General features: G+C 60.6%; 5 protein-coding genes and 1 long non-coding RNA gene across 6 annotated transcripts; all 6 read right to left on the reverse strand.

Annotated features, from left to right (window-relative positions):
- Nucleotides 1-6,835: 6,835 nt before the first annotated feature.
- Nucleotides 6,836-11,745, reverse strand: LOC125322170 (maestro heat-like repeat-containing protein family member 7). The gene is made up of 13 exons (XM_048295782.1): nt 11,689-11,745; nt 11,429-11,578; nt 11,097-11,245; nt 10,626-10,773; nt 10,191-10,378; nt 9,964-10,101; nt 9,563-9,677; nt 9,235-9,390; nt 8,850-9,026; nt 8,561-8,779; nt 8,300-8,401; nt 7,484-7,923; nt 6,836-7,179 (listed from the first exon to the last, which is right to left on the reverse strand). The coding sequence occupies exons 1-13, from the start codon at nt 11,743-11,745 to the stop codon at nt 7,173-7,175; spliced, it is 2,046 nt and encodes a 681-aa protein (XP_048151739.1). The 3' UTR covers nt 6,836-7,172.
- Nucleotides 11,746-16,727: 4,982 nt separating this feature from the next.
- Nucleotides 16,728-17,698, reverse strand: LOC125321396. The gene is made up of 2 exons (XR_007201530.1): nt 17,376-17,698; nt 16,728-17,071 (listed from the first exon to the last, which is right to left on the reverse strand). It is a non-coding gene; the product is annotated as an uncharacterized LOC125321396 (long non-coding RNA).
- An 18,859-nt stretch (nt 17,699-36,557) lies between these two features.
- LOC125321971 (maestro heat-like repeat-containing protein family member 7) lies at nt 36,558-38,754 on the reverse strand. The gene is made up of 6 exons (XM_048295460.1): nt 38,572-38,754; nt 38,283-38,438; nt 38,022-38,123; nt 37,543-37,645; nt 37,206-37,262; nt 36,558-36,901 (listed from the first exon to the last, which is right to left on the reverse strand). Exons 1-6 carry the CDS (start codon nt 38,737-38,739, stop codon nt 36,732-36,734), a joined length of 756 nt encoding a protein of 251 aa, XP_048151417.1. The 5' UTR covers nt 38,740-38,754; the 3' UTR covers nt 36,558-36,731.
- Nucleotides 38,755-46,443: 7,689 nt separating this feature from the next.
- Nucleotides 46,444-48,694, reverse strand: LOC125322190 (maestro heat-like repeat-containing protein family member 7). Its single transcript, XM_048295820.1, has 6 exons — nt 48,458-48,694; nt 48,169-48,324; nt 47,908-48,009; nt 47,429-47,531; nt 47,092-47,148; nt 46,444-46,787 (listed from the first exon to the last, which is right to left on the reverse strand). Exons 1-6 carry the CDS (start codon nt 48,623-48,625, stop codon nt 46,618-46,620), a joined length of 756 nt encoding a protein of 251 aa, XP_048151777.1. The 5' UTR covers nt 48,626-48,694; the 3' UTR covers nt 46,444-46,617.
- Nucleotides 48,695-48,954: 260 nt separating this feature from the next.
- Nucleotides 48,955-50,368, reverse strand: LOC125322186. The gene is made up of 4 exons (XM_048295815.1): nt 50,233-50,368; nt 49,799-49,986; nt 49,572-49,709; nt 48,955-49,285 (listed from the first exon to the last, which is right to left on the reverse strand). The coding sequence occupies exons 1-4, from the start codon at nt 50,365-50,367 to the stop codon at nt 48,955-48,957; spliced, it is 792 nt and encodes a 263-aa protein (XP_048151772.1). The 5' UTR covers nt 50,368.
- Nucleotides 50,369-56,378: 6,010 nt separating this feature from the next.
- Nucleotides 56,379-58,575, reverse strand: LOC125322187 (maestro heat-like repeat-containing protein family member 7). The gene is made up of 6 exons (XM_048295817.1): nt 58,393-58,575; nt 58,104-58,259; nt 57,843-57,944; nt 57,364-57,466; nt 57,027-57,083; nt 56,379-56,722 (listed from the first exon to the last, which is right to left on the reverse strand). Exons 1-6 carry the CDS (start codon nt 58,558-58,560, stop codon nt 56,553-56,555), a joined length of 756 nt encoding a protein of 251 aa, XP_048151774.1. The 5' UTR covers nt 58,561-58,575; the 3' UTR covers nt 56,379-56,552.
- Between the last annotated feature and the right edge of the window lie 6,851 nt (nt 58,576-65,426).

Here is a 65,426-nt window from a genome sequence, read left to right on the forward strand (position 1 = left end):
ACAGGGTACAGAAATATTCCCCTTGGTGACATTCCACCTTTATGATTGTCAAATCACAGTCTTTCAGCAATCTTCCAATTGCTGTAGACACAACCACTTAAATTCTATATACATTTTTTCAACAACAGGAATTTGTTCATTCATTCATTGTTAAAACATGAATTATTCCATGGTCTGTCAAACACCTTGGGATGAACCTCAGGGTTTCACAAAATGTTATTCTATCACTCCTAATCTTTTCATAATCAGCAGTTATTTAGCAAAAGCAGTTTTCAGAGCCCATCAGTCCACTGCTGTGAAATCCAAAATCTGATGGGGCGTCCTAATTTTAGAGTCTGTTAGCTTCTCTTCAGTAAAAGGGTGCAGAAGTGGAATGGGAATCTATCTCTCCTTTTCAATTTTTACACAGAGCTGGCAACAGTTAACAGGATGTAAAATGTTTTACCTTCCTCACTGCAGTGAGCAATTGCCTCAAATAAAAAACAAGTTGTCACTGTGTTCAAATAAGTGTTATTTCTGTTTTTCAGCAAGTGAAGAACATAAGGCTGGCAGCACAAGTAAATGAAAGAGTCAGTTTTCCCTGGGACTTGCCTCCCTTCAGTTCCTGTCAGCCAAAACCCAGTTATTTGCAGAGGAAGGAAAAGAGCACAAGTATAAACAGGCCCTGAGGTAAACAGGGCTTTGGCAGGAATAAGAAGAACTTTCCAAAGCCATTAAGGAAGCCTTAAGGAAGTGTGTTCATGCTGAATTAATTATGTTTTTATCGCTTATGAAAAGATTGTGGAAAGACACATTGTCCTCACTGTAAGAAAGGAGAAGTTGTTAATTTGCATTCATCTAGCTGAGTAACAGAGCTGAAAGGAGGGAATGCAGGAATCTGTCACTGTCATCCTTGTACAGAATTCCTTATTTTTAGTATATTCTAGTTAAAAAGTTAAAGTATTCTAAGATTTGAGAGCAGGAAGAGAAAGGCAACCATATCCTGGGCTGCATCCAAAGCCCCGTGGGCAGCAGAGCAGGGAGGGGATTCTGCCCCTCTGCCCCGCTCTGCTGAGACCCCACCTGCAGTGCTGCATCCAGCTCTGGGGTCCCAGCACAGCAAGGACAGGGACCTGTTGGAGCCAGCCCAGAGGAGGCCACCAAGGTGATCAGAGGGATGGAGCAGTTCTGCCATGAGGAAAGGGTGAGAGAACTGGGTTTGTTCAGCCTGGAAAAGAGAAGTTTTTTTCCTCACTTTGCAAGACATTGTACTTGAGTACAAGTCTTACTCGATCATTCCTAGGGGGTGCAGAAATATCATCCTCCCTACTGTTTTAACAAGATTAAGAGATATTTACAGATAAAAGAAGACCCATGAAATTATATGAGGTCATATAGCAGATATATTTTAGAGAAACTGAATCTAACACAGAGCCAAAAAGAGATTTGAACATTTTTTTACAATATATGAAAAACAGCTTAGAAATTTAATAAAATCACATAAAAGAATGAAGCCTCACTTATCTTACAAATATTTAAAACACATGATAGAGCATATGATTTCCAGAAGGAGGTGTACAAAATGTGACTAAATACAAATGACTTGTACTTGAATGTTTTATTATTTTTGAAATCCTTTCAACTTTTTATGTGCTTTTCAGTGCACCTCTGAACATTTTACTATTGCTGTCTTCCAGTGCTCATATGTCTGGAACTTTATTTCATATCCCATTTTTGTTTGCACTGAGGACAAACAGGCTATTAGCTTCTTTTCCTGCTTGGCAGGATCTGCACAGACCACAAAATCTGGGGTTTTATAAGCTATATGACAACATAAACAGGTCAAATTTGTGCCCTGATATCTTCCTTCAATCTGATTTAACTGTATTTCTTTTGGTAGTTTACATCTTTCTGTGTTTTCTGTCTCTATTCCCACACTGGTTTTATGCATGTTTTCACACCGCTTGCAGTTTTAGAGTTGTTTGAAAACATTAGTAATATTAGCATTATTTTCAATGCCAGATTACTGAAAAAGACCAACAAACAAAAAACAACAACAAAAAAAAAAGTAAAAGAAAGCACCACTTCTTCTATATTTCCTGGGTTTTTTTCTTCATTTCTGCATGATGTCATTTACCATCATCTTTTTCTTGGCAGACTTTCCCTTCATGCAGGCAAGGATTAGTATATATTTGCTCCATTCTATGGTCCCTCCCATCTCTCCTTAGGGCTTAACAGATATTCATTTGCCCAGGAACTTTTCTCATGTATTAAGACCTGTTTTGCCATGAGTATTCTGTATGTGTGATATGCGTTTTCTGCCTAACAGGGTTCTGAATCCTTAAGAATCTACATAATTTTTTGGAAAGGGATTGCTGGCTGGCACCCTTGCCAGGCTAGTTCATTGCCTAACCCACCAAGATAAACTTCCTGTGTTTGCCTATTAGTGGCATGTCTCTTATTTAGATTCACAAAAAGCCACATATGCTATCTCAACTTGCAGAGGTAGAATTAACATTCTGCCCAAAAGGGGATGAAACGAGCTGGAAGGAAGAGGAAAGCAGAGCATAAACAGGCAGATAAGTCTCAGAAGCTTCTGGGAGATGATGACCCTAAAAAGAAGTATTGCAGCCAGAGTCAGGGGATAAATTCATGTCATAAACATGATGAGGGGGAACTGATAGTGTCAGGGGCATCACGTATCCCCAGCTGGGGCAATGGAGGACAACATCCAAAGGGAAAATCTGACATCAGCAGTGGAGAACTGTTTCATGGCTGCTGCTGAAAGTCCTCAGTCAGATGAAATCCTTCAAGAGATGGTTTTTAGCTCACACTTTACAAAGCAGTGATGAACATGTCTGAGAGTTCATTGCCATGCTACAGCCTAATAAAGCCAGAGCCTCTGCCTCTTGTGTTTCTTTCTGCTCAGCTGCACTAACAAACATTGCCTTATCAAAGAGTTTATTAAAAAGGAACATAAAAATCTACTCCTACTACTAAACTATTTAAATTGATAAAGAAATAGGTACAAGGAGCTACAAGCTCTGATGTCTTTTCTGACAGAAAGGAACAAAAAAAAGGAACAAATACAATGTTATGTTTCTTTATGGAATTTGTTAAAACAAGTACATGCTCCACCACCTGCCTTTTTTAAACTTTTGAGGTTTTCTAAATGTAATTCTTCAAAGGTAAACACTTTGAAAACCCTTATTTTCAGAATCTTGGGAAATGTCCAACAGCATTTCTATATGGCAAGTTCAATATTATGTATAGATCACACTGATATTTCCTAATTATTAAAATTTAGACTTTGTTACTGTAATTTTCTTTAAATAGAGTATTCTCTATAAATATGTATTATCTCCTACTGTAAGACAACATTTCTATTATTTTTACTCTTTTTAATCCTCTTGTTTTTCTTGGTCACTTAAAGAATATAAAATAGTGTAAAGAGTAGTATAAAACCACTTTAGGGAAATACAAAAAACCAAACTAACTATATTCTGAGTGCTTTTATGCATATGTAATAATGCTGTAGGCTTATTATATTATGTGACTTGTAAAAGGCTCTGCAAAATCATCCTAGCCGAGGCCAACCAGATTTAAATCAACTGAGGACTGAACTCTGCAAATGTTAATTTATTTCTGAATAAACTAACCTGGTTTGAAAAATAAAACCAAATTTCAAGCTACACAGCCAATGACACCATATCTGAAAGTCATACTAAGTGGCTCAAGACCAGAGAAAAATGTCATCCTATATAATCTAATCTAGTTTATTGTTTTACTATAACAAGAGCTCCACATCTCTTTAAACATATTTAAAAGAGAATATGAGAGAAGGAGAATTAAAGCATTAATTGTGCTGAAGCAGATAGAAAAACCTCCTATTTTTCTAATGAGCCCCCACAGAGTGAGGAATAAAATAATATACTGCCAAGAAATATATTTTTAACTCTATTACCAATCTTTCAGGACTCAATATTTAAAACTGTGCAGATTGATAAACATATAGGCAGGTTTCTTCCTTAGGTGGCTTGTCTTAGAATACCAAAGAAAATTCTACAACATCTGAAGAAATTAACACAGTCCCTTCTTTCCTCTCCCCAGTTTTACTGCCAATGTGTGGGGAATTGAGACCATTTCAAGTGCTTTTCACAATGATTTTTTTAGAAGTAAAAATGACACACTTTTCATTAGAAAGCTCACCCTAAGGTAGCCTACGAAATTGCATGTAAACTACGCCCACCACAGCTCTGACTTTGTGGGCTTTGATGGATTGAGAGGGAAGAATGAGGATAAACTGAAGGATTGTGCAAGACTGAAGAAGACCATAACTCCTCCCTTCAGGAAGGAGAGTACCAAGGTGAGAGCACAGCATAGGTTCTGCAACACTACCTACACCCAGATTCTTAAGATATACCCCAGATTAAACTGCCTAATTTGGTCTCAGTTGAATCTGAACTGCAATATGGACTCTCTGGGTGAAAATTAAATATTTGTGATTTTAATTTAGAGTAGGAGGGTGCCTTTCGAATAAGGTTCTTGACCTTGAGTATCTACTGAATGTCAGCTCACATTGCAGAGCAGCCTCCTAGTATGTCAATAGGATCCTACTGGGATGAAAACCAGAGGAGAGATGAACTTCAGGAGCTTGTTAAATGCACTCATGCCACAGAGGTCTCCTGAAGTCAAAATTGCAAAACTCAGCACCTTGAGAAAACTGTTTCTAGAGGCCTGAGTACCAGCAAATGTATACGTATTACTTTGTCCAAAGCTTTTTTTTTTACTGTTTTACTTGTTTATTTACTGTTAAAAATGGGAAAGTCCATAAAAACCAATGTTTACAAGAGACTGAGCTCTTTTTGGAGCATGATAATTCTTTGTTATCACAGAAATATATGACCTTTTATTTCTATCATCAAAAAAGTAATTGAGAAATAGTTATTTCTCTACATATTTCCCCCTTCTACAGGCAGAAACAATAAAATGTAATAAAGCAGTATTATCGGTCTATTGGTTCAAATCCTAGAAAACCTAGTCATCTGAAATATAACTCTGCTAACATATGTTGAAAGGTATAATTAAGAATGAAATGTAAAGCCTGGAGATCATGTTTTACAGCTACTGTTTTAAACTGCTTCATTTACCCCCAAAACCATCACAACTCAAGGCGACACAGAAGTGACCCATTATAAACTTTTTTCCTATTGCTGTCCCTATGCTCTGGGGAAAGAAAGATGTTTTGCTTAAGTCAACTCTAGAACTTCAGAGGAGAGTAAATTATTTTAACTATGTTAGTGTTTGGAAAAAGACACAAATTTCACATAACTGTCTTCTTTTATTTCTACATAAAACATAACTTATAAGTGAAGATTAAAGGCATTACATTTATTTAGCTTAAAGAGGTGACACCTAGGGAGAAACATGATAACTCTACATAAATAATTAAAGAGCAATAATAGGAGAAAAAAGAAGAGCTAGTCACACTGACCATTATCCATAAAGCAAGAAGTAATGGGCTGAGTTAGAAGGATAAATTTACCTTGGTTATTACAAGAGCTCTCTGAGAGAAAGGACAATCAGAGCAAGACTTCTCTTGTGAAATAGTTATTGCACAATCTTTGGAGACATTTGAGGTAAGATTAAAAAGCTACCTGTTAAAATACTATGAGTTTTCAGAGACTGAATTGCATGACCAAGAACAACCTTTTTTGGGTTGACATTGTCTCGATGCCAGATGCCAACCAAGACACTCTATTACTCCTACTAATTAACAGGACAGGAGGAGGAAATACAACAAAAAGTTAATGGACTCAGAGATCACTCACCCATTACCAGTACCACCAAAAGAGACTAAATTTGGGGAAATTAATTTAAATTATTGTTAATATAATAGTAAAATGATGAGGGATAGAAACAAATCTAAAATTACCCCAACCAATCTCTTCATCCCAGGCTCAGCTTTGACCTCAACTCTTCTAAATTCTCCTCTGAGGGGCACAAGGGAACAGAGGATAGAGGTTGGTGTCTCTTCATGAGTCTTGGTCTCTGCTACTCCTTCCTCCTCATACTCTTCCCCTGCACAAGGGGAATGTGGTCCCAACCAAAGAGAAGAGTCCTTCAGGAGCTCCAGTGTGGACCCTTCTGCTATGATCCAATTTTAAGGTTCTTAGAAATGCTTCTGCCCAAATTAAGGTGCAAACGAGACCATATGCCAGTGACAATGGTATGGGTTTTATTTGATGGTAAATATTAGAGAAAGAAAGAAGTAGAAAATAGTTGGCGGGGGACAGAAAGAGTGACAGGGACAGAATAAGGAAAATATCACCACGCCGTGGATCCCCACCATGTTCCGCTGATCCTCTCCAGCTGGTGTTCTTGGTGGTGAAGGTCCCCCCAGAAAGCACAGAATCGGATGGGTTTATATACCCTCGAGCCAGGTAGCAATGTCCAGGCATGTCCCCCTGGGGGAGGGGGGCAGTCTCTCACCGCCGACTCTGGATCTGTTGCATCACGCACAGTCCTGTGCTGCAAAGCCTCTCACGTGAAAGTGCCGTGGCTGTGGCCTCTGGGGTTGGGAGTTCCACAGCCGGGCCGGTTTATGTAATGGAGGATGGCTGTTCAGTGCCTCTGACCAGAGGTTACTCCGTGAACCTGAAACCTCCTCCCTCCCCCTCCCCCCGCCTCGATTGGTTGGGATGGTCTGTGTAAACCTGGCTTCTGTGAGCTGCGCTCTCCCCCCACCCCAAACTCAATTTATCTAATCAGCAGTTTGACTTTCAGTTCAAAGTCCCACCATTCAGGGAGGCATCTTTGGTTGTAGCTTCTTCATAATGAGAAAAAACTTTATATCGATGGTTGAGGCATGAACTATTTTTAATCTCAGACAAACACATTCTATATTTACATATAAAGGAAAAACCAAAAGAAGAAAAGAACCATCTGAAAGAAAAATGCCCGCTGGCTCAGGTGGCCCCAGCAGAGAGAGCCTCCCAGATCAGGTCGCTGCAGAGCTGCAGCACTGCAGCTAGCCACGGCCCGACAGACGAGGCCGTGTCCTGCATGCCCTGCGGAGTCCATCTCGCAGCACCTGGAAGATGGAGCGCGGAGCTCTCTCCAGGGCCCGCAGGACGTAGGCTGTTTGACGCGCCAGGCTGGAAACGGCAGGGCTGATGTCACGGGACGCGTCTTCAAGGGCTGCAAGAGAGAGGAACAGAGGCACGGTCAGACTCCGCATCTGCGGGGACCCGAGGAGACCCCCCCTGCCAGGGCCATCCCAGCCTGCTCTGGCCATGGCCAAGAGGGAGCAGGGACCAACGGGATCGAAGGCCCCTGGACATCCGAAGGTGCTGGCCACAAATCCCCCACGCGCCCCTGAAACCTCTCTGTGCTCTGCCCACGCCGCCGCTCGTCCGCGCAGGGAGCAGAGCCCTCCGCAGCCGGGGCAGGGATTGCAGCTCCCCCCGCCAGCCCCCGCTGACAGCCGGCTGCACTCACTCACCCTCGCAGATGAGCTGGAGCTCTTCCTGCTGGCCCCTCAGGTGCCGCCCGGCGATGCCTGGGAACACAGAGCCTGTCACGGCCCCAGCGGCACAGCTCCCTCTCAGCGGCGCTGCCAGCCCTGCGGCCGCACGTTCTCCTCGCCCCGGCAGGGCTCAGCCCGGGCCCTCGCCGCATCCCGACGCCCGAGGGCACGGCTGCGAGAGGGCGGTGGCAGCCCCGGGGGCAGGCGGGGCTCCACGGCCCCTGGCCCGGATCCCGCTGCCGGGGCAGCAGCCGGGGCTGGGGCCGCGCTGCGGCGGGGCGGGGAGGGGAGGGGCCCCGGGCTCGTGGCTCACCGATGAACCTGATGGCCGCCTGTCGCAGGGACTCCTGTGGGCTCCGCAGGTACGGCAGGGCCCGCCGCGAGTGCTCGGCCGCTCGGCTCCTGTCCTCTGCCAGCTGGAGAGAGCGCCAGGAGGGAAGGGTTGGCGCGGGCTCAGCCCCTTGGCCGGGCGCTGCCTGCGGCCCGCCCTGGCCTCCCCTGCCCGCACAGCGCTGAGGCCCGGCCAGCGCCGCTGGCGCCGGGCTCTGGAGGGGGCCGAGGGCCGGGCGCTGCCCGGGGAGCCGCGGTGCCCCCCCGCCCCACAGCCCAGCGGGGCCACAGGAGCCTGGAGAAGAGCCCGCGTGGCCCAGGGATGGGAGCAGCGTGTGGGGCGCAGGCTGGAGCCCCTGGCTGCAGCACTGGGCGGGGGGCACAGCTGCCAGCCCCACACACGGAGCACCGCAGTCAGGGGGCTTCTCCAGGCTGCGACTTGGGCTTCCAGGCCGTCCTTACCAGGCCCTCGCCGAACCTCCATGTCTGATCCACGTCCAGCATGCGTTCGAGATCTCTCCTTTTCAGGAAGCTGGCCGCACAACGCAGCGTTTCCCGGGAGGCCTGGAGAGCAGCAGAGAGCGGGAGATGGCAGCACAGCCCAGGGCACAGGACCCGTGTCCTTGTGCCGAGGCCAGGAGGATGCTGCAGCCCATGCGGCGCCAGGGCAGGAGGCGGCCGAGCCCCCTCCCAGGGGAACCCCGGCAGCCCAGGAGTCCTCACATTGGCCACGTGCCAGTCCTCGTCATGGCAGTGGAAGGAGAGTGGGAGCAGGCTCTGGCGCACGTGTGACTTCAGGGCCTTTTTTCCCTTTGCCGTTAATAAAGGCATCATCTCTTGGAAAACGAACATGGAGCGCAGCCGCACCTGGCTATCATCCTGTATGAAAGGAAGAAAGACAGACCTCCGCATCGGCCGCTCCAGGCCCACCTGGGCACGGGCCTGAAAATGCACAGGGCACAAAGTGTCCGGGCAGCAGCCAGTGGCCGTGGCTGGGGGCACGGAGCCTTACGTTGTCAAAGAGTGGCAGGAGGGCCTCAGCCAGCTGCAGGGCGATGGGGCTGGGTATCGGGGCACCACTGTACAGGAACAAGTAGCTGAGGACGGCGACGGTCATCCCAACCACGTCGCTGTCGTCTTCCTGCAGGAGCTCCACGAGGCTTTCGGTCAGGCTCCACATTCCTTTGGTCTGTGCGGAACACAAGGCTGTGCAACCCCACCCTGCTGCTGCAGGGCCCAGAGGCCAAAGGCCTGTCCCGAAGCACTCGGGCAGCTGAACCGGGAGGCAGGAGAGCTGGGAGCAGCTGCCTCAGTGCCCGAAGCCCAGCCAAGCCCAAGCGACTGCGTTCCCCAGCCCCACGCTGCCAGCGCAGCTTCAGCCGCTGCCCCCTTCTCACCATCGAGGGATGCTTGCTGAGCACCACAAGGCCTCTGAGCGCCAGGCGACGCCTCTCCCTGCACTCGCTCCGCAGGTTCTTGGACATGATCTCCAGGACGCTGTCACCGCATCTACTCCAGTCCAGCCAACGCTGGAAAGGGGGATCTGAGAGGACCTGAAAGGCACAGGGGAGTGACGGGGGAGCCGGCCGGCACGAGCCCGCGAGCGTGCAGCGCTGGGCCCAGGCAGCAGCACAGGGCGCGGGCACCGTCCCGGGCAGCTGCGGCTACGAGAGGGCAGAGAGCTGGCAGGCAGCTCCGCGAGGCTGCGCTGGCCATCGGGCTCACCTCCACAAGGAACGCCAGGGCAGGCAGATCCCGGCGTGGCTCCTCCCCGCTGAGCAGCCTGAACAGGTGGCAAACGATCCGGAAACGCACGAGTTTGGAGGCCCGGGACATCTCCCTGGCAGGAGGAGAAAGGAAGCAAGACCGTGAGCCGGGGGGGCAAACCTCTGCCAGGACAGACTCACACAGGTCTGGTCTTTCCCCGCCACCCTGCAAGGGGACCTGGGTCTTTTGGGAGGCGGCTGCTCTTGGGGACCCTCCTCTCCCGGCCTTTTCCAGTGTCCTTGGCCGGCCGGCCGTCCCCCGGTGACAAGGCCCTCTGGCCCATGACCACGGGGACTGTGTGGGGCACCCGGGACACAGGGCACAGATGCCGAGGGCAGCTGGGGAGGAGGGGGCCTCACCTGGCCAGCAGACCCACTGCGTGGTGGTGGGTGTCAGCACTGAGCAGCGTGTCCCAGCCACGCTTGTGTTCCACGGCCACCACCACGTCCTCATAGTAGAGTCGGCAGAGCAGGTCCTTCAGGGTCTGCACTGCAAACCTGTGTGCAGAGCAAAGCCCAGGTCACGCTGGGGGCACTGGCTCCTGCCCTGGGGACATGGGTGGGACAGGAGGACTGGCATGGAGCACCTGTTGGGGTCGGTGGCAAGGCCATGTTGCTCCTGGCATGCTCTCCACAAGTTCTCGACCTTCTCTGGCATCTCCACTGTGCTGAAGAACACTTGGAAGAGCAGATGCACAAAGAGGCGGGGCAAATAGACTGTCACTACGTGTGGCACACAGGGCACCTGGAGGATCTTCCACATCACCAGAGTTGCCTGCAGAGGACAGACCACGCCGAGACAGCGCTCACTGCCGAGGTGTCCATGTGGCAGGGCCCGAGCGTGGGAGGGAGAGGCCAGGGGAGACGCAGGGGGGAGCACCGGGCCTGGTGCCCCTGAACCTGCCCCTAGCCCCAGTTTCAGCCCAGCGCCTGAGGCAGGCAGATGCAGTGGGGGAAGGAGGATGGAGAACTGCTGGAGCGGCGACGCGGGGGGCGAGCAAGGGCCGGTTCCAGAAACTCACAGCCAGGGCAAAGACGTCTGTGTCGTCCCCGTCGGAGGTGCGCGTGCTGTGCTCTGGCCAGCTCTCCAGCACATCGAGGAGTAGCGGCATGACTGTCTTTGAAGTCCTGACTGAGCACATGAGCGTCTTCCACATGGCCGTGGCAGCTCTGTGGGGTCAGAGCTCCGTCTCAGGGGGGATCTCGGCCACAGCACCGTGGCCTGGGCAGCAGCGGGGACCTGAGCTGGCTGCCAGCCCTGCCTCTGCCCAGTGCCCCTCACAGGCAGCACCCAGGCAGCCCACCGCTGTGGGGACGGGCCCCTGAGGGGCAGGGAGGGAGCATGGCAGCAGGCTTGGGGGCTGACATGCCAGGGCTGGGAAACGGAGGAGCCAGAGGGCCCTGGAACTCTGCGTTTGTCAGACACCTGGGACGGGCTCCACAGGGCGATGGGCTGGTGAGCCCTGGGCCCTCTGGGCAGGTGGGCCCCATACCTGTCACATGATGGGGCCACACGCAGGATAGTCATCACCACATCAGTGGGGTAGGCCTCAGTCAGATCCAGAAGGGTCCTGGACAGTCTGTACTCAGGATACTCATTGGACAGGAGCCACTGGTGGATGTACCTCACCACGGCGGGCACCTGGAGAAGGCACAGGGAGAGTTGGAAAGCTGCCAGAGGGACTAATGTCCCCAGCTTCTGCAGAGAAGCGCTTCCCTTCCCAGCACACTGTGATGGCCTCAAAGGCTTAAAGTGACCAGCGGGTGTGGCTTGGGTGGCCGAGTGATTCCTGGGGGGCTCCAGCCATGGCCACAGGCTGCTTACTTGCTTTGGGCTGGAAACGCCCTCCTCCACAAGCATATCCAGCAGGGCGGCACTGGTCTTGGTTTTGAAGATGTGAGGGTATGCTCTGACCCCAGTGCCCATGACGCTGCTCTCTTCCTCCCGAATTCTCCTGATGAATTTGCAAATCATCTGCAGGAGAAGGGCAAAGAAGGGAGGGATGTTCCATGGGGTGCTGCCAGCGCGGTGCTCGGCTGAGCAGCGACAGCAGGCCCAGCCCGGGTGGGGATGGCTGCAGGTACCTGCGCTGTTCTGCGGAAGCGGCCACGGGCGGGGCCCTGCTCTTGTGTCCGGTCCATGGCTGCATCTGGCAAAGAGCGAGCGCGGCCAGAGCTGAGGGGCTGCGGGAGAGGCCGGAGAACACAGCCCGGGCCTGGGCCGGGGCATGGGGCACGGCCGCTGCGGGGGGGTCTGCCCCGGCCCCTCTTCCCTCCTGTCCATGGGCATGTTCCCAGGGGATGGGATGGGATGGGATGGGATGGGATGGGATGGGATGGGATGGGATGGGATGGGATGGGGCCTAGCTGGCTGCAGGCACCAGCCCTGGGGCCCAGCTCTGCCACTCACCCTCCTGCGGCTGCTGGAACTGCTCCAGCTCTGCAGGCTGCTGTGCTGGGGCAGCTCCAGGGCCTTCTTCCTCCCCCAAGGCCTGCTTGGGCACGGTCAGGGGCCTCTGCTCCATGACACTGAGTAGATGTATGGCTACTTGCAGGAGAGATGCCTGGGAAGGTTCCGGGTCAGCAGGTCGTGCAGTTGTGCCTTGAAGGCACCTGCGACAGAGAAGCCTCAGGGAGGCTACAGGAGAGCAAGTCCTGCACTCTGGTCTCAGAGGGCTCCGCCACAATGACAGGAGACTCCTCGTAAATGATTCAGGTCACCAAATCCCACGGTCTGTCCTCGAGGGCAGCGGCCGCAGGAAAGGGAGACGCCTCGGAAAAGCTCCGAGTCACCAAGTCCTGCAGTCTGGCCTCGAGGGCACTGCAGGAGTAATGCCTCGGAAAAGCTCCGGGTCGGCAAGGAACGAGTGGGCTGTGCGGCACCGCTCTGTCCCGTCCTGTCCCGTCGCGTGCTCCGAGCACTGTGGCGTGGCCGCGTCGCCGCCAGCACCTATGTCAGCGGCACGTGTCACAAAGGGCCCTGGGACACCCACGGTGACCGTGCTGCACCGTGTCACAAAGGGCCCTTGCACACAATGCCACCTGCCCTGGGCCGCCCCCAGCCCGCCCCAAGTGGCCCAGCTTGGAAGGAATCCCTTGCCCCGAGTGTCTAAGACAGCCCGACAGGAACTTAAGCAACGGCTCCAACCATAAGCAAACGCTCCCCTGCTCTGCGGGCTCGGGGCAGCAGCAGGAGCCCCCACGGCTGCCGACGCAGCCGCGGCGGGAAGGGCACGGGGCCTTCCACAGAAGCTGGCACGGCCTCCTTGGGACGCGTCCCGGCCGGTGGCCATCCTAAGCCCAGGGGTGTGACGCAGACAGGGAACGTGTGGGCCAGGGCACGAATGCTGCTCTGACCCCTGGGCCCCGGGGAACGCTGCAATCGGCAGGTGTGGCAGAGTCCCTGCCGAAGCAGACCTGCCACCCCTCGAGCTCTGGCAGCACTGGCGCCCGTCTCCTGCCCCAGAGACCTGTGCCCCGGGGGGCTTCTCTGCCCATGGGCAGCCAAAGCCAACGCGCACTGGGGTCTGTGCTCCTTCCTGCAGGGGGCTGTTGGCAGGAGCAGCTGGAGCGACTGGGGGCAATGTGACAGGAGATGTTGCTCTGTTACAGCGGGGATACTGTAACACGACATATCAAACCAGGAGTCCCGTGGAAAAGAAATATATATGTACAGATTCTTGGTAGATGTTTCAGAGATGGTTATTTCTCCAGCCGCGTGGCCGGAGCTCTGCCGAGGAACTCTTACAATCACGGGACCCGAGGGTCCTTGCCCGCGCAGGGAAACGCAAAACAACCAACGGGGAACGAGGCTGAGCAGGGGCTAGGAAACCCCGTGCCTGTCCCCTCAGGGCCCCTCTCCCAGGGCTACATGGCGGGGGGAGGAGACCCCGACATTGCTCCTTCCTGGAATGAATGTTTTCATGGAGGAGATTAGCAGGAGCACCAGAACAGCTTCAGCTGCTGAGTTTCACAGGACAAAGAGATTCTAGAGAGACACTGTGACGTTTCCTTGTGCCTTTCTGTCTTTCTTGCATTCTGGAAAAAAAGGAATCGGCCCAGCCTCTGATAGTCTACGCTCCACTTGCTGCATGTCTGGCTGTGGCAGCTCACGTCCAAACACAACTGCGTCCTTGTTGAGCACGGCAATGGACGGCCACAAGCAGGGAGGTTCCCCAGGGAACGTCAAGGGAGACACCTGGGGAAGCGCAGAGGATAGGGATAGCTCGGGGAAGAGACGCCGTTGGGTGTCTCTGATGATGGTGCCAGCACCCTGAAGGAGCAGCCAAGACAGGCGCTGGAAGCAGACATGTCCTGCCCTTTTCCGCTGTCACAGGGACACAGGACACACTTGTTGCCACAGGTCCAGCAGACTTGATCCAGGAACAATGGATCAAGTGGCCATGCATTGGTAGGGAATGGCCTCCAGCTCCAGCAAGAGCAAAGCAGGATCCTCTAGCAGCAAAGCCTGAGCTTGGGAACTGGGCCGTCTCCTCAGCAGACACCAAAGCGCTTCCCGCCCCCCCGGACGTCTGCCACCGCTCCCTGCTTTTCTTCAGTGCCGGCTGCTTCTTCCATTGCTCCAAGCAAGTCCAAGCTTGCTTTGGAAGCTCATGCACGTGTCTTTAAGGGGCCTGCATGGAGGAGAGGGACAGCAGCTGCAGCACAGGGCTTGTGTCCCATCAGAGTCTCTCTCTCACGATGGCACCAATGCGGCTGCGGAAGGCGAGTCTGCCCTTGGAATAAATGAATCGGTTTCTGGGTGTTGATTGTTACTGTTTGGATGAGATATAAAAGAGGGGAGTTGATAGTTGAACAAACGGGCGTGTTAACTGAGGATATTGCAAGACTGCCCAGGTGTAATATCAGAGTGTGAGCACCAGGTGGAGACGCAATTGGGGACGTGATGACGTGATGGACTAGAAAATCACCTCATGCAGGTGATGTCAACATCTTGGACCGCTACTGGATAAAGGATTATCCAATCATTCAACGCCCTCGGGAAATGATTGGACAAAAGTGCATGTTGATAAAGACCAATAGAAGCCCTGGAAGTGAGCCAATCAGAAGAAGGATCCCAAATATACCAGTTGTGAAGTGACAGAGGGTATAAGAACGGACCTGGGACTTTATCCGGGGGTCCTCCTGCGGAACTTGGGGTCCCGAGGGAGCACCCAGTGGGTTGCACTGTCCTTTTTTTGAGTGTTGGTTTACTCTGGCTTGTCTCACGGAGCCTGGGCTTATCCTGGGTTCCCGCTCTCAGTTGTTAATAAATAAAGGAGTTGGCTTTTCTTTCCAAAAAGTCTCAGCCTCGTTTACAACACCCTCAAGCACGGCCACTGAAGTCAGTCAAGGGCACGGGCTGCAGCCGAAGCTGCCGAGCGTCGCTGTGAGGCTGGCAAGGCAAGAGAAAGCCATTGTGGCCAATTCTGCTGGAGCCTTTTGCCCAGCCACGTGCAGTTGTGCCCACAGTATCCCCCCGTTTGGCATCCCGGCTGGTGCGGATGCTTTGTTGAGCAGGCGTTCGGGCTGCTGCTGTTCCTGTGCACGCTCTGGTGCTGTTTCTGCGGCGTCCAGAGCCGCTTTGGCAGCAGCGACTCGGCAGCCCTGCTCGAGGAGACATCGCCGGCCTCCCCGTGGAGGCAGCAGCTGTGCGGGCCCCGAGCTCTGTGTCAGGGGGGCCTCGGTCACAGCACCGTGGCCTGGGCAGCCGCGGGGGCCCGGGCTGGCCGCCAGCCCTGCCTCTGCCCGCTGCCCCTTATTGGCAGCGGCCAGTGGCCGTGCCCCGGCATGGCCCCCCTGCCCTCCTTGTCCCCAGCCGGCCCAGCCTGGGCACCTTGGGGTGTTCCCCACCTCCTGCTGAGGCCCGGCCTCGAGGGCTTCTGCCGCAGGCCTGGGAGACAGGCGCATCGGGGAAGTGCCGGAACAGCCGGGTGGCAGGAACGAGGCGGCTGCCTGGGGGCTGCTTATGGCCTTTGACACCCGGTTCCTCAGGCCTTCCCACCACCCCGGCCCCTCAGGCTCTCCCCCAGCCCGGCCCGGCAGCGCCGCAGCCCCAACGGAGCTCCAGAGGGGCCGGATCGAGAGGCACCTCGGAGCCCTCAGCAGTCCAGCCAGCAACGCACGGGCAGGAGGACACAGGCGGCGGTTCCTGCCTGGGACAGGAGTTGCGGCCATCTCCAGGCACCCGTCTCGCAGCCGTCCCCGCAGCTCCGGCCCCTGCCCAGCCGCTCTGTCGGCAGCGTTAAGGCTTCAGCAGAACCACCAAAGGCCAGGGGGCTTCTGGCCATTTCCCCTTCCACACTGCACGCCCGGGCAACTTGCTGAGCACAAGCACCCTTTTTCCCCTCTTCCCCTCTGCCCTGCGGACACTGGGCACCAGAAGAAAGCTCCTGGGAGGCTGTGTATTAGAACACTGTTACAATTCCTTTTTAAGGTTCTTAGAAATGCCTCTGCCCAAATTAAGGTGCAAACGAGACCATATGCCAGTGAAAATGGTATGGGTTTTATTTGATGGTAAATATTAGAGAAAGAAAGAAGTAGAAAATAGTTGGCGGGGGACAGAAAGAGTGACAGGGACAGAATAAGGAAAATATCACCACTCCGTGGATCCCCACCATGTTCCGCTGATCCTCTCCAGCTGGTGTTCTTGGTGGTGAAGGTCCCCTCAGAAAGCACAGAATCGGATGGGTTTATATACCCTCGAGCCAGGTAGCAATGTCCAGGCATGTCCCCCTGGGGGAGGGGGGCAGTCTCTCACTGCCGACTCTGGATCTGTTGCATCACGCACAGTCCTGTGCTGCAAAGCCTCTCACGTGAAAGTGCCGTGGCTGTGGCCTCTGGGGTTGGGAGTTCCACAGCCGGGCCGGTTTATGTAATGGAGGATGGCTGTTCAGTGCCTCTGACCAGAGGTTACTCCGTGAAGCTGAAACCTCCTCCCTCCCCCTCCCCCCGCCTCGATTGGTTGGGATGGTCTGTGTAAACCTGGCTTCTGTGAGCTGCGCTCTCCCCCCACCCCAAACTCAATTTATCTAATCAGCAGTTTGACTTTCAGTTCAAAGTCCCACCATTCAGGGAGGCATCTTTGGTTGTAGCTTCTTCATAATGAGAAAAAACTTTATATCGATGGTTGAGGCATGAACTATTTTTAATCTCAGACAAACACATTCTATATTTACATATAAAGGAAAAACCAAAAGAAGAAAAGAACCATCTGAAAGAAAAATGCCCGCTGGCTCAGGTGGCCCCAGCAGAGAGAGCCTCCCAGATCAGGTCGCTGCAGAGCTGCAGCACTGCAGCTAGCCACGGCCCGACAGACGAGGCCGTGTCCTGCATGCCCTGCGGAGTCCATCTCGCAGCACCTGGAAGATGGAGCGCGGAGCTCTCTCCAGGGCCCGCAGGACGTAGGCTGTTTGACGCGCCAGGCTGGAAACGGCAGGGCTGATGTCACGGGACGCGTCTTCAAGGGCTGCAAGAGAGAGGAACAGAGGCACGGTCAGACTCCGCATCTGCGGGGACCCGAGGAGACCCCCCCTGCCAGGGCCATCCCAGCCTGCTCTGGCCATGGCCAAGAGGGAGCAGGGACCAACGGGATCGAAGGCCCCTGGACATCCGAAGGTGCTGGCCACAAATCCCCCACGCGCCCCTGAAACCTCTCTGTGCTCTGCCCACGCCGCCGCTCGTCCGCGCAGGGAGCAGAGCCCTCCGCAGCCGGGGCAGGGATTGCAGCTCCCCCCGCCAGCCCCCGCTGACAGCCGGCTGCACTCACTCACCCTCGCAGATGAGCTGGAGCTCTTCCTGCTGGCCCCTCAGGTGCCGCCCGGCGATGCCTGGGAACACAGAGCCTGTCACGGCCCCAGCGGCACAGCTCCCTCTCAGCGGCGCTGCCAGCCCTGCGGCCGCACGTTCTCCTCGCCCCGGCAGGGCTCAGCCCGGGCCCTCGCCGCATCCCGACGCCCGAGGGCACGGCTGCGAGAGGGCGGTGGCAGCCCCGGGGGCAGGCGGGGCTCCACGGCCCCTGGCCCGGATCCCGCTGCCGGGGCAGCAGCCGGGGCTGGGGCCGCGCTGCGGCGGGGCGGGGAGGGGAGGGGCCCCGGGCTCGTGGCTCACCGATGAACCTGATGGCCGCCTGTCGCAGGGACTCCTGTGGGCTCCGCAGGTACGGCAGGGCCCGCCGCGAGTGCTCGGCCGCTCGGCTCCTGTCCTCTGCCAGCTGGAGAGAGCGCCAGGAGGGAAGGGTTGGCGCGGGCTCAGCCCCTTGGCCGGGCGCTGCCTGCGGCCCGCCCTGGCCTCCCCTGCCCGCACAGCGCTGAGGCCCGGCCAGCGCCGCTGGCGCCGGGCTCTGGAGGGGGCCGAGGGCCGGGCGCTGCCCGGGGAGCCGCGGTGCCCCCCCGCCCCACAGCCCAGCGGGGCCACAGGAGCCTGGAGAAGAGCCCGCGTGGCCCAGGGATGGGAGCAGCGTGTGGGGCGCAGGCTGGAGCCCCTGGCTGCAGCACTGGGCGGGGGGCACAGCTGCCAGCCCCACACACGGAGCACCGCAGTCAGGGGGCTTCTCCAGGCTGCGACTTGGGCTTCCAGGCCGTCCTTACCAGGCCCTCGCCGAACCTCCATGTCTGATCCACGTCCAGCATGCGTTCGAGATCTCTCCTTTTCAGGAAGCTGGCCGCACAACGCAGCGTTTCCCGGGAGGCCTGGAGAGCAGCAGAGAGCGGGAGATGGCAGCACAGCCCAGGGCACAGGACCCGTGTCCTTGTGCCGAGGCCAGGAGGATGCTGCAGCCCATGCGGCGCCAGGGCAGGAGGCGGCCGAGCCCCCTCCCAGGGGAACCCCGGCAGCCCAGGAGTCCTCACATTGGCCACGTGCCAGTCCTCGTCATGGCAGTGGAAGGAGAGTGGGAGCAGGCTCTGGCGCACGTGTGACTTCAGGGCCTTTTTTCCCTTTGCTGTTAATAAAGGCATCATCTCTTGGAAGACGAACATGGAGCGCAGCCGCACCTGGCTATCATCCTGTATGAAAGGAAGAAAGACAGACCTCCGCATCGGCCGCTCCAGGCCCACCTGGGCACGGGCCTGAAAATGCACAGGGCACAAAGTGTCCGGGCAGCAGCCAGTGGCCGTGGCTGGGGGCACGGAGCCTTACGTTGTCAAAGAGTGGCAGGAGGGCCTCAGCCAGCTGCAGGGCGATGGGGCTGGGTATCGGGGCACCACTGTACAGGAACAAGTAGCTGAGGACGGCGACGGTCATCCCAACCACGTCGCTGTCGTCTTCCTGCAGGAGCTCCACGAGGCTTTCGGTCAGGCTCCACATTCCTTTGGTCTGTGCGGAACACAAGGCTGTGCAACCCCACCCTGCTGCTGCAGGGCCCAGAGGCCAAAGGCCTGTCCCGAAGCACTCGGGCAGCTGAACCGGGAGGCAGGAGAGCTGGGAGCAGCTGCCTCAGTGCCCGAAGCCCAGCCAAGCCCAAGCGACTGCGTTCCCCAGCCCCACGCTGCCAGCGCAGCTTCAGCCGCTGCCCCCTTCTCACCATCGAGGGATGCTTGCTGAGCACCACAAGGCCTCTGAGTGCCAGGCGACGCCTCTCCCTGCACTCGCTCCGCAGGTTCTTGGACATGATCTCCAGGACGCTGTCACCGCATCTACTCTAGTCCAGCCAACGCTGGAAAGGGGGATCTGAGAGGACCTGAAAGGCACAGGGGAGTGACGGGGGAGCCGGCCGGCACGAGCCCGCGAGCGTGCAGCGCTGGGCCCAGGCAGCAGCACAGGGCGCGGGCACCGTCCCGGGCAGCTGCGGCTACGAGAGGGCAGAGAGCTGGCAGGCAGCTCCGCGAGGCTGCGCTGGCCATCGGGCTCACCTCCACAAGGAACGCCAGGGCAGGCAGATCCCGGCGTGGCTCCTCCCCGCTGAGCAGCCTGAACAGGTGGCAAACGATCCGGAAACGCACGAGTTTGGAGGCCCGGGACATCTCCCTGGCAGGAGGAGAAAGGAAGCAAGACTGTGAGCCGGGGGGGCAAACCTCTGCCAGGACAGACTCACACAGGTCTGGTCTTTCCCCGCCACCCTGCAAGGGGACCTGGGTCTTTTGGGAGGCGGCTGCTCTTGGGGACCCTCCTCTCCCAGCCTTTTCCAGTGTCCTTGGCCGGCCGGCCATCCCTCGGTGACAAGGCCCTCTGGCCCATGACCACGGGGACTGTGTGGGGCACCCGGGACACAGGGCACAGATGCCGAGGGCAGCTGGGGAGGAGGGGGGCCTCACCTGGCCAGCAGACCCACTGCGTGGTGGTGGGTGTCAGCACTGAGCAGCGTGTCCCAGCCACGCTTGTGTTCCACGGCCACCACCACGTCCTCATAGTAGAGTCGGCAGAGCAGGTCCTTCAGGGTCTGCACTGCAAACCTGTGTGCAGAGCAAAGCCCAGGTCACGCTGGGGGCACTGGCTCCTGCCCTGGGGACATGGGTGGGACAGGAGGACTGGCATGGAGCACCTGTTGGGGTCGGTGGCAAGGCCATGTTGCTCCTGGCATGCTCTCCACAAGTTCTCGACCTTCTCTGGCATCTCCACTGTGCTGAAGAACACTTGGAAGAGCAGATGCACAAAGAGGCGGGGCAAATAGACTGTCACTACGTGTGGCACACAGGGCACCTGGAGGATCTTCCACATCACCAGAGTTGCCTGCAGAGGACAGACCACGCCGAGACAGCGCTCACTGCCGAGGTGTCCATGTGGCAGGGCCCGAGCGTGGGAGGGAGAGGCCAGGGGAGACGCAGGGGGGAGCACCGGGCCTGGTGCCCCTGAACCTGCCCCTAGCCCCAGTTTCAGCCCAGCGCCTGAGGCAGGCAGATGCAGTGGGGGAAGGAGGATGGAGAACTGCTGGAGCGGCGACGCGGGGGCGAGCAAGGGCCGGTTCCAGAAACTCACAGCCAGGGCAAAGACGTCTGTGTCGTCCCCGTCGGAGGTGCGCGTGCTGTGCTCTGGCCAGCTCTCCAGCACATCGAGGAGTAGCGGCATGACTGTCTTTGAAGTCCTGACTGAGCACATGAGCGTCTTCCACATGGCCGTGGCAGCTCTGTGGGGTCAGAGCTCCGTCTCAGGGGGGATCTCGGCCACAGCACCGTGGCCTGGGCAGCAGCGGGGACCTGAGCTGGCTGCCAGCCCTGCCTCTGCCCAGTGCCCCTCACAGGCAGCACCCAGGCAGCCCACCGCTGTGAGGACGGGCCCCTGAGGGGCAGGGAGGGAGCATGGCAGCAGGCTTGGGGGCTGACATGCCAGGGCTGGGAAACGGAGGAGCCAGAGGGCCCTGGAACTCTGCGTTTGTCAGACACCTGGGACGGGCTCCACAGGGCGATGGGCTGGTGAGCCCTGGGCCCTCTGGGCAGGTGGGCCCCATACCTGTCACATGATGGGGCCACACGCAGGATAGTCATCACCACATCAGTGGGGTAGGCCTCAGTCAGATCCAGAAGGGTCCTGGACAGTCTGTACTCAGGATACTCATTGGACAGGAGCCACTGGTGGATGTACCTCACCACGGCGGGCACCTGGAGAAGGCACAGGGAGAGTTGGAAAGCTGCCAGAGGGACTAATGTCCCCAGCTTCTGCAGAGAAGCGCTTCCCTTCCCAGCACACTGTGATGGCCTCAAAGGCTTAAAGTGACCAGCGGGCGTGGCTTGGGTGGCCGAGTGATTCCTGGGGGGCTCCAGCCATGGCCACAGGCTGCTTACTTGCTTTGGGCTGGAAACGCCCTCCTCCACAAGCATATCCAGCAGGGCGGCACTGGTCTTGGTTTTGAAGATGTGAGGGTATGCTCTGACCCCAGTGCCCGTGACGCTGCTCTCTTCCTCCCGAATTCTCCTGATGAATTTGCAAATCATCTGCAGGAGAAGGGCAAAGAAGGGAGGGATGTTCCATGGGGTGCTGCCAGCGCGGTGCTCGGCTGAGCAGCGACAGCAGGCCCAGCCCGGGTGGGGATGGCTGCAGGTACCTGCGCTGTTCTGCGGAAGCGGCCACGGGCGGGGCCCTGCTCTTGTGTCCGGTCCACGGCTGCATCTGGCAAAGAGCGAGCGCGGCCAGAGCTGAGGGGCTGCGGGAGAGGCCGGAGAACACAGCCCGGGCCTGGGCCGGGGCATGGGGCACGGCCGCTGCGGGGGGGTCTGCCCCGGCCCCTCTTCCCTCCTGTCCATGGGCATGTTCCCAGGGGATGGGATGGGATGGGATGGGATGGGATGGGATGGGATGGGATGGGATGGGATGGGATGGGATGGGATGGGATGGGGCCTAGCTGGCTGCAGGCACCAGCCCTGGGGCCCAGCTCTGCCACTCACCCTCCTGCGGCTGCTGGAACTGCTCCAGCTCTGCAGGCTGCTGTGCTGGGGCAGCTCCAGGGCCTTCTTCCTCCCCCAAGGCCTGCTTGGGCACGGTCAGGGGCCTCTGCTCCATGACACTGAGTAGATGTATGGCTACTTGCAGGAGAGATGCCTGGGAAGGTTCCGGGTCAGCAGGTCGTGCAGTTGTGCCTTGAAGGCACCTGCGACAGAGAAGCCTCAGGGAGGCTACAGGAGAGCAAGTCCTGCACTCTGGTCTCAGAGGGCTCCGCCACAATGACAGGAGACTCCTCGTAAATGATTCAGGTCACCAAATCCCACGGTCTGTCCTCGAGGGCAGCGGCCGCAGGAAAGGGAGACGCCTCGGAAAAGCTCCGAGTCACCAAGTCCTGCAGTCTGGCCTCGAGGGCACTGCAGGAGTAATGCCTCGGAAAAGCTCCGGGTCGGCAAGGAACGAGTGGGCTGTGCGGCACCGCTCTGTCCCGTCCTGTCCCGTCGCGTGCTCCGAGCACTGTGGCGTGGCCGCGTCGCCGCCAGCACCTATGTCAGCGGCACGTGTCACAAAGGGCCCTGGGACACCCACGGTGACCGTGCTGCACCGTGTCACAAAGGGCCCTTGCACACAATGCCACCTGCCCTGGGCCGCCCCCAGCCCGCCCCAAGTGGCCCAGCTTGGAAGGAATCCCTTGCCCCGAGTGTCTAAGACAGCCCGACAGGAACTTAAGCAACGGCTCCAACCATAAGCAAACGCTCCCCTGCTCTGCGGGCTCGGGGCAGCAGCAGGAGCCCCCACGGCTGCCGACGCAGCCGCGGCGGGAAGGGCACGGGGCCTTCCACAGAAGCTGGCACGGCCTCCTTGGGACGCGTCCCGGCCGGTGGCCATCCTAAGCCCAGGGGTGTGACGCAGACAGGGAACGTGTGGGCCAGGGCACGAATGCTGCTCTGACCCCTGGGCCCCCGGGGAACGCTGCAATCGGCAGGTGTGGCAGAGTCCCTGCCGAAGCAGACCTGCCACCCCTCGAGCTCTGGCAGCACTGGCGCCCGTCTCCTGCCCCAGAGACCTGTGCCCCGGGGGGCTTCTCTGCCCATGGGCAGCCAAAGCCAACGCGCACTGGGGTCTGTGCTCCTTCCTGCAGGGGGCTGTTGGCAGGAGCAGCTGGAGCGACTGGGGGCAATGTGACAGGAGATGTTGCTCTGTTACAGCGGGGATACTGTAACACGACATATCAAACCAGGAGTCCCGTGGAAAAGAAATATATATGTACAGATTCTTGGTAGATGTTTCAGAGATGGTTATTTCTCCAGCCGCGTGGCCGGAGCTCTGCCGAGGAACTCTTACAATCACGGGACCCGAGGGTCCTTGCCCGCGCAGGGAAACGCAAAACAACCAACGGGGAACGAGGCTGAGCAGGGGCTAGGAAACCCCGTGCCTGTCCCCTCAGGGCCCCTCTCCCAGGGCTACATGGCGGGGGGAGGAGACCCCGACATTGCTCCTTCCTGGAATGAATGTTTTCATGGAGGAGATTAGCAGGAGCACCAGAACAGCTTCAGCTGCTGAGTTTCACAGGACAAAGAGATTCTAGAGAGACACTGTGACGTTTCCTTGTGCCTTTCTGTCTTTCTTGCATTCTGGAAAAAAAGGAATCGGCCCAGCCTCTGATAGTCTACGCTCCACTTGCTGCATGTCTGGCTGTGGCAGCTCACGTCCAAACACAACTGCGTCCTTGTTGAGCACGGCAATGGACGGCCACAAGCAGGGAGGTTCCCCAGGGAACGTCAAGGGAGACACCTGGGGAAGCGCAGAGGATAGGGATAGCTCGGGGAAGAGACGCCGTTGGGTGTCTCTGATGATGGTGCCAGCACCCTGAAGGAGCAGCCAAGACAGGCGCTGGAAGCAGACATGTCCTGCCCTTTTCCGCTGTCACAGGGACACAGGACACACTTGTTGCCACAGGTCCAGCAGACTTGATCCAGGAACAATGGATCAAGTGGCCATGCATTGGTAGGGAATGGCCTCCAGCTCCAGCAAGAGCAAAGCAGGATCCTCTAGCAGCAAAGCCTGAGCTTGGGAACTGGGCCGTCTCCTCAGCAGACACCAAAGCGCTTCCCGCCCCCCCGGACGTCTGCCACCGCTCCCTGCTTTTCTTCAGTGCCGGCTGCTTCTTCCATTGCTCCAAGCAAGTCCAAGCTTGCTTTGGAAGCTCATGCACGTGTCTTTAAGGGGCCTGCATGGAGGAGAGGGACAGCAGCTGCAGCACAGGGCTTGTGTCCCATCAGAGTCTCTCTCTCACGATGGCACCAATGCGGCTGCGGAAGGCGAGTCTGCCCTTGGAATAAATGAATCGGTTTCTGGGTGTTGATTGTTACTGTTTGGATGAGATATAAAAGAGGGGAGTTGATAGTTGAACAAACGGGCATGTTAACTGAGGATATTGCAAGACTGCCCAGGTGTAATATCAGAGTGTGAGCACCAGGTAGAGACGCAATTGGGGACGTGATGACGTGATGGACTAGAAAATCACCTCATGCAGGTGATGTCAACATCTTGGACCGCTACTGGATAAAGGATTATCCAATCATTCAACGCCCTCGGGAAATGATTGGACAAAAGTGCATGTTGATAAAGACCAATAGAAGCCCTGGAAGTGAGCCAATCAGAAGAAGGATCCCAAATATACCAGTTGTGAAGTGACAGAGGGTATAAGAACGGACCTGGGACTTTATCCGGGGGTCCTCCTGCGGAACTTGGGGTCCCGAGGGAGCACCCAGTGGGTTGCACTGTCCTTTTTTTGAGTGTTGGTTTACTCTGGCTTGTCTCACGGAGCCTGGGCTTATCCTGGGTTCCCGCTCTCAGTTGTTAATAAATAAAGGAGTTGGCTTTTCTTTCCAAAAAGTCTCAGCCTCGTTTACAACACCCTCAAGCACGGCCACTGAAGTCAGTCAAGGGCACGGGCTGCAGCCGAAGCTGCCGAGCGTCGCTGTGAGGCTGGCAAGGCAAGAGAAAGCCATTGTGGCCAATTCTGCTGGAGCCTTTTTGCCCAGCCACGTGCAGTTGTGCCCACAGTATCCCCCCGTTTGGCATCCCGGCTGGTGCGGATGCTTTGTTGAGCAGGCGTTCGGGCTGCTGCTGTTCCTGTGCACGCTCTGGTGCTGTTTCTGCGGCGTCCAGAGCCGCTTTGGCAGCAGCGACTCGGCAGCCCTGCTCGAGGAGACATCGCCGGCCTCCCCGTGGAGGCAGCAGCTGTGCGGGCCCCGAGCTCTGTGTCAGGGGGGCCTCGGTCACAGCACCGTGGCCTGGGCAGCCGCGGGGGCCCGGGCTGGCCGCCAGCCCTGCCTCTGCCCGCTGCCCCTTATTGGCAGCGGCCAGTGGCCGTGCCCCGGCATGGCCCCCCTGCCCTCCTTGTCCCCAGCCGGCCCAGCCTGGGCACCTTGGGGTGTTCCCCACCTCCTGCTGAGGCCCGGCCTCGAGGGCTTCTGCCGCAGGCCTGGGAGACAGGCGCATCGGGGAAGTGCCGGAACAGCCGGGTGGCAGGAACGAGGCGGCTGCCTGGGGGCTGCTTATGGCCTTTGACACCCGGTTCCTCAGGCCTTCCCACCACCCCCGGCCCCTCAGGCTCTCCCCCAGCCCGGCCCGGCAGCGCCGCAGCCCCAACGGAGCTCCAGAGGGGCCGGATCGAGAGGCACCTCGGAGCCCTCAGCAGTCCAGCCAGCAACGCACGGGCAGGAGGACACAGACGGCGGTTCCTGCCTGGGACAGGAGTTGCGGCCATCTCCAGGCACCCGTCTCGCAGCCGTCCCCGCAGCTCCGGCCCCTGCCCAGCCGCTCTGTCGGCAGCGTTAAGGCTTCAGCAGAACCACCAAAGGCCAGGGGGCTTCTGGCCATTTCCCCTTCCACACTGCACGCCCGGGCAACTTGCTGAGCACAAGCACCCTTTTTCCCCTCTTCCCCTCTGCCCTGCGGACACTGGGCACCAGAAGAAAGCTCCTGGGAGGCTGTGTATTAGAACACTGTTACAATTCCTTTTTAAGGTTCTTAGAAATGCCTCTGCCCAAATTAAGGTGCAAACGAGACCATATGCCAGTGAAAATGGTATGGGTTTTATTTGATGGTAAATATTAGAGAAAGAAAGAAGTAGAAAATAGTTGGCGGGGGACAGAAAGAGTGACAGGGACAGAATAAGGAAAATATCACCACTCCGTGGATCCCCACCATGTTCCGCTGATCCTCTCCAGCTGGTGTTCTTGATGGTGAAGGTCCCCCCAGAAAGCACAGAATCGGATGGGTTTATATACCCTCGAGCCAGGTAGCAATGTCCAGGCATGTCCCCCTGGGGAGGGGGGCAGTCTCTCACCGCCGACTCTGGATCTGTTGCATCACGCACAGTCCTGTGCTGCAAAGCCTCTCACGTGAAAGTGCCGTGGCTGTGGCCTCTGGGGTTGGAGTTCCACAGCCGGGCCGGTTTATGTAATGGAGGATGGCTGTTCAGTGCCTCTGACCAGGGGTTACTCCGTGAAGCTGAAACCTCCTCCCTCCCCCTCCCCCCGCCTCGATTGGTTGGGATGGTCTGTGTAAACCTGGCTTCTGTGAGCTGCGCTCTCCCCCCACCCCAAACTCAATTTATCTAATCAGCAGTTTGACTTTCAGTTCAAAGTCCCACCATTCAGGGAGGCATCTTTGGTTGTAGCTTCTTCATAATGAGAAAAAACTTTATATCGATGGTTGAGGCATGAACTATTTTTAATCTCAGACAAACACATTCTATATTTACATATAAAGGAAAAACCAAAAGAAGAAAAGAACCATCTGAAAGAAAAATGCCCGCTGGCTCAGGTGGCCCCAGCAGAGAGAGCCTCCCAGATCAGGTCGCTGCAGAGCTGCAGCACTGCAGCTAGCCACGGCCCGACAGACGAGGCCGTGTCCCTGCATGCCCTGCGGAGTCCATCTCGCAGCACCTGGAAGATGGAGCGCGGAGCTCTCTCCAGGGCCCGCAGGACGTAGGCTGTTTGACGCGCCAGGCTGGAAACGGCAGGGCTGATGTCACGGGACGCGTCTTCAAGGGCTGCAAGAGAGAGGAACAGAGTGCACGGTCAGACTCCGCATCTGCGGGGACCCGAGGAGACCCCCCCTGCCAGGGGCCATCCCCAGCCTGCTCTGGCCATGGCCAAGAGGGAGCAGGGACCAACGGGATCGAAGGCCCCTGGACATCCGAAGGTGCTGGCCACAAATCCCCCACGCGCCCCTGAAACCTCTCTGTGCTCTGCCCACGCCGCCGCTCGTCCGCAGCAGGGAGCAGAGCCCTCCGCAGCCGGGGCAGGGATTGCAGCTCCCCCCCGCCAGCCCCCGCTGACAGCCGGCTGCACTCACTCACCCTCGCAGATGAGCTGGAGCTCTTCCTGCTGGCCCCTCAGGTGCCGCCCGGCGATGCCTGGGAACACAGAGCCTGTCACGGCCCCAGCGGCACAGCTCCCTCTCAGCGGCACTGCCAGCCCTGCGGCCGCACGTTCTCCTCGCCCCCGGCAGGGCTCAGCCCGGGCCCTCGCCGCATCCCGACGCCCGAGGGCACGGCTGCGAGAGGGCGGTGGCAGCCCCGGGGGCAGGCGGGGCTCCACGGCCCCTGGCCCGGATCCCGCTGCCGGGGCAGCAGCCGGGGCTGGGGCCGCGCTGCGGCGGGGCGGGGAGGGGAGGGGCCCCGGGCTCGTGGCTCACCAATGAACCTGATGGCCGCCTGTCGCAGGGACTCCTGTGGGCTCCGCAGGTACGGCAGGGCCCGCCGCGAGTGCTCGGATCCGCTCGGCTCCTGTCCTCTGCCAGCTGGAGAGAGCGCCAGGAGGGAAGGGTTGGCGCGGGCTCAGCCCCTTGGCCGGCGCCTGCCCTGCGGCCCCGCCCTGGCCTCCCCTGCCCGCACAGCGCTGAGGCTCCGGCCAGCGCCGCTGGCCGCCGGGCTCTGGAGGGGGCCGAGGGCCGGGCGCTGCCCGGGGAGCCGCGGTGCCCCCCCGCCCCACAGCCCAGCGGGGCCACAGGAGCCTGGAGAAGAGCCCGCGTGGCCCAGGGATGGGAGCAGCGTGTGGGGCGCAGGCTGGAGCCCCTGGCTGCAGCCACTGGGCGGGGGGGCACAGCTGCCAGCCCCACACACGGAGCACCGCAGTCAGGGGGCTTCTCCAGGCTGCGACTTGTGGCTTCCAGGCCGTCCTTACCAGGCCCTCGCCGAAACCTCCATGTCTGATCCACGTCCAGCATGCGTTCGAGATCTCTCCTTTTCAGGAAGCTGGCCGCACAACGCAGCGTTTCCCGGGAGGCCTGGAGAGCAGCAGAGAGCGGGAGATGGCAGCACAGCCCAGGGCACAGGACCGTGTCCTTGTGCCGAGGCCAGGAGGATGCTGCAGCCCATGCGGCGACCAGGGCAGGAGGCGGCCGAGCCCCCTCCCAGGGGAACCCCGGCAGCCCAGGAGTCCTCACATTGGCCACGTGCCAGTCCTCGTCATGGCAGTGGAAGGAGAGTGGGAGCAGGCTCTGGCGCACGTGTGACTTCAGGGCCTTTTTTCCCTTTGCCGTTAATAAAGGCATCATCTCTTGGAAAACGAACAGTGGAGCGCAGGCCGCACCCTGGCTATCATCCTGTATGAAAGGAAGAAAGACAGACCTCCGCATCGGCCGCTCCAGGCCCACCTGGGCACGGGCCTGAAAATGCACAGGGCACAAAGTGTCCGGGCAGCAGCCAGTGGCCGTGGCTGGGGGCACGGAGCCCTTACGTTGTCAAAGAGGTGGCAGGAGGGCCTCAGCCAGCTGCAGGGCGATGGGGCTGGGTATCGGGGCACCACTGTACAGGAACAAGTAGCTGAGGACGGCGACGGTCATCCCAACCACGTCGCTGTCGTCTTCCTGCAGGAGCTCCACGAGGCTTTCGGTCAGGCTCCACATTCCTTTGGTCTCAAGGCTGTGCAACCGCACCCTGCTGCTGCAGGGCCCAGAGGCCAAAGGCCTGTCCCGAAGCACTCGGGCAGCTGAACCGGGAGGCAGGAGAGCTGGGAGCAGCTGCCTCAGTGCCCGAAGCCCAGCCAAGCCCAAGCGACTGCGTTCCCCCAGCCCCACGCTGCCAGCGCAGCTTCAGCCGCTGCCCCCCTTCTCACCATCGAGGGATGCTTGCTGAGCACCACAAGGCCTCTGAGCGCCAGGCGACGCCTCTCCCTGCACTCGCTCCGCAGGTTCTTGGACATGATCTCCAGGACGCTGTCACCGCATCTACTCCAGTCCAGCCAACGCTGGAAAGGGGGATCTGAGAGGACCTGAAAGGCACAGGGGGAGTGACGGGGGAGCCGGCCGGCACGAGCCCGCGAGCGTGCAGCGCTGGGCCCAGGCAGCAGCACAGGGCGCGGGCACCGTCCCGGGCAGCTGCGGCTACGAGAGGGCAGAGAGAGGGCAGAGAGCTGGCAGGCAGCTCCGCGAGGCTGCGCTGGCCATCGGGCTCACCTCCACAAGGAACGCCAGGGCAGGCAGATCCCGGCGTGGCTCCTCCCCGCTGAGCAGCCTGAACAGGTGGCAAACGATCCGGAAACGCACGAGTTTGGAGGCCCGGGACATCTCCCTGGCAGGAGGAGAAAGGAAGCAAGACCGTGAGCCGGGGGGGCAAACCTCTGCCAGGACAGACTCACACAGGTCTGGTCTTTCCCCGCCACCCTGCAAGGGGACCTGGGTCTTTTGGGAGGCGGCTGCTCTTGGGGACCCTCCTCTCCCGGCCTTTTCCAGTGTCCTTGGCCGGCCGGCCGTCCCCCGGTGACAAGGCCCTCTGGCCCATGACCACGGGGACTGTGTGGGGCACCCGGGACACAGGGCACAGATGCCGAGGGCAGCTGGGGAGGAGGGGGCCTCACCTGGCCAGCAGACCCACTGCGTGGTGGTGGGTGTCAGCACTGAGCAGCGTGTCCCAGCCACGCTTGTGTTCCACGGCCACCACCACGTCCTCATAGTAGAGTCGGCAGAGCAGGTCCTTCAGGGTCTGCACTGCAAACCTGTGTGCAGAGCAAAGCCCAGGTCACGCTGGGGGCACTGGCTCCTGCCCTGGGGACATGGGTGGGACAGGAGGACTGGCATGGAGCACCTGTTGGGGTCGGTGGCAAGGCCATGTTGCTCCTGGCATGCTCTCCACAAGTTCTCGACCTTCTCTGGCATCTCCACTGTGCTGAAGAACACTTGGAAGAGCAGATGCACAAAGAGGCGGGGCAAATAGACTGTCACTACGTGTGGCACACAGGGCACCTGGAGGATCTTCCACATCACCAGAGTTGCCTGCAGAGGACAGACCACGCCGAGACAGCGCTCACTGCCGAGGTGTCCATGTGGCAGGGCCCGAGCGTGGGAGGGAGAGGCCAGGGGAGACGCAGGGGGGAGCACCGGGCCTGGTGCCCCTGAACCTGCCCCTAGCCCCAGTTTCAGCCCAGCGCCTGAGGCAGGCAGATGCAGTGGGGGAAGGAGGATGGAGAACTGCTGGAGCGGCGACGCGGGGGCGAGCAAGGGCCGGTTCCAGAAACTCACAGCCAGGGCAAAGACGTCTGTGTCGTCCCCGTCGGAGGTGCGCGTGCTGTGCTCTGGCCAGCTCTCCAGCACATCGAGGAGTAGCGGCATGACTGTCTTTGAAGTCCTGACTGAGCACATGAGCGTCTTCCACATGGCCGTGGCAGCTCTGTGGGGTCAGAGCTCCGTCTCAGGGGGGATCTCGGCCACAGCACCGTGGCCTGGGCAGCAGCGGGGACCTGAGCTGGCTGCCAGCCCTGCCTCTGCCCAGTGCCCCTCACAGGCAGCACCCAGGCAGCCCACCGCTGTGAGGACGGGCCCCTGAGGGGCAGGGAGGGAGCATGGCAGCAGGCTTGGGGGCTGACATGCCAGGGCTGGGAAACGGAGGAGCCAGAGGGCCCTGGAACTCTGCGTTTGTCAGACACCTGGGACGGGCTCCACAGGGCGATGGGCTGGTGAGCCCTGGGCCCTCTGGGCAGGTGGGCCCCATACCTGTCACATGATGGGGCCACACGCAGGATAGTCATCACCACATCAGTGGGGTAGGCCTCAGTCAGATCCAGAAGGGTCCTGGACAGTCTGTACTCAGGATACTCATTGGACAGGAGCCACTGGTGGATGTACCTCACCACGGCGGGCACCTGGAGAAGGCACAGGGAGAGTTGGAAAGCTGCCAGAGGGACTAATGTCCCCAGCTTCTGCAGAGAAGCGCTTCCCTTCCCAGCACACTGTGATGGCCTCAAAGGCTTAAAGTGACCAGCGGGCGTGGCTTGGGTGGCCGAGTGATTCCTGGGGGGCTCCAGCCATGGCCACAGGCTGCTTACTTGCTTTGGGCTGGAAACGCCCTCCTCCACAAGCATATCCAGCAGGGCGGCACTGGTCTTGGTTTTGAAGATGTGAGGGTATGCTCTGACCCCAGTGCCCGTGACGCTGCTCTCTTCCTCCCGAATTCTCCTGATGAATTTGCAAATCATCTGCAGGAGAAGGGCAAAGAAGGGAGGGATGTTCCATGGGGTGCTGCCAGCGCGGTGCTCGGCTGAGCAGCGACAGCAGGCCCAGCCCGGGTGGGGATGGCTGCAGGTACCTGCGCTGTTCTGCGGAAGCGGCCACGGGCGGGGCCCTGCTCTTGTGTCCGGTCCACGGCTGCATCTGGCAAAGAGCGAGCGCGGCCAGAGCTGAGGGGCTGCGGGAGAGGCCGGAGAACACAGCCCGGGCCTGGGCCGGGGCATGGGGCACGGCCGCTGCGGGGGGGTCTGCCCCGGCCCCTCTTCCCTCCTGTCCATGGGCATGTTCCCAGGGGATGGGATGGGATGGGATGGGATGGGATGGGATGGGATGGGATGGGATGGGATGGGATGGGATGGGGCCTAGCTGGCTGCAGGCACCAGCCCTGGGGCCCAGCTCTGCCACTCACCCTCCTGCGGCTGCTGGAACTGCTCCAGCTCTGCAGGCTGCTGTGCTGGGGCAGCTCCAGGGCCTTCTTCCTCCCCCAAGGCCTGCTTGGGCACGGTCAGGGGCCTCTGCTCCATGACACTGAGTAGATGTATGGCTACTTGCAGGAGAGATGCCTGGGAAGGTTCCGGGTCAGCAGGTCGTGCAGTTGTGCCTTGAAGGCACCTGCGACAGAGAAGCCTCAGGGAGGCTACAGGAGAGCAAGTCCTGCACTCTGGTCTCAGAGGGCTCCGCCACAATGACAGGAGACTCCTCGTAAATGATTCAGGTCTCCCACGGTCTGTCCTCGAGGGCAGCGGCCGCAGGAAAGGGAGACGCCTCGGAAAAGCTCCGAGTCAACCAAGTCCTGCAGTCTGGCCTCGAGGGCACTGCAGGAGTAATGCCTCGGAAAAGCTCCGGGGTCGGCAAGGAACGAGTGGGCTGTGCGGCACCGCTCTGTCCCGTCCTGTCCCGTCGCGTGCTCCGAGCACTGTGGCGTGGCCGCGTCGCCGCCAGCACCTATGTCAGCGGCACGTGTCACAAGGGCCCTGGGACACCCACGGTGACCGTGCTGCACCGTGTCACAAAGGGCCCTTGCACACAATGCCACCTGCCCTGGGCCGCCCCCAGCCCGCCCCAAGTGGCCCAGCTTGGAAGGAATCCCTTGCCCCGAGTGTCTAAGACAGCCCGACAGGAACTTAAGCAACGGCTCCAACCATAAGCAAACGCTCCCCTGCTCTGCGGGCTCGGGGCAGAGCAGCAGGAGCCCCCACGGCTGCCGACGCAGACCGCGGCGGGAAGGGCACGGGGCCTTCCACAGAAGCTGGCACGGCCTCCTTGGGACGCGTCCCGGCCGGTGGCCCATCCTAAGCCCAGGGGTGGTGTGACGCAGACAGGGAACGTGTGGGCCAGGGCACGAATGCTGCTCTGACCCCTGGCCCGGGAACGCTGCAATCGGCAGGTGTGGCAGAGTCCCTGCCGAAGCAGACCTGCCACCCCTCGAGCTCTGGCAGCACTGGCGCCCCGTCTCCTGCCCCAGAGACCTGTGCCCCGGGGGGCTTCTCTGCCCATGGGCAGCCAAAGCCAACGCGCACTGGGGTCTGTGCTCCTTCCTGCAGGGGGCTGTTGGCAGGAGCAGCTGGAGCGACTGGGGGCAATGTGACAGGAGATGTTGCTCTGTTACAGCGGGGATACTGTAACACGACATATCAAACCAGGAGTCCCGTGGAAAAGAAATATATATGTACAGATTCTTGGTAGATGTTTCAGAGATGGTTATTTCTCCAGCCGCGTGGCCGGAGCTCTGCCGAGGAACTCTTACAATCACGGGACCCGAGGGTCCTTGCCCGCGCAGGGAAACGCAAAACAACCAACGGGGAACGAGGCTGAGCAGGGGCTAGGAAACCCCGTGCCTGTCCCCTCAGGGCCCCTCTCCCAGGGCTACATGGCGGGGGGAGGAGACCCCGACATTGCTCCTTCCTGGAATGAATGTTTTCATGGAGGAGATTAGCAGGAGCACCAGAACAGCTTCAGCTGCTGAGTTTCACAGGACAAAGAGATTCTAGAGAGACACTGTGACGTTTCCTTGTGCCTTTCTGTCTTTCTTGCATTCTGGAAAAAAAGGAATCGGCCCAGCCTCTGATAGTCTACGCTCCACTTGCTGCATGTCTGGCTGTGGCAGCTCACGTCCAAACACAACTGCGTCCTTGTTGAGCACGGCAATGGACGGCCACAAGCAGGGAGGTTCCCCAGGGAACGTCAAGGGAGACACCTGGGGAAGCGCAGAGGATAGGGATAGCTCGGGGAAGAGACGCCGTTGGGTGTCTCTGATGATGGTGCCAGCACCCTGAAGGAGCAGCCAAGACAGGCGCTGGAAGCAGACATGTCCTGCCCTTTTCCGCTGTCACAGGGACACAGGACACACTTGTTGCCACAGGTCCAGCAGACTTGATCCAGGAACAATGGATCAAGTGGCCATGCATTGGTAGGGAATGGCCTCCAGCTCCAGCAAGAGCAAAGCAGGATCCTCTAGCAGCAAAGCCTGAGCTTGGGAACTGGGCCGTCTCCTCAGCAGACACCAAAGCGCTTCCCGCCCCCCCGGACGTCTGCCACCGCTCCCTGCTTTTCTTCAGTGCCGGCTGCTTCTTCCATTGCTCCAAGCAAGTCCAAGCTTGCTTTGGAAGCTCATGCACGTGTCTTTAAGGGGCCTGCATGGAGGAGAGGGACAGCAGCTGCAGCACAGGGCTTGTGTCCCATCAGAGTCTCTCTCTCACGATGGCACCAATGCGGCTGCGGAAGGCGAGTCTGCCCTTGGAATAAATGAATCGGTTTCTGGGTGTTGATTGTTACTGTTTGGATGAGATATAAAAGAGGGGAGTTGATAGTTGAACAAACGGGCATGTTAACTGAGGATATTGCAAGACTGCCCAGGTGTAATATCAGAGTGTGAGCACCAGGTAGAGACGCAATTGGGGACGTGATGACGTGATGGACTAGAAAATCACCTCATGCAGGTGATGTCAACATCTTGGACCGCTACTGGATAAAGGATTATCCAATCATTCAACGCCCTCGGGAAATGATTGGACAAAAGTGCATGTTGATAAAGACCAATAGAAGCCCTGGAAGTGAGCCAATCAGAAGAAGGATCCCAAATATACCAGTTGTGAAGTGACAGAGGGTATAAGAACGGACCTGGGACTTTATCCGGGGGTCCTCCTGCGGAACTTGGGGTCCCGAGGGAGCACCCAGTGGGTTGCACTGTCCTTTTTTTGAGTGTTGGTTTACTCTGGCTTGTCTCACGGAGCCTGGGCTTATCCTGGGTTCCCGCTCTCAGTTGTTAATAAATAAAGGAGTTGGCTTTTCTTTCCAAAAAGTCTCAGCCTCGTTTACAACACCCTCAAGCACGGCCACTGAAGTCAGTCAAGGGCACGGGCTGCAGCCGAAGCTGCCGAGCGTCGCTGTGAGGCTGGCAAGGCAAGAGAAAGCCATTGTGGCCAATTCTGCTGGAGCCTTTTGCCCAGCCACGTGCAGTTGTGCCCACAGTATCCCCCCGTTTGGCATCCCGGCTGGTGCGGATGCTTTGTTGAGCAGGCGTTCGGGCTGCTGCTGTTCCTGTGCACGCTCTGGTGCTGTTTCTGCGGCGTCCAGAGCCGCTTTGGCAGCAGCGACTCGGCAGCCCTGCTCGAGGAGACATCGCCGGCCTCCCCGTGGAGGCAGCAGCTGTGCGGGCCCCGAGCTCTGTGTCAGGGGGGCCTCGGTCACAGCACCGTGGCCTGGGCAGCCGCGGGGGCCCGGGCTGGCCGCCAGCCCTGCCTCTGCCCGCTGCCCCTTATTGGCAGCGGCCAGTGGCCGTGCCCCGGCATGGCCCCCCTGCCCTCCTTGTCCCCAGCCGGCCCAGCCTGGGCACCTTGGGGTGTTCCCCACCTCCTGCTGAGGCCCGGCCTCGAGGGCTTCTGCCGCAGGCCTGGGAGACAGGCGCATCGGGGAAGTGCCGGAACAGCCGGGTGGCAGGAACGAGGCGGCTGCCTGGGGGCTGCTTATGGCCTTTGACACCCGGTTCCTCAGGCCTTCCCACCACCCCGGCCCCTCAGGCTCTCCCCCAGCCCGGCCCGGCAGCGCCGCAGCCCCAACGGAGCTCCAGAGGGGCCGGATCGAGAGGCACCTCGGAGCCCTCAGCAGTCCAGCCAGCAACGCACGGGCAGGAGGACACAGACGGCGGTTCCTGCCTGGGACAGGAGTTGCGGCCATCTCCAGGCACCCGTCTCGCAGCCGTCCCCGCAGCTCCGGCCCCTGCCCAGCCGCTCTGTCGGCAGCGTTAAGGCTTCAGCAGAACCACCAAAGGCCAGGGGGCTTCTGGCCATTTCCCCTTCCACACTGCACGCCCGGGCAACTTGCTGAGCACAAGCACCCTTTTTCCCCTCTTCCCCTCTGCCCTGCGGACACTGGGCACCAGAAGAAAGCTCCTGGGAGGCTGTGTATTAGAACACTGTTACAATTCCTTTTTAAGGTTCTTAGAAATGCCTCTGCCCAAATTAAGGTGCAAACGAGACCATATGCCAGTGAAAATGGTATGGGTTTTATTTGATGGTAAATATTAGAGAAAGAAAGAAGTAGAAAATAGTTGGCGGGGGACAGAAAGAGTGACAGGGACAGAATAAGGAAAATATCACCACTCCGTGGATCCCCACCATGTTCCGCTGATCCTCTCCAGCTGGTGTTCTTGATGGTGAAGGTCCCCCCAGAAAGCACAGAATCGGATGGGTTTATATACCCTCGAGCCAGGTAGCAATGTCCAGGCATGTCCCCCTGGGGGAGGGGGGCAGTCTCTCACCGCCGACTCTGGATCTGTTGCATCACGCACAGTCCTGTGCTGCAAAGCCTCTCACGTGAAAGTGCCGTGGCTGTGGCCTCTGGGGTTGGGAGTTCCACAGCCGGGCCGGTTTATGTAATGGAGGATGGCTGTTCAGTGCCTCTGACCAGGGGTTACTCCGTGAAGCTGAAACCTCCTCCCTCCCCCTCCCCCCGCCTCGATTGGTTGGGATGGTCTGTGTAAACCTGGCTTCTGTGAGCTGCGCTCTCCCCCCACCCCAAACTCAATTTATCTAATCAGCAGTTTGACTTTCAGTTCAAAGTCCCACCATTCAGGGAGGCATCTTTGGTTGTAGCTTCTTCATAATGAGAAAAAACTTTATATCGATGGTTGAGGCATGAACTATTTTTAATCTCAGACAAACACATTCTATATTTACATATAAAGGAAAAACCAAAAGAAGAAAAGAACCATCTGAAAGAAAAATGCCCGCTGGCTCAGGTGGCCCCAGCAGAGAGAGCCTCCCAGATCAGGTCGCTGCAGAGCTGCAGCACTGCAGCTAGCCACGGCCCGACAGACGAGGCCGTGTCCTGCATGCCCTGCGGAGTCCATCTCGCAGCACCTGGAAGATGGAGCGCGGAGCTCTCTCCAGGGCCCGCAGGACGTAGGCTGTTTGACGCGCCAGGCTGGAAACGGCAGGGCTGATGTCACGGGACGCGTCTTCAAGGGCTGCAAGAGAGAGGAACAGAGGCACGGTCAGACTCCGCATCTGCGGGGACCCGAGGAGACCCCCCCTGCCAGGGCCATCCCAGCCTGCTCTGGCCATGGCCAAGAGGGAGCAGGGACCAACGGGATCGAAGGCCCCTGGACATCCGAAGGTGCTGGCCACAAATCCCCCACGCGCCCCTGAAACCTCTCTGTGCTCTGCCCACGCCGCCGCTCGTCCGCGCAGGGAGCAGAGCCCTCCGCAGCCGGGGCAGGGATTGCAGCTCCCCCCGCCAGCCCCCGCTGACAGCCGGCTGCACTCACTCACCCTCGCAGATGAGCTGGAGCTCTTCCTGCTGGCCCCTCAGGTGCCGCCCGGCGATGCCTGGGAACACAGAGCCTGTCACGGCCCCAGCGGCACAGCTCCCTCTCAGCGGCACTGCCAGCCCTGCGGCCGCACGTTCTCCTCGCCCCGGCAGGGCTCAGCCCGGGCCCTCGCCGCATCCCGACGCCCGAGGGCACGGCTGCGAGAGGGCGGTGGCAGCCCCGGGGGCAGGCGGGGCTCCACGGCCCCTGGCCCGGATCCCGCTGCCGGGGCAGCAGCCGGGGCTGGGGCCGCGCTGCGGCGGGGCGGGGAGGGGAGGGGCCCCGGGCTCGTGGCTCACCAATGAACCTGATGGCCGCCTGTCGCAGGGACTCCTGTGGGCTCCGCAGGTACGGCAGGGCCCGCCGCGAGTGCTCGGCCGCTCGGCTCCTGTCCTCTGCCAGCTGGAGAGAGCGCCAGGAGGGAAGGGTTGGCGCGGGCTCAGCCCCTTGGCCGGGCGCTGCCTGCGGCCCGCCCTGGCCTCCCCTGCCCGCACAGCGCTGAGGCCCGGCCAGCGCCGCTGGCGCCGGGCTCTGGAGGGGGCCGAGGGCCGGGCGCTGCCCGGGGAGCCGCGGTGCCCCCCCGCCCCACAGCCCAGCGGGGCCACAGGAGCCTGGAGAAGAGCCCGCGTGGCCCAGGGATGGGAGCAGCGTGTGGGGCGCAGGCTGGAGCCCCTGGCTGCAGCACTGGGCGGGGGGCACAGCTGCCAGCCCCACACACGGAGCACCGCAGTCAGGGGGCTTCTCCAGGCTGCGACTTGGGCTTCCAGGCCGTCCTTACCAGGCCCTCGCCGAACCTCCATGTCTGATCCACGTCCAGCATGCGTTCGAGATCTCTCCTTTTCAGGAAGCTGGCCGCACAACGCAGCGTTTCCCGGGAGGCCTGGAGAGCAGCAGAGAGCGGGAGATGGCAGCACAGCCCAGGGCACAGGACCCGTGTCCTTGTGCTGAGGCCAGGAGGATGCTGCAGCCCATGCGGCGCCAGGGCAGGAGGCGGCCGAGCCCCCTCCCAGGGGAACCCCGGCAGCCCAGGAGTCCTCACATTGGCCACGTGCCAGTCCTCGTCATGGCAGTGGAAGGAGAGTGGGAGCAGGCTCTGGCGCACGTGTGACTTCAGGGCCTTTTTTCCCTTTGCCGTTAATAAAGGCATCATCTCTTGGAAGACGAACATGGAGCGCAGCCGCACCTGGCTATCATCCTGTATGAAAGGAAGAAAGACAGACCTCCGCATCGGCCGCTCCAGGCCCACCTGGGCACGGGCCTGAAAATGCACAGGGCACAAAGTGTCCGGGCAGCAGCCAGTGGCCGTGGCTGGGGGCACGGAGCCTTACGTTGTCAAAGAGTGGCAGGAGGGCCTCAGCCAGCTGCAGGGCGATGGGGCTGGGTATCGGGGCACCACTGTACAGGAACAAGTAGCTGAGGACGGCGACGGTCATCCCAACCACGTCGCTGTCGTCTTCCTGCAGGAGCTCCACGAGGCTTTCGGTCAGGCTCCACATTCCTTTGGTCTGTGCGGAACACAAGGCTGTGCAACCGCACCCTGCTGCTGCAGGGCCCAGAGGCCAAAGGCCTGTCCCGAAGCACTCGGGCAGCTGAACCGGGAGGCAGGAGAGCTGGGAGCAGCTGCCTCAGTGCCCGAAGCCCAGCCAAGCCCAAGCGACTGCGTTCCCCAGCCCCACGCTGCCAGCGCAGCTTCAGCCGCTGCCCCCTTCTCACCATCGAGGGATGCTTGCTGAGCACCACAAGGCCTCTGAGCGCCAGGCGACGCCTCTCCCTGCACTCGCTCCGCAGGTTCTTGGACATGATCTCCAGGACGCTGTCACCGCATCTACTCCAGTCCAGCCAACGCTGGAAAGGGGGATCTGAGAGGACCTGAAAGGCACAGGGGAGTGACGGGGGAGCCGGCCGGCACGAGCCCGCGAGCGTGCAGCGCTGGGCCCAGGCAGCAGCACAGGGCGCGGGCACCGTCCCGGGCAGCTGCGGCTACGAGAGGGCAGAGAGCTGGCAGGCAGCTCCGCGAGGCTGCGCTGGCCATCGGGCTCACCTCCACAAGGAACGCCAGGGCAGGCAGATCCCGGCGTGGCTCCTCCCCGCTGAGCAGCCTGAACAGGTGGCAAACGATCCGGAAACGCACGAGTTTGGAGGCCCGGGACATCTCCCTGGCAGGAGGAGAAAGGAAGCAAGACCGTGAGCCGGGGGGGCAAACCTCTGCCAGGACAGACTCACACAGGTCTGGTCTTTCCCCGCCACCCTGCAAGGGGACCTGGGTCTTTTGGGAGGCGGCTGCTCTTGGGGACCCTCCTCTCCCGGCCTTTTCCAGTGTCCTTGGCCGGCCGGCCGTCCCCCGGTGACAAGGCCCTCTGGCCCATGACCACGGGGACTGTGTGGGGCACCCGGGACACAGGGCACAGATGCCGAGGGCAGCTGGGGAGGAGGGGGCCTCACCTGGCCAGCAGACCCACTGCGTGGTGGTGGGTGTCAGCACTGAGCAGCGTGTCCCAGCCACGCTTGTGTTCCACGGCCACCACCACGTCCTCATAGTAGAGTCGGCAGAGCAGGTCCTTCAGGGTCTGCACTGCAAACCTGTGTGCAGAGCAAAGCCCAGGTCACGCTGGGGGCACTGGCTCCTGCCCTGGGGACATGGGTGGGACAGGAGGACTGGCATGGAGCACCTGTTGGGGTCGGTGGCAAGGCCATGTTGCTCCTGGCATGCTCTCCACAAGTTCTCGACCTTCTCTGGCATCTCCACTGTGCTGAAGAACACTTGGAAGAGCAGATGCACAAAGAGGCGGGGCAAATAGACTGTCACTACGTGTGGCACACAGGGCACCTGGAGGATCTTCCACATCACCAGAGTTGCCTGCAGAGGACAGACCACGCCGAGACAGCGCTCACTGCCGAGGTGTCCATGTGGCAGGGCCCGAGCGTGGGAGGGAGAGGCCAGGGGAGACGCAGGGGGGAGCACCGGGCCTGGTGCCCCTGAACCTGCCCCTAGCCCCAGTTTCAGCCCAGCGCCTGAGGCAGGCAGATGCAGTGGGGGAAGGAGGATGGAGAACTGCTGGAGCGGCGACGCGGGGGCGAGCAAGGGCCGGTTCCAGAAACTCACAGCCAGGGCAAAGACGTCTGTGTCGTCCCCGTCGGAGGTGCGCGTGCTGTGCTCTGGCCAGCTCTCCAGCACATCGAGGAGTAGCGGCATGACTGTCTTTGAAGTCCTGACTGAGCACATGAGCGTCTTCCACATGGCCGTGGCAGCTCTGTGGGGTCAGAGCTCCGTCTCAGGGGGGATCTCGGCCACAGCACCGTGGCCTGGGCAGCAGCGGGGACCTGAGCTGGCTGCCAGCCCTGCCTCTGCCCAGTGCCCCTCACAGGCAGCACCCAGGCAGCCCACCGCTGTGAGGACGGGCCCCTGAGGGGCAGGGAGGGAGCATGGCAGCAGGCTTGGGGGCTGACATGCCAGGGCTGGGAAACGGAGGAGCCAGAGGGCCCTGGAACTCTGCGTTTGTCAGACACCTGGGACGGGCTCCACAGGGCGATGGGCTGGTGAGCCCTGGGCCCTCTGGGCAGGTGGGCCCCATACCTGTCACATGATGGGGCCACACGCAGGATAGTCATCACCACATCAGTGGGGTAGGCCTCAGTCAGATCCAGAAGGGTCCTGGACAGTCTGTACTCAGGATACTCATTGGACAGGAGCCACTGGTGGATGTACCTCACCACGGCGGGCACCTGGAGAAGGCACAGGGAGAGTTGGAAAGCTGCCAGAGGGACTAATGTCCCCAGCTTCTGCAGAGAAGCGCTTCCCTTCCCAGCACACTGTGATGGCCTCAAAGGCTTAAAGTGACCAGCGGGCGTGGCTTGGGTGGCCGAGTGATTCCTGGGGGGCTCCAGCCCTGGCCACAGGCTGCTTACTTGCTTTGGGCTGGAAACGCCCTCCTCCACAAGCATATCCAGCAGGGCGGCACTGGTCTTGGTTTTGAAGATGTGAGGGTATGCTCTGACCCCAGTGCCCGTGACGCTGCTCTCTTCCGCCCGAATTCTCCTGATGAATTTGCAAATCATCTGCAGGAGAAGGGCAAAGAAGGGAGGGATGTTCCATGGGGTGCTGCCAGCGCGGTGCTCGGCTGAGCAGCGACAGCAGGCCCAGCCCGGGTGGGGATGGCTGCAGGTACCTGCGCTGTTCTGCGGAAGCGGCCACGGGCGGGGCCCTGCTCTTGTGTCCGGTCCACGGCTGCATCTGGCAAAGAGCGAGCGCGGCCAGAGCTGAGGGGCTGCGGGAGAGGCCGGAGAACACAGCCCGGGCCTGGGCCGGGGCATGGGGCACGGCCGCTGCGGGGGGGTCTGCCCCGGCCCCTCTTCCCTCCTGTCCATGGGCATGTTCCCAGGGGATGGGATGGGATGGGATGGGATGGGATGGGATGGGATGGGATGGGATGGGACGGGGCCTAGCTGGCTGCAGGCACCAGCCCTGGGGCCCAGCTCTGCCACTCACCCTCCTGCGGCTGCTGGAACTGCTCCAGCTCTGCAGGCTGCTGTGCTGGGGCAGCTCCAGGGCCTTCTTCCTCCCCCAAGGCCTGCTTGGGCACGGTCAGGGGCCTCTGCTCCATGACACTGAGTAGATGTATGGCTACTTGCAGGAGAGATGCCTGGGAAGGTTCCGGGTCAGCAGGTCGTGCAGTTGTGCCTTGAAGGCACCTGCGACAGAGAAGCCTCAGGGAGGCTACAGGAGAGCAAGTCCTGCACTCTGGTCTCAGAGGGCTCCGCCACAATGACAGGAGACTCCTCGTAAATGATTCAGGTCACCAAATCCCACGGTCTGTCCTCGAGGGCAGCGGCCGCAGGAAAGGGAGACGCCTCGGAAAAGCTCCGAGTCACCAAGTCCTGCAGTCTGGCCTCGAGGGCACTGCAGGAGTAATGCCTCGGAAAAGCTCCGGGTCGGCAAGGAACGAGTGGGCTGTGCGGCACCGCTCTGTCCCGTCCTGTCCCGTCGCGTGCTCCGAGCACTGTGGCGTGGCCGCGTCGCCGCCAGCACCTATGTCAGCGGCACGTGTCACAAAGGGCCCTGGGACACCCACGGTGACCGTGCTGCACCGTGTCACAAAGGGCCCTTGCACACAATGCCACCTGCCCTGGGCCGCCCCCAGCCCGCCCCAAGTGGCCCAGCTTGGAAGGAATCCCTTGCCCCGAGTGTCTAAGACAGCCCGACAGGAACTTAAGCAACGGCTCCAACCATAAGCAAACGCTCCCCTGCTCTGCGGGCTCGGGGCAGCAGCAGGAGCCCCCACGGCTGCCGACGCAGCCGCGGCGGGAAGGGCACGGGGCCTTCCACAGAAGCTGGCACGGCCTCCTTGGGACGCGTCCCGGCCGGTGGCCATCCTAAGCCCAGGGGTGTGACGCAGACAGGGAACGTGTGGGCCAGGGCACGAATGCTGCTCTGACCCCTGGGCCCCGGGGAACGCTGCAATCGGCAGGTGTGGCAGAGTCCCTGCCGAAGCAGACCTGCCACCCCTCGAGCTCTGGCAGCACTGGCGCCCGTCTCCTGCCCCAGAGACCTGTGCCCCGGGGGGCTTCTCTGCCCATGGGCAGCCAAAGCCAACGCGCACTGGGGTCTGTGCTCCTTCCTGCAGGGGGCTGTTGGCAGGAGCAGCTGGAGCGACTGGGGGCAATGTGACAGGAGATGTTGCTCTGTTACAGCGGGGATACTGTAACACGACATATCAAACCAGGAGTCCCGTGGAAAAGAAATATATATGTACAGATTCTTGGTAGATGTTTCAGAGATGGTTATTTCTCCAGCCGCGTGGCCGGAGCTCTGCCGAGGAACTCTTACAATCACGGGACCCGAGGGTCCTTGCCCGCGCAGGGAAACGCAAAACAACCAACGGGGAACGAGGCTGAGCAGGGGCTAGGAAACCCCGTGCCTGTCCCCTCAGGGCCCCTCTCCCAGGGCTACATGGCGGGGGGAGGAGACCCCGACATTGCTCCTTCCTGGAATGAATGTTTTCATGGAGGAGATTAGCAGGAGCACCAGAACAGCTTCAGCTGCTGAGTTTCACAGGACAAAGAGATTCTAGAGAGACACTGTGACGTTTCCTTGTGCCTTTCTGTCTTTCTTGCATTCTGGAAAAAAAGGAATCGGCCCAGCCTCTGATAGTCTACGCTCCACTTGCTGCATGTCTGGCTGTGGCAGCTCACGTCCAAACACAACTGCGTCCTTGTTGAGCATGGCAATGGACGGCCACAAGCAGGGAGGTTCCCCAGGGAACGTCAAGGGAGACACCTGGGGAAGCGCAGAGGATAGGGATAGCTCGGGGAGGAGACGCCGTTGGGTGTCTCTGATGATGGTGCCAGCACCCTGAAGGAGCAGCCAAGACAGGCGCTGGAAGCAGACATGTCCTGCCCTTTTCCGCTGTCACAGGGACACAGGACACACTTGTTGCCACAGGTCCAGCAGACTTGATCCAGGAACAATGGATCAAGTGGCCATGCATTGGTAGGGAATGGCCTCCAGCTCCAGCAAGAGCAAAGCAGGATCCTCTAGCAGCAAAGCCTGAGCTTGGGAACTGGGCCGTCTCCTCAGCAGACACCAAAGCGCTTCCCGCCCCCCCGGACGTCTGCCACCGCTCCCTGCTTTTCTTCAGTGCCGGCTGCTTCTTCCATTGCTCCAAGCAAGTCCAAGCTTGCTTTGGAAGCTCATGCACGTGTCTTTAAGGGGCCTGCATGGAGGAGAGGGACAGCAGCTGCAGCACAGGGCTTGTGTCCCATCAGAGTCTCTCTCTCACGATGGCACCAATGCGGCTGCGGAAGGCGAGTCTGCCCTTGGAATAAATGAATCGGTTTCTGGGTGTTGATTGTTACTGCTTGGATGAGATATAAAAGAGGGGAGTTGATAGTTGAACAAACGGGCATGTTAACTGAGGATATTGCAAGACTGCCCAGGTGTAATATCAGAGTGTGAGCACCAGGTGGAGACGCAATTGGGGACGTGATGACCTGATGGACTAGAAAATCACCTCATGCAGGTGATGTCAACATCTTGGACCGCTACTGGATAAAGGATTATCCAATCATTCAACGCCCTCGGGAAATGATTGGACAAAAGTGCATGTTGATAAAGACCAATAGAAGCCCTGGAAGTGAGCCAATCAGAAGAAGGATCCCAAATATACCAGTTGTGAAGTGACAGAGGGTATAAGAACGGACCTGGGACTTTATCCGGGGGTCCTCCTGCGGAACTTGGGGTCCCGAGGGAGCACCCAGTGGGTTGCACTGTCCTTTTTTTGAGTGTTGGTTTACTCTGGCTTGTCTCACGGAGCCTGGGCTTATCCTGGGTTCCCGCTCTCAGTTGTTAATAAATAAAGGAGTTGGCTTTTCTTTCCAAAAAGTCTCAGCCTCGTTTACAACACCCTCAAGCACGGCCACTGAAGTCAGTCAAGGGCACGGGCTGCAGCCGAAGCTGCCGAGCGTCGCTGTGAGGCTGGCAAGGCAAGAGAAAGCCATTGTGGCCAATTCTGCTGGAGCCTTTTGCCCAGCCACGTGCAGTTGTGCCCACAGTATCCCCCCGTTTGGCATCCCGGCTGGTGCGGATGCTTTGTTGAGCAGGCGTTCGGGCTGCTGCTGTTCCTGTGCACGCTCTGGTGCTGTTTCTGCGGCGTCCAGAGCCGCTTTGGCAGCAGCGACTCGGCAGCCCTGCTCGAGGAGACATCGCCGGCCTCCCCGTGGAGGCAGCAGCTGTGCGGGCCCCGAGCTCTGTGTCAGGGGGGCCTCGGTCACAGCACCGTGGCCTGGGCAGCCGCGGGGGCCCGGGCTGGCCGCCAGCCCTGCCTCTGCCCGCTGCCCCTTATTGGCAGCGGCCAGTGGCCGTGCCCCGGCATGGCCCCCCTGCCCTCCTTGTCCCCAGCCGGCCCAGCCTGGGCACCTTGGGGTGTTCCCCACCTCCTGCTGAGGCCCGGCCTCGAGGGCTTCTGCCGCAGGCCTGGGAGACAGGCGCATCGGGGAAGTGCCGGAACAGCCGGGTGGCAGGAACGAGGCGGCTGCCTGGGGGCTGCTTATGGCCTTTGACACCCGGTTCCTCAGGCCTTCCCACCACCCCGGCCCCTCAGGCTCTCCCCCAGCCCGGCCCGGCAGCGCCGCAGCCCCAACGGAGCTCCAGAGGGGCCGGATCGAGAGGCACCTCGGAGCCCTCAGCAGTCCAGCCAGCAACGCACGGGCAGGAGGACACAGGCGGCGGTTCCTGCCTGGGACAGGAGTTGCGGCCATCTCCAGGCACCCGTCTCGCAGCCGTCCCCGCAGCTCCGGCCCCTGCCCAGCCGCTCTGTCGGCAGCGTTAAGGCTTCAGCAGAACCACCAAAGGCCAGGGGGCTTCTGGCCATTTCCCCTTCCACACTGCACGCCCAGGCAACTTGCTGAGCACAAGCACCCTTTTTCCCCTCTTCCCCTCTGCCCTGCGGACACTGGGCACCAGAAGAAAGCTCCTGGGAGGCTGTGTATTAGAACACTGTTACAATTCCTTTTTAAGGTTCTTAGAAATGCCTCTGCCCAAATTAAGGTGCAAACGAGACCATATGCCAGTGAAAATGGTATGGGTTTTATTTGATGGTAAATATTAGAGAAAGAAAGAAGTAGAAAATAGTTGGCGGGGGACAGAAAGAGTGACAGGGACAGAATAAGGAAAATATCACCACTCCGTGGATCCCCACCATGTTCCGCTGATCCTCTCCAGCTGGTGTTCTTGGTGGTGAAGGTCCCCCCAGAAAGCACAGAATCGGATGGGTTTATATACCCTCGAGCCAGGTAGCAATGTCCAGGCATGTCCCCCTGGGGGAGGGGGGCAGTCTCTCACCGCCGACTCTGGATCTGTTGCATCACGCACAGTCCTGTGCTGCAAAGCCTCTCACGTGAAAGTGCCGTGGCTGTGGCCTCTGGGGTTGGGAGTTCCACAGCCGGGCCGGTTTATGTAATGGAGGATGGCTGTTCAGTGCCTCTGACCAGAGGTTACTCCGTGAACCTGAAACCTCCTCCCTCCCCCTCCCCCCGCCTCGATTGGTTGGGATGGTCTGTGTAAACCTGGCTTCTGTGAGCTGCGCTCTCCCCCCACCCCAAACTCAATTTATCTAATCAGCAGTTTGACTTTCAGTTCAAAGTCCCACCATTCAGGGAGGCATCTTTGGTTGTAGCTTCTTCATAATGAGAAAAAACTTTATATCGATGGTTGAGGCATGAACTATTTTTAATCTCAGACAAACACATTCTATATTTACATATAAAGGAAAAACCAAAAGAAGAAAAGAACCATCTGAAAGAAAAATGCCCGCTGGCTCAGGTGGCCCCAGCAGAGAGAGCCTCCCAGATCAGGTCGCTGCAGAGCTGCAGCACTGCAGCTAGCCACGGCCCGACAGACGAGGCCGTGTCCTGCATGCCCTGCGGAGTCCATCTCGCAGCACCTGGAAGATGGAGCGCGGAGCTCTCTCCAGGGCCCGCAGGACGTAGGCTGTTTGACGCGCCAGGCTGGAAACGGCAGGGCTGATGTCACGGGACGCGTCTTCAAGGGCTGCAAGAGAGAGGAACAGAGGCACGGTCAGACTCCGCATCTGCGGGGACCCGAGGAGACCCCCCCTGCCAGGGCCATCCCAGCCTGCTCTGGCCATGGCCAAGAGGGAGCAGGGACCAACGGGATCGAAGGCCCCTGGACATCCGAAGGTGCTGGCCACAAATCCCCCACGCGCCCCTGAAACCTCTCTGTGCTCTGCCCACGCCGCCGCTCGTCCGCGCAGGGAGCAGAGCCCTCCGCAGCCGGGGCAGGGATTGCAGCTCCCCCCGCCAGCCCCCGCTGACAGCCGGCTGCACTCACTCACCCTCGCAGATGAGCTGGAGCTCTTCCTGCTGGCCCCTCAGGTGCCGCCCGGCGATGCCTGGGAACACAGAGCCTGTCACGGCCCCAGCGGCACAGCTCCCTCTCAGCGGCGCTGCCAGCCCTGCGGCCGCACGTTCTCCTCGCCCCGGCAGGGCTCAGCCCGGGCCCTCGCCGCATCCCGACGCCCGAGGGCACGGCTGCGAGAGGGCGGTGGCAGCCCCGGGGGCAGGCGGGGCTCCACGGCCCCTGGCCCGGATCCCGCTGCCGGGGCAGCAGCCGGGGCTGGGGCCGCGCTGCGGCGGGGCGGGGAGGGGAGGGGCCCCGGGCTCGTGGCTCACCAATGAACCTGATGGCCGCCTGTCGCAGGGACTCCTGTGGGCTCCGCAGGTACGGCAGGGCCCGCCGCGAGTGCTCGGCCGCTCGGCTCCTGTCCTCTGCCAGCTGGAGAGAGCGCCAGGAGGGAAGGGTTGGCGCGGGCTCAGCCCCTTGGCCGGGCGCTGCCTGCGGCCCGCCCTGGCCTCCCCTGCCCGCACAGCGCTGAGGCCCGGCCAGCGCCGCTGGCGCCGGGCTCTGGAGGGGGCCGAGGGCCGGGCGCTGCCCGGGGAGCCGCGGTGCCCCCCCGCCCCACAGCCCAGCGGGGCCACAGGAGCCTGGAGAAGAGCCCGCGTGGCCCAGGGATGGGAGCAGCGTGTGGGGCGCAGGCTGGAGCCCCTGGCTGCAGCACTGGGCGGGGGGCACAGCTGCCAGCCCCATACACGGAGCACCGCAGTCAGGGGGCTTCTCCAGGCTGCGACTTGGGCTTCCAGGCCGTCCTTACCAGGCCCTCGCCGAACCTCCATGTCTGATCCACGTCCAGCATGCGTTCGAGATCTCTCCTTTTCAGGAAGCTGGCCGCACAACGCAGCGTTTCCCGGGAGGCCTGGAGAGCAGCAGAGAGCGGGAGATGGCACCACAGCCCAGGGCACAGGACCCGTGTCCTTGTGCTGAGGCCAGGAGGATGCTGCAGCCCATGCGGCGCCAGGGCAGGAGGCGGCCGAGCCCCCTCCCAGGGGAACCCCGGCAGCCCAGGAGTCCTCACATTGGCCACGTGCCAGTCCTCGTCATGGCAGTGGAAGGAGAGTGGGAGCAGGCTCTGGCGCACGTGTGACTTCAGGGCCTTTTTTCCCTTTGCCGTTAATAAAGGCATCATCTCTTGGAAGACGAACATGGAGCGCAGCCGCACCTGGCTATCATCCTGTATGAAAGGAAGAAAGACAGACCTCCGCATCGGCCGCTCCAGGCCCACCTGGGCACGGGCCTGAAAATGCACAGGGCACAAAGTGTCCGGGCAGCAGCCAGTGGCCGTGGCTGGGGGCACGGAGCCTTACGTTGTCAAAGAGTGGCAGGAGGGCCTCAGCCAGCTGCAGGGCGATGGGGCTGGGTATCGGGGCACCACTGTACAGGAACAAGTAGCTGAGGACGGCGACGGTCATCCCAACCACGTCGCTGTCGTCTTCCTGCAGGAGCTCCACGAGGCTTTCGGTCAGGCTCCACATTCCTTTGGTCTGTGCGGAACACAAGGCTGTGCAACCCCACCCTGCTGCTGCAGGGCCCAGAGGCCAAAGGCCTGTCCCGAAGCACTCGGGCAGCTGAACCGGGAGGCAGGAGAGCTGGGAGCAGCTGCCTCAGTGCCCGAAGCCCAGCCAAGCCCAAGCGACTGCGTTCCCCAGCCCCACGCTGCCAGCGCAGCTTTAGCCGCTGCCCCCTTCTCACCATCGAGGGATGCTTGCTGAGCACCACAAGGCCTCTGAGCGCCAGGCGACGCCTCTCCCTGCACTCGCTCCGCAGGTTCTTGGACATGATCTCCAGGACGCTGTCACCGCATCTACTCCAGTCCAGCCAACGCTGGAAAGGGGGATCTGAGAGGACCTGAAAGGCACAGGGGAGTGACGGGGGAGCCGGCCGGCACGAGCCCGCGAGCGTGCAGCGCTGGGCCCAGGCAGCAGCACAGGGCGCGGGCACCGTCCCGGGCAGCTGCGGCTACGAGAGGGCAGAGAGCTGGCAGGCAGCTCCGCGAGGCTGCGCTGGCCATCGGGCTCACCTCCACAAGGAACGCCAGGGCAGGCAGATCCCGGCGTGGCTCCTCCCCGCTGAGCAGCCTGAACAGGTGGCAAACGATCCGGAAACGCACGAGTTTGGAGGCCCGAGACATCTCCCTGGCAGGAGGAGAAAGGAAGCAAGACCGTGAGCCGGGGGGGCAAACCTCTGCCAGGACAGACTCACACAGGTCTGGTCTTTCCCCGCCACCCTGCAAGGGGACCTGGGTCTTTTGGGAGGCGGCTGCTCTTGGGGACCCTCCTCTCCCAGCCTTTTCCAGTGTCCTTGGCCGGCCGGCCATCCCTCGGTGACAAGGCCCTCTGGCCCATGACCACGGGGACTGTGTGGGGCACCCGGGACACAGGGCACAGATGCCGAGGGCAGCTGGGGAGGAGGGAGCCTCACCTGGCCAGCAGACCCACTGCGTGGTGGTGGGTGTCAGCACTGAGCAGCGTGTCCCAGCCACGCTTGTGTTCCACGGCCACCACCACGTCCTCATAGTAGAGTCGGCAGAGCAGGTCCTTCAGGGTCTGCACTGCAAACCTGTGTGCAGAGCAAAGCCCAGGTCACGCTGGGGGCACTGGCTCCTGCCCTGGGGACATGGGTGGGACAGGAGGACTGGCATGGAGCACCTGTTGGGGTCGGTGGCAAGGCCATGTTGCTCCTGGCATGCTCTCCACAAGTTCTCGACCTTCTCTGGCATCTCCACTGTGCTGAAGAACACTTGGAAGAGCAGATGCACAAAGAGGCGGGGCAAATAGACTGTCACTACGTGTGGCACACAGGGCACCTGGAGGATCTTCCACATCACCAGAGTTGCCTGCAGAGGACAGACCACGCCGAGACAGCGCTCACTGCCGAGGTGTCCATGTGGCAGGGCCCGAGCGTGGGAGGGAGAGGCCAGGGGAGACGCAGGGGGGAGCACCGGGCCTGGTGCCCCTGAACCTGCCCCTAGCCCCAGTTTCAGCCCAGCGCCTGAGGCAGGCAGATGCAGTGGGGGAAGGAGGATGGAGAACTGCTGGAGCGGCGACGCGGGGGCGAGCAAGGGCCGGTTCCAGAAACTCACAGCCAGGGCAAAGACGTCTGTGTCGTCCCCGTCGGAGGTGCGCGTGCTGTGCTCTGGCCAGCTCTCCAGCACATCGAGGAGTAGCGGCATGACTGTCTTTGAAGTCCTGACTGAGCACATGAGCGTCTTCCACATGGCCGTGGCAGCTCTGTGGGGTCAGAGCTCCGTCTCAGGGGGGATCTCGGCCACAGCACCGTGGCCTGGGCAGCAGCGGGGACCTGAGCTGGCTGCCAGCCCTGCCTCTGCCCAGTGCCCCTCACAGGCAGCACCCAGGCAGCCCACCGCTGTGAGGACGGGCCCCTGAGGGGCAGGGAGGGAGCATGGCAGCAGGCTTGGGGGCTGACATGCCAGGGCTGGGAAACGGAGGAGCCAGAGGGCCCTGGAACTCTGCGTTTGTCAGACACCTGGGACGGGCTCCACAGGGCGATGGGCTGGTGAGCCCTGGGCCCTCTGGGCAGGTGGGCCCCATACCTGTCACATGATGGGGCCACACGCAGGATAGTCATCACCACATCAGTGGGGTAGGCCTCAGTCAGATCCAGAAGGGTCCTGGACAGTCTGTACTCAGGATACTCATTGGACAGGAGCCACTGGTGGATGTACCTCACCACGGCGGGCACCTGGAGAAGGCATAGGGAGAGTTGGAAAGCTGCCAGAGGGACTAATGTCCCCAGCTTCTGCAGAGAAGCGCTTCCCTTCCCAGCACACTGTGATGGCCTCAAAGGCTTAAAGTGACCAGCGGGCGTGGCTTGGGTGGCCGAGTGATTCCTGGGGGGCTCCAGCCATGGCCACAGGCTGCTTACTTGCTTTGGGCTGGAAACGCCCTCCTCCACAAGCATATCCAGCAGGGCGGCACTGGTCTTGGTTTTGAAGATGTGAGGGTATGCTCTGACCCCAGTGCCCGTGACGCTGCTCTCTTCCTCCCGAATTCTCCTGATGAATTTGCAAATCATCTGCAGGAGAAGGGCAAAGAAGGGAGGGATGTTCCATGGGGTGCTGCCAGCACGGTGCTCGGCTGAGCAGCGACAGCAGGCCCAGCCCGGGTGGGGATGGCTGCAGGTACCTGCGCTGTTCTGCGGAAGCGGCCACGGGCGGGGCCCTGCTCTTGTGTCCGGTCCATGGCTGCATCTGGCAAAGAGCGAGCGCGGCCAGAGCTGAGGGGCTGCGGGAGAGGCCGGAGAACACAGCCCGGGCCTGGGCCGGGGCATGGGGCACGGCCGCTGCGGGGGGGTCTGCCCCGGCCCCTCTTCCCTCCTGTCCATGGGCATGTTCCCAGGGGATGGGATGGGATGGGATGGGATGGGATGGGATGGGATGGGATGGGATGGGATGGGATGGGATGGGATGGGATGGGATGGGATGGGATGGGATGGGATGGGACGGGGCCTAGCTGGCTGCAGGCACCAGCCCTGGGGCCCAGCTCTGCCACTCACCCTCCTGCGGCTGCTGGAACTGCTCCAGCTCTGCAGGCTGCTGTGCTGGGGCAGCTCCAGGGCCTTCTTCCTCCCCCAAGGCCTGCTTGGGCACGGTCAGGGGCCTCTGCTCCATGACACTGAGTAGATGTATGGCTACTTGCAGGAGAGATGCCTGGGAAGGTTCCGGGTCAGCAGGTCGTGCAGTTGTGCCTTGAAGGCACCTGCGACAGAGAAGCCTCAGGGAGGCTACAGGAGAGCAAGTCCTGCACTCTGGTCTCAGAGGGCTCCGCCACAATGACAGGAGACTCCTCGTAAATGATTCAGGTCACCAAATCCCACGGTCTGTCCTCGAGGGCAGCGGCCGCAGGAAAGGGAGACGCCTCGGAAAAGCTCCGAGTCACCAAGTCCTGCAGTCTGGCCTCGAGGGCACTGCAGGAGTAATGCCTCGGAAAAGCTCTGGGTCGGCAAGGAACGAGTGGGCTGTGCGGCACCGCTCTGTCCCGTCCTGTCCCGTCGCGTGCTCCGAGCACTGTGGCGTGGCCGCGTCGCCGCCAGCACCTATGTCAGCGGCACGTGTCACAAAGGGCCCTGGGACACCCACGGTGACCGTGCTGCACCGTGTCACAAAGGGCCCTTGCACACAATGCCACCTGCCCTGGGCCGCCCCCAGCCCGCCCCAAGTGGCCCAGCTTGGAAGGAATCCCTTGCCCCGAGTGTCTAAGACAGCCCGACAGGAACTTAAGCAACGGCTCCAACCATAAGCAAACGCTCCCCTGCTCTGCGGGCTCGGGGCAGCAGCAGGAGCCCCCACGGCTGCCGACGCAGCCGCGGCGGGAAGGGCACGGGGCCTTCCACAGAAGCTGGCACGGCCTCCTTGGGACGCGTCCCGGCCGGTGGCCATCCTAAGCCCAGGGGTGTGACGCAGACAGGGAACGTGTGGGCCAGGGCACGAATGCTGCTCTGACCCCTGGGCCCCGGGGAACGCTGCAATCGGCAGGTGTGGCAGAGTCCCTGCCGAAGCAGACCTGCCACCCCTCGAGCTCTGGCAGCACTGGCGCCCGTCTCCTGCCCCAGAGACCTGTGCCCCGGGGGGCTTCTCTGCCCATGGGCAGCCAAAGCCAACGCGCACTGGGGTCTGTGCTCCTTCCTGCAGGGGGCTGTTGGCAGGAGCAGCTGGAGCGACTGGGGGCAATGTGACAGGAGATGTTGCTCTGTTACAGCGGGGATACTGTAACACGACATATCAAACCAGGAGTCCCGTGGAAAAGAAATATATATGTACAGATTCTTGGTAGATGTTTCAGAGATGGTTATTTCTCCAGCCGCGTGGCCGGAGCTCTGCCGAGGAACTCTTACAATCACGGGACCCGAGGGTCCTTGCCCGCGCAGGGAAACGCAAAACAACCAACGGGGAACGAGGCTGAGCAGGGGCTAGGAAACCCCGTGCCTGTCCCCTCAGGGCCCCTCTCCCAGGGCTACATGGCGGGGGGAGGAGACCCCGACATTGCTCCTTCCTGGAATGAATGTTTTCATGGAGGAGATTAGCAGGAGCACCAGAACAGCTTCAGCTGCTGAGTTTCACAGGACAAAGAGATTCTAGAGAGACACTGTGACGTTTCCTTGTGCCTTTCTGTCTTTCTTGCATTCTGGAAAAAAAGGAATCGGCCCAGCCTCTGATAGTCTACGCTCCACTTGCTGCATGTCTGGCTGTGGCAGCTCACGTCCAAACACAACTGCGTCCTTGTTGAGCATGGCAATGGACGGCCACAAGCAGGGAGGTTCCCCAGGGAACGTCAAGGGAGACACCTGGGGAAGCGCAGAGGATAGGGATAGCTCGGGGAGGAGACGCCGTTGGGTGTCTCTGATGATGGTGCCAGCACCCTGAAGGAGCAGCCAAGACAGGCGCTGGAAGCAGACATGTCCTGCCCTTTTCCGCTGTCACAGGGACACAGGACACACTTGTTGCCACAGGTCCAGCAGACTTGATCCAGGAACAATGGATCAAGTGGCCATGCATTGGTAGGGAATGGCCTCCAGCTCCAGCAAGAGCAAAGCAGGATCCTCTAGCAGCAAAGCCTGAGCTTGGGAACTGGGCCGTCTCCTCAGCAGACACCAAAGCGCTTCCCGCCCCCCCGGACGTCTGCCACCGCTCCCTGCTTTTCTTCAGTGCCGGCTGCTTCTTCCATTGCTCCAAGCAAGTCCAAGCTTGCTTTGGAAGCTCATGCACGTGTCTTTAAGGGGCCTGCATGGAGGAGAGGGACAGCAGCTGCAGCACAGGGCTTGTGTCCCATCAGAGTCTCTCTCTCACGATGGCACCAATGCGGCTGCGGAAGGCGAGTCTGCCCTTGGAATAAATGAATCGGTTTCTGGGTGTTGATTGTTACTGCTTGGATGAGATATAAAAGAGGGGAGTTGATAGTTGAACAAACGGGCATGTTAACTGAGGATATTGCAAGACTGCCCAGGTGTAATATCAGAGTGTGAGCACCAGGTGGAGACGCAATTGGGGACGTGATGACCTGATGGACTAGAAAATCACCTCATGCAGGTGATGTCAACATCTTGGACCGCTACTGGATAAAGGATTATCCAATCATTCAACGCCCTCGGGAAATGATTGGACAAAAGTGCATGTTGATAAAGACCAATAGAAGCCCTGGAAGTGAGCCAATCAGAAGAAGGATCCCAAATATACCAGTTGTGAAGTGACAGAGGGTATAAGAACGGACCTGGGACTTTATCCGGGGGTCCTCCTGCGGAACTTGGGGTCCCGAGGGAGCACCCAGTGGGTCGCACTGTCTTTTTTTGAGTGTTGGTTTACTCTGGCTTGTCTCACGGAGCCTGGGCTTATCCTGGGTTCCCGCTCTCAGTTGTTAATAAATAAAGGAGTTGGCTTTTCTTTCCAAAAAGTCTCAGCCTCGTTTACAACACCCTCAAGCACGGCCACTGAAGTCAGTCAAGGGCACGGGCTGCAGCCGAAGCTGCCGAGCGTCGCTGTGAGGCTGGCAAGGCAAGAGAAAGCCATTGTGGCCAATTCTGCTGGAGCCTTTTGCCCAGCCACGTGCAGTTGTGCCCACAGTATCCCCCCGTTTGGCATCCCGGCTGGTGCGGATGCTTTGTTGAGCAGGCGTTCGGGCTGCTGCTGTTCCTGTGCACGCTCTGGTGCTGTTTCTGCGGCGTCCAGAGCCGCTTTGGCAGCAGCGACTCGGCAGCCCTGCTCGAGGAGACATCGCCGGCCTCCCCGTGGAGGCAGCAGCTGTGCGGGCCCCGAGCTCTGTGTCAGGGGGGCCTCGGTCACAGCACCGTGGCCTGGGCAGCCGCGGGGGCCCGGGCTGGCCGCCAGCCCTGCCTCTGCCCGCTGCCCCTTATTGGCAGCGGCCAGTGGCCGTGCCCCGGCATGGCCCCCCTGCCCTCCTTGTCCCCAGCCGGCCCAGCCTGGGCACCTTGGGGTGTTCCCCACCTCCTGCTGAGGCCCGGCCTCGAGGGCTTCTGCCGCAGGCCTGGGAGACAGGCGCATCGGGGAAGTGCCGGAACAGCCGGGTGGCAGGAACGAGGCGGCTGCCTGGGGGCTGCTTATGGCCTTTGACACCCGGTTCCTCAGGCCTTCCCACCACCCCGGCCCCTCAGGCTCTCCCCCAGCCCGGCCCGGCAGCGCCGCAGCCCCAACGGAGCTCCAGAGGGGCCGGATCGAGAGGCACCTCGGAGCCCTCAGCAGTCCAGCCAGCAACGCACGGGCAGGAGGACACAGGCGGCGGTTCCTGCCTGGGACAGGAGTTGCGGCCATCTCCAGGCACCCGTCTCGCAGCCGTCCCCGCAGCTCCGGCCCCTGCCCAGCCGCTCTGTCGGCAGCGTTAAGGCTTCAGCAGAACCACCAAAGGCCAGGGGGCTTCTGGCCATTTCCCCTTCCACACTGCACGCCCAGGCAACTTGCTGAGCACAAGCACCCTTTTTCCCCTCTTCCCCTCTGCCCTGCGGACACTGGGCACCAGAAGAAAGCTCCTGGGAGGCTGTGTATTAGAACACTGTTACAATTCCTTTTTAAGGTTCTTAGAAATGCCTCTGCCCAAATTAAGGTGCAAACGAGACCATATGCCAGTGAAAATGGTATGGGTTTTATTTGATGGTAAATATTAGAGAAAGAAAGAAGTAGAAAATAGTTGGCGGGGGACAGAAAGAGTGACAGGGACAGAATAAGGAAAATATCACCACTCCGTGGATCCCCACCATGTTCCGCTGATCCTCTCCAGCTGGTGTTCTTGGTGGTGAAGGTCCCCCCAGAAAGCACAGAATCGGATGGGTTTATATACCCTCGAGCCAGGTAGCAATGTCCAGGCATGTCCCCCTGGGGGAGGGGGGCAGTCTCTCACCGCCGACTCTGGATCTGTTGCATCACGCACAGTCCTGTGCTGCAAAGCCTCTCACGTGAAAGTGCCGTGGCTGTGGCCTCTGGGGTTGGGAGTTCCACAGCCGGGCCGGTTTATGTAATGGAGGATGGCTGTTCAGTGCCTCTGACCAGAGGTTACTCCGTGAAGCTGAAACCTCCTCCCTCCCCCTCCCCCCGCCTCGATTGGTTGGGATGGTCTGTGTAAACCTGGCTTCTGTGAGCTGCGCTCTCCCCCCACCCCAAACTCAATTTATCTAATCAGCAGTTTGACTTTCAGTTCAAAGTCCCACCATTCAGGGAGGCATCTTTGGTTGTAGCTTCTTCATAATGAGAAAAAACTTTATATCGATGGTTGAGGCATGAACTATTTTTAATCTCAGACAAACACATTCTATATTTACATATAAAGGAAAAACCAAAAGAAGAAAAGAACCATCTGAAAGAAAAATGCCCGCTGGCTCAGGTGGCCCCAGCAGAGAGAGCCTCCCAGATCAGGTCGCTGCAGAGCTGCAGCACTGCAGCTAGCCACGGCCCGACAGACGAGGCCGTGTCCTGCATGCCCTGCGGAGTCCATCTCGCAGCACCTGGAAGATGGAGCGCGGAGCTCTCTCCAGGGCCCGCAGGACGTAGGCTGTTTGACGCGCCAGGCTGGAAACGGCAGGGCTGATGTCACGGGACGCGTCTTCAAGGGCTGCAAGAGAGAGGAACAGAGGCACGGTCAGACTCCGCATCTGCGGGGACCCGAGGAGACCCCCCCTGCCAGGGCCATCCCAGCCTGCTCTGGCCATGGCCAAGAGGGAGCAGGGACCAACGGGATCGAAGGCCCCTGGACATCCGAAGGTGCTGGCCACAAATCCCCCACGCGCCCCTGAAACCTCTCTGTGCTCTGCCCACGCCGCCGCTCGTCCGCGCAGGGAGCAGAGCCCTCCGCAGCCGGGGCAGGGATTGCAGCTCCCCCCGCCAGCCCCCGCTGACAGCCGGCTGCACTCACTCACCCTCGCAGATGAGCTGGAGCTCTTCCTGCTGGCCCCTCAGGTGCCGCCCGGCGATGCCTGGGAACACAGAGCCTGTCACGGCCCCAGCGGCACAGCTCCCTCTCAGCGGCGCTGCCAGCCCTGCGGCCGCACGTTCTCCTCGCCCCGGCAGGGCTCAGCCCGGGCCCTCGCCGCATCCCGACGCCCGAGGGCACGGCTGCGAGAGGGCGGTGGCAGCCCCGGGGGCAGGCGGGGCTCCACGGCCCCTGGCCCGGATCCCGCTGCCGGGGCAGCAGCCGGGGCTGGGGCCGCGCTGCGGCGGGGCGGGGAGGGGAGGGGCCCCGGGCTCGTGGCTCACCAATGAACCTGATGGCCGCCTGTCGCAGGGACTCCTGTGGGCTCCGCAGGTACGGCAGGGCCCGCCGCGAGTGCTCGGCCGCTCGGCTCCTGTCCTCTGCCAGCTGGAGAGAGCGCCAGGAGGGAAGGGTTGGCGCGGGCTCAGCCCCTTGGCCGGGCGCTGCCTGCGGCCCGCCCTGGCCTCCCCTGCCCGCACAGCGCTGAGGCCCGGCCAGCGCCGCTGGCGCCGGGCTCTGGAGGGGGCCGAGGGCCGGGCGCTGCCCGGGGAGCCGCGGTGCCCCCCCGCCCCACAGCCCAGCGGGGCCACAGGAGCCTGGAGAAGAGCCCGCGTGGCCCAGGGATGGGAGCAGCGTGTGGGGCGCAGGCTGGAGCCCCTGGCTGCAGCACTGGGCGGGGGGCACAGCTGCCAGCCCCATACACGGAGCACCGCAGTCAGGGGGCTTCTCCAGGCTGCGACTTGGGCTTCCAGGCCGTCCTTACCAGGCCCTCGCCGAACCTCCATGTCTGATCCACGTCCAGCATGCGTTCGAGATCTCTCCTTTTCAGGAAGCTGGCCGCACAACGCAGCGTTTCCCGGGAGGCCTGGAGAGCAGCAGAGAGCGGGAGATGGCACCACAGCCCAGGGCACAGGACCCGTGTCCTTGTGCTGAGGCCAGGAGGATGCTGCAGCCCATGCGGCGCCAGGGCAGGAGGCGGCCGAGCCCCCTCCCAGGGGAACCCCGGCAGCCCAGGAGTCCTCACATTGGCCACGTGCCAGTCCTCGTCATGGCAGTGGAAGGAGAGTGGGAGCAGGCTCTGGCGCACGTGTGACTTCAGGGCCTTTTTTCCCTTTGCCGTTAATAAAGGCATCATCTCTTGGAAGACGAACATGGAGCGCAGCCGCACCTGGCTATCATCCTGTATGAAAGGAAGAAAGACAGACCTCCGCATCGGCCGCTCCAGGCCCACCTGGGCACGGGCCTGAAAATGCACAGGGCACAAAGTGTCCGGGCAGCAGCCAGTGGCCGTGGCTGGGGGCACGGAGCCTTACGTTGTCAAAGAGTGGCAGGAGGGCCTCAGCCAGCTGCAGGGCGATGGGGCTGGGTATCGGGGCACCACTGTACAGGAACAAGTAGCTGAGGACGGCGACGGTCATCCCAACCACGTCGCTGTCGTCTTCCTGCAGGAGCTCCACGAGGCTTTCGGTCAGGCTCCACATTCCTTTGGTCTGTGCGGAACACAAGGCTGTGCAACCGCACCCTGCTGCTGCAGGGCCCAGAGGCCAAAGGCCTGTCCCGAAGCACTCGGGCAGCTGAACCGGGAGGCAGGAGAGCTGGGAGCAGCTGCCTCAGTGCCCGAAGCCCAGCCAAGCCCAAGCGACTGCGTTCCCCAGCCCCACGCTGCCAGCGCAGCTTCAGCCGCTGCCCCCTTCTCACCATCGAGGGATGCTTGCTGAGCACCACAAGGCCTCTGAGCGCCAGGCGACGCCTCTCCCTGCACTCGCTCCGCAGGTTCTTGGACATGATCTCCAGGACGCTGTCACCGCATCTACTCCAGTCCAGCCAACGCTGGAAAGGGGGATCTGAGAGGACCTGAAAGGCACAGGGGAGTGACGGGGGAGCCGGCCGGCACGAGCCCGCGAGCGTGCAGCGCTGGGCCCAGGCAGCAGCACAGGGCGCGGGCACCGTCCCGGGCAGCTGCGGCTACGAGAGGGCAGAGAGCTGGCAGGCAGCTCCGCGAGGCTGCGCTGGCCATCGGGCTCACCTCCACAAGGAACGCCAGGGCAGGCAGATCCCGGCGTGGCTCCTCCCCGCTGAGCAGCCTGAACAGGTGGCAAACGATCCGGAAACGCACGAGTTTGGAGGCCCGAGACATCTCCCTGGCAGGAGGAGAAAGGAAGCAAGACCGTGAGCCGGGGGGGCAAACCTCTGCCAGGACAGACTCACACAGGTCTGGTCTTTCCCCGCCACCCTGCAAGGGGACCTGGGTCTTTTGGGAGGCGGCTGCTCTTGGGGACCCTCCTCTCCCAGCCTTTTCCAGTGTCCTTGGCCGGCCGGCCATCCCTCGGTGACAAGGCCCTCTGGCCCATGACCACGGGGACTGTGTGGGGCACCCGGGACACAGGGCACAGATGCCGAGGGCAGCTGGGGAGGAGGGAGCCTCACCTGGCCAGCAGACCCACTGCGTGGTGGTGGGTGTCAGCACTGAGCAGCGTGTCCCAGCCACGCTTGTGTTCCACGGCCACCACCACGTCCTCATAGTAGAGTCGGCAGAGCAGGTCCTTCAGGGTCTGCACTGCAAACCTGTGTGCAGAGCAAAGCCCAGGTCACGCTGGGGGCACTGGCTCCTGCCCTGGGGACATGGGTGGGACAGGAGGACTGGCATGGAGCACCTGTTGGGGTCGGTGGCAAGGCCATGTTGCTCCTGGCATGCTCTCCACAAGTTCTCGACCTTCTCTGGCATCTCCACTGTGCTGAAGAACACTTGGAAGAGCAGATGCACAAAGAGGCGGGGCAAATAGACTGTCACTACGTGTGGCACACAGGGCACCTGGAGGATCTTCCACATCACCAGAGTTGCCTGCAGAGGACAGACCACGCCGAGACAGCGCTCACTGCCGAGGTGTCCATGTGGCAGGGCCCGAGCGTGGGAGGGAGAGGCCAGGGGAGACGCAGGGGGGAGCACCGGGCCTGGTGCCCCTGAACCTGCCCCTAGCCCCAGTTTCAGCCCAGCGCCTGAGGCAGGCAGATGCAGTGGGGGAAGGAGGATGGAGAACTGCTGGAGCGGCGACGCGGGGGCGAGCAAGGGCCGGTTCCAGAAACTCACAGCCAGGGCAAAGACGTCTGTGTCGTCCCCGTCGGAGGTGCGCGTGCTGTGCTCTGGCCAGCTCTCCAGCACATCGAGGAGTAGCGGCATGACTGTCTTTGAAGTCCTGACTGAGCACATGAGCGTCTTCCACATGGCCGTGGCAGCTCTGTGGGGTCAGAGCTCCGTCTCAGGGGGGATCTCGGCCACAGCACCGTGGCCTGGGCAGCAGCGGGGACCTGAGCTGGCTGCCAGCCCTGCCTCTGCCCAGTGCCCCTCACAGGCAGCACCCAGGCAGCCCACCGCTGTGAGGACGGGCCCCTGAGGGGCAGGGAGGGAGCATGGCAGCAGGCTTGGGGGCTGACATGCCAGGGCTGGGAAACGGAGGAGCCAGAGGGCCCTGGAACTCTGCGTTTGTCAGACACCTGGGACGGGCTCCACAGGGCGATGGGCTGGTGAGCCCTGGGCCCTCTGGGCAGGTGGGCCCCATACCTGTCACATGATGGGGCCACACGCAGGATAGTCATCACCACATCAGTGGGGTAGGCCTCAGTCAGATCCAGAAGGGTCCTGGACAGTCTGTACTCAGGATACTCATTGGACAGGAGCCACTGGTGGATGTACCTCACCACGGCGGGCACCTGGAGAAGGCACAGGGAGAGTTGGAAAGCTGCCAGAGGGACTAATGTCCCCAGCTTCTGCAGAGAAGCGCTTCCCTTCCCAGCACACTGTGATGGCCTCAAAGGCTTAAAGTGACCAGCGGGCGTGGCTTGGGTGGCCGAGTGATTCCTGGGGGGCTCCAGCCATGGCCACAGGCTGCTTACTTGCTTTGGGCTGGAAACGCCCTCCTCCACAAGCATATCCAGCAGGGCGGCACTGGTCTTGGTTTTGAAGATGTGAGGGTATGCTCTGACCCCAGTGCCCGTGACGCTGCTCTCTTCCTCCCGAATTCTCCTGATGAATTTGCAAATCATCTGTAGGAGAAGGGCAAAGAAGGGAGGGATGTTCCATGGGGTGCTGCCAGCGCGGTGCTCGGCTGAGCAGCGACAGCAGGCCCAGCCCGGGTGGGGATGGCTGCAGGTACCTGCGCTGTTCTGCGGAAGCGGCCACGGGCGGGGCCCTGCTCTTGTGTCCGGTCCACGGCTGCATCTGGCAAAGAGCGAGCGCGGCCAGAGCTGAGGGGCTGCGGGAGAGGCCGGAGAACACAGCCCGGGCCTGGGCCGGGGCATGGGGCACGGCCGCTGCGGGGGGTTCTGCCCCAGCCCCTCTTCCCTCCTGTCCATGGGCATGTTCCCAGGGGATGGGATGGGATGGGATGGGATGGGATGGGATGGGATGGGATGGGATGGGATGGGATGGGATGGGATGGGATGGGATGGGATGGGATGGGGCCTAGCTGGCTGCAGGCACCAGCCCTGGGGCCCAGCTCTGCCACTCACCCTCCTGCGGCTGCTGGAACTGCTCCAGCTCTGCAGGCTGCTGTGCTGGGGCAGCTCCAGGGCCTTCTTCCTCCCCCAAGGCCTGCTTGGGCACGGTCAGGGGCCTCTGCTCCATGACACTGAGTAGATGTATGGCTACTTGCAGGAGAGATGCCTGGGAAGGTTCCGGGTCAGCAGGTCGTGCAGTTGTGCCTTGAAGGCACCTGCGACAGAGAAGCCTCAGGGAGGCTACAGGAGAGCAAGTCCTGCACTCTGGTCTCAGAGGGCTCCGCCACAATGACAGGAGACTCCTCGTAAATGATTCAGGTCACCAAATCCCACGGTCTGTCCTCGAGGGCAGCGGCCGCAGGAAAGGGAGACGCCTCGGAAAAGCTCCGAGTCACCAAGTCCTGCAGTCTGGCCTCGAGGGCACTGCAGGAGTAATGCCTCGGAAAAGCTCCGGGTCGGCAAGGAACGAGTGGGCTGTGCGGCACCGCTCTGTCCCGTCCTGTCCCGTCGCGTGCTCCGAGCACTGTGGCGTGGCCGCGTCGCCGCCAGCACCTATGTCAGCGGCACGTGTCACAAAGGGCCCTGGGACACCCACGGTGACCGTGCTGCACCGTGTCACAAAGGGCCCTTGCACACAATGCCACCTGCCCTGGGCCGCCCCCAGCCCGCCCCAAGTGGCCCAGCTTGGAAGGAATCCCTTGCCCCGAGTGTCTAAGACAGCCCGACAGGAACTTAAGCAACGGCTCCAACCATAAGCAAACGCTCCCCTGCTCTGCGGGCTCGGGGCAGCAGCAGGAGCCCCCACGGCTGCCGACGCAGCCGCGGCGGGAAGGGCACGGGGCCTTCCACAGAAGCTGGCACGGCCTCCTTGGGACGCGTCCCGGCCGGTGGCCATCCTAAGCCCAGGGGTGTGACGCAGACAGGGAACGTGTGGGCCAGGGCACGAATGCTGCTCTGACCCCTGGGCCCCGGGGAACGCTGCAATCGGCAGGTGTGGCAGAGTCCCTGCCGAAGCAGACCTGCCACCCCTCGAGCTCTGGCAGCACTGGCGCCCGTCTCCTGCCCCAGAGACCTGTGCCCCGGGGGGCTTCTCTGCCCATGGGCAGCCAAAGCCAACGCGCACTGGGGTCTGTGCTCCTTCCTGCAGGGGGCTGTTGGCAGGAGCAGCTGGAGCGACTGGGGGCAATGTGACAGGAGATGTTGCTCTGTTACAGCGGGGATACTGTAACACGACATATCAAACCAGGAGTCCCGTGGAAAAGAAATATATATGTACAGATTCTTGGTAGATGTTTCAGAGATGGTTATTTCTCCAGCCGCGTGGCCGGAGCTCTGCCGAGGAACTCTTACAATCACGGGACCCGAGGGTCCTTGCCCGCGCAGGGAAACGCAAAACAACCAACGGGGAACGAGGCTGAGCAGGGGCTAGGAAACCCCGTGCCTGTCCCCTCAGGGCCCCTCTCCCAGGGCTACATGGCGGGGGGAGGAGACCCCGACATTGCTCCTTCCTGGAATGAATGTTTTCATGGAGGAGATTAGCAGGAGCACCAGAACAGCTTCAGCTGCTGAGTTTCACAGGACAAAGAGATTCTAGAGAGACACTGTGACGTTTCCTTGTGCCTTTCTGTCTTTCTTGCATTCTGGAAAAAAAGGAATCGGCCCAGCCTCTGATAGTCTACGCTCCACTTGCTGCATGTCTGGCTGTGGCAGCTCACGTCCAAACACAACTGCGTCCTTGTTGAGCACGGCAATGGACGGCCACAAGCAGGGAGGTTCCCCAGGGAACGTCAAGGGAGACACCTGGGGAAGCGCAGAGGATAGGGATAGCTCGGGGAGGAGACGCCGTTGGGTGTCTCTGATGATGGTGCCAGCACCCTGAAGGAGCAGCCAAGACAGGCGCTGGAAGCAGACATGTCCTGCCCTTTTCCGCTGTCACAGGGACACAGGACACACTTGTTGCCACAGGTCCAGCAGACTTGATCCAGGAACAATGGATCAAGTGGCCATGCATTGGTAGGGAATGGCCTCCAGCTCCAGCAAGAGCAAAGCAGGATCCTCTAGCAGCAAAGCCTGAGCTTGGGAACTGGGCCGTCTCCTCAGCAGACACCAAAGCGCTTCCCGCCCCCCCGGACGTCTGCCACCGCTCCCTGCTTTTCTTCAGTGCCGGCTGCTTCTTCCATTGCTCCAAGCAAGTCCAAGCTTGCTTTGGAAGCTCATGCACGTGTCTTTAAGGGGCCTGCATGGAGGAGAGGGACAGCAGCTGCAGCACAGGGCTTGTGTCCCATCAGAGTCTCTCTCTCACGATGGCACCAATGCGGCTGCGGAAGGCGAGTCTGCCCTTGGAATAAATGAATCGGTTTCTGGGTGTTGATTGTTACTGTTTAGATGAGATATAAAAGAGGGGAGTTGATAGTTGAACAAACGGGCATGTTAACTGAGGATATTGCAAGACTGCCCAGGTGTAATATCAGAGTGTGAGCACCAGGTAGAGACGCAATTGGGGACGTGATGACGTGATGGACTAGAAAATCACCTCATGCAGGTGATGTCAACATCTTGGACCGCTACTGGATAAAGGATTATCCAATCATTCAACGCCCTCGGGAAATGATTGGACAAAAGTGCATGTTGATAAAGACCAATAGAAGCCCTGGAAGTGAGCCAATCAGAAGAAGGATCCCAAATATACCAGTTGTGAAGTGACAGAGGGTATAAGAACGGACCTGGGACTTTATCCGGGGGTCCTCCTGCGGAACTTGGGGTCCCGAGGGAGCACCCAGTGGGTTGCACTGTCCTTTTTTTGAGTGTTGGTTTACTCTGGCTTGTCTCACGGAGCCTGGGCTTATCCTGGGTTCCCGCTCTCAGTTGTTAATAAATAAAGGAGTTGGCTTTTCTTTCCAAAAAGTCTCAGCCTCGTTTACAACACCCTCAAGCACGGCCACTGAAGTCAGTCAAGGGCACGGGCTGCAGCCGAAGCTGCCGAGCGTCGCTGTGAGGCTGGCAAGGCAAGAGAAAGCCATTGTGGCCAATTCTGCTGGAGCCTTTTGCCCAGCCACGTGCAGTTGTGCCCACAGTATCCCCCCGTTTGGCATCCCGGCTGGTGCGGATGCTTTGTTGAGCAGGCGTTCGGGCTGCTGCTGTTCCTGTGCACGCTCTGGTGCTGTTTCTGCGGCGTCCAGAGCCGCTTTGGCAGCAGCGACTCGGCAGCCCTGCTCGAGGAGACATCGCCGGCCTCCCCGTGGAGGCAGCAGCTGTGCGGGCCCCGAGCTCTGTGTCAGGGGGGCCTCGGTCACAGCACCGTGGCCTGGGCAGCCGCGGGGGCCCGGGCTGGCCGCCAGCCCTGCCTCTGCCCGCTGCCCCTTATTGGCAGCGGCCAGTGGCCGTGCCCCGGCATGGCCCCCCTGCCCTCCTTGTCCCCAGCCGGCCCAGCCTGGGCACCTTGGGGTGTTCCCCACCTCCTGCTGAGGCCCGGCCTCGAGGGCTTCTGCCGCAGGCCTGGGAGACAGGCGCATCGGGGAAGTGCCGGAACAGCCGGGTGGCAGGAACGAGGCGGCTGCCTGGGGGCTGCTTATGGCCTTTGACACCCGGTTCCTCAGGCCTTCCCACCACCCCGGCCCCTCAGGCTCTCCCCCAGCCCGGCCCGGCAGCGCCGCAGCCCCAACGGAGCTCCAGAGGGGCCGGATCGAGAGGCACCTCGGAGCCCTCAGCAGTCCAGCCAGCAACGCACGGGCAGGAGGACACAGACGGCGGTTCCTGCCTGGGACAGGAGTTGCGGCCATCTCCAGGCACCCGTCTCGCAGCCGTCCCCGCAGCTCCGGCCCCTGCCCAGCCGCTCTGTCGGCAGCGTTAAGGC

The sequence above is a fragment of the Corvus hawaiiensis genome, chromosome 2, assembly GCF_020740725.1.
Source record: "Corvus hawaiiensis isolate bCorHaw1 chromosome 2, bCorHaw1.pri.cur, whole genome shotgun sequence".
NCBI lineage: Eukaryota > Metazoa > Chordata > Aves > Passeriformes > Corvidae > Corvus > Corvus hawaiiensis.

Bases quoted from the DNA above. Each gene is read 5' to 3' on its own strand.
- LOC125321971 (XM_048295460.1), bottom strand. From the start codon at position 38,739: ATGTGGAGCCTGACCGAAAGCCTCGTGGAGCTCCTGCAGGAAGACGAC. The intron at 38,124-38,282 runs GTGAGGACTCCT...GCTGCTCTCCAG, and splicing joins AGGACTGGCACGTGGCCAAT to GCCTCCCGGGAAACGCTGCG. The intron at 37,646-38,021 runs GTAAGGACGGCC...CGCTCTCTCCAG, and splicing joins GGAGGTTCGGCGAGGGCCTG to CTGGCAGAGGACAGGAGCCG.
- LOC125322186 (XM_048295815.1), bottom strand. From the start codon at position 50,367: ATGTGGAAGACGCTCATGTGCTCAGTCAGGACTTCAAAGACAGTCATG. The intron at 49,987-50,232 runs GTGAGTTTCTGG...TGTCCTCTGCAG, and splicing joins CAGACGTCTTTGCCCTGGCT to GCAACTCTGGTGATGTGGAA. The intron at 49,286-49,571 runs GTGAGGCTCCCT...TCCTCCTGCCAG, and splicing joins GCAGTGGGTCTGCTGGCCAG to GGAGATGTCTCGGGCCTCCA.
- LOC125322170 (XM_048295782.1), bottom strand. From the start codon at position 11,745: ATGGACCGGACACAAGAGCAGGGCCCCGCCCGTGGCCGCTTCCGCAGA. The intron at 10,379-10,625 runs GTGAGTTTCTGG...TGTCCTCTGCAG, and splicing joins CAGACGTCTTTGCCCTGGCT to GCAACTCTGGTGATGTGGAA. The intron at 9,027-9,234 runs GTGAGAAGGGGG...TGTTCCGCACAG, and splicing joins TCAGCAAGCATCCCTCGATG to ACCAAAGGAATGTGGAGCCT.
- LOC125322190 (XM_048295820.1), bottom strand. From the start codon at position 48,625: ATGTGGAGCCTGACCGAAAGCCTCGTGGAGCTCCTGCAGGAAGACGAC. The intron at 48,325-48,457 runs GTAAGGCTCCGT...CCTTTCATACAG, and splicing joins TCCTGCCACTCTTTGACAAC to GATGATAGCCAGGTGCGGCT. The intron at 47,149-47,428 runs GTGAGCCACGAG...CTGTGTTCCCAG, and splicing joins GGCGGCCATCAGGTTCATTG to GCATCGCCGGGCGGCACCTG.
- LOC125322187 (XM_048295817.1), bottom strand. From the start codon at position 58,560: ATGTGGAGCCTGACCGAAAGCCTCGTGGAGCTCCTGCAGGAAGACGAC. The intron at 57,945-58,103 runs GTGAGGACTCCT...GCTGCTCTCCAG, and splicing joins AGGACTGGCACGTGGCCAAT to GCCTCCCGGGAAACGCTGCG. The intron at 57,084-57,363 runs GTGAGCCACGAG...CTGTGTTCCCAG, and splicing joins GGCGGCCATCAGGTTCATTG to GCATCGCCGGGCGGCACCTG.